Source organism: Erythranthe guttata, chromosome 3 (genome assembly GCF_056151865.1).
Source record: "Erythranthe guttata isolate IM_541 chromosome 3, IM_541, whole genome shotgun sequence".
NCBI lineage: Eukaryota > Viridiplantae > Streptophyta > Magnoliopsida > Lamiales > Phrymaceae > Erythranthe > Erythranthe guttata.
Genome location: NC_142535.1, coordinates 9059734 through 9131822, shown reverse-complemented (window position 1 = coordinate 9131822; position 72089 = coordinate 9059734). Strand labels below are relative to the sequence as shown.

The following is a 72089-nucleotide window of genomic DNA, read 5'->3' as shown; positions in this document are numbered from 1 at the left end:
TTTTGATCGTTTATCCCGTCTAGCTGGGGGATGAACCATATTCCCTGAGTAAGCAGAAGCAGTAATGGGAAACGGCCTCTTTTGGAAAAACTTGACTTAAAAGTTCTCAAAATAAATTGCGTGCACATAAACAAAAAGTGCGAGCTAAAGATTATAATTATGAGAAGCTTTATGCGAAAGTTGCGATCGAAATTTGAATCGAGCTAGAGAGCGAGAAATGAAGTAAAAACGAAAGTTGCGGGCATAATTTGCATCGAACAAATCCCGCTAGAGAGTACGAAAAAGAAAGAGTTATTTGCAATACGAAAGTTGCGAGCGAAAGTTGCACCTTGCTGGAGAGCGAGAAAAGAAAGTTAGAAATATTTGAAATATTTCCAATACGAAATTGGCGAGCAAAGATTTGCAGCCATGAAAATCTCGCTAGAAAGCGAGAAAGGAAGTTAGAAATTATTGGAATATTTCCAATACGAAGTTTGCGAGCAAAGATTTGCATCGAGCAAATCTCGCTAGAAAGCGGGAAAGAAAGTTAGAAATATTTGGAATATTTCCAATACGAAATTGGCGAGCAAAGATTTGCATCGAGCAAATCTCGCTAGAAAGCGAGACAGAAAGTTAGAAAATATTTGGAATATTTCCAATATGAAATTTGCGAGCAAAGATTTGCATCGAGCAAATCTCGCTAGAAAGCGAGACAGAAAGTTAGAAATTATTGGAATATTTCCAATACGAAGTTTGCGAGCAAGGATTTGTATCGAGCAAATCTCGCTAGAAACCGAAAAACATAAATTATTGGAATATGCGTCGAGCAGAACCCGCTCGAAAGTACAAAACGAAGTGCGCGAATGAAAGAAGTCATAATAGAACTCAAAAGCATGAAATATAAAAAAAAGAACGTAACAGAATAAACTCAAAACGATAGATAATAAGAGTAACCAAATAAAAACATTGTTCAGAAAAGCAAATTGTTCAAAGTTGTTGCGAATAAAGAGAAAAATATAAAAGCCTCAGGAGGGAGGAATATCAGGAAGGGTAGAAGCGGAACATGTTGGGTCCAGGCGAGCCATATTAGAGGGGGCTTGTGCGGCGTACTTGTTCAATTCTGCGAGAATTCTGTCGAGCACGCCAGCCCACCAGGCGTGGTCCACAGGTTCGGTAGGATCTCCCTCCCAGCCGGGGATCTCATCACCCAGCAAGTCAAGGATGGCGCTGATATCCTCCGAAGGATCATCAAGATTGTGACGGGCCGCATACATACGGATGCCCCGGTCCATGAAGCCCATACCTATTGGCGCCGCGGCATTAGCAAAATGCGCGGACGAGGGATACTTGCGGGTCAGGCCCTCGCGATACGCTCGTAGGAAGTCTTGCCCATCTATCGAGCACAGATGATCGTACAGGCTCCTCGCACGCTCCAGTGCGACAGTCCTCATACATTCCGCCTCTACCATCTCCTGTTTCTGCCGTGAAATAGCGATCAATTGCTCCTTTTCGGCGTGAAGGCGAGCGGCCTTGCTCTCAAGAGAGGACTTCATCGCGTTATACTTCTCATTAGCTAGGCGAGCAGTCTCATCTTTCTCATTGGCCAGCTCGCGGACCATGTCTTGCAGGCGGGTGACCTCGTTGGCCTTCTCGCTCGCTAACCTTTTCATGAAGGCAAGCTCTTCGGCCTGGCGAGTAGGGTCTGTCGAGCCAAGACCATGGGCGAGAAGCACATTGATCTGAAACGGTATATGAAGCAAGTCGTGAATATAAATATGCTAGATGCAAGATTAAGATAAAATTGCACTTACTTGGGAGCAATGGAATAGCAGTCGGGAATATTGCTGCTCGTGGGACATACGCTCGAGCGCCTGCGCATCCTCCGCAAGCTTCAGCTTGTTGAAATGTCAGGATAGCTCGTCGAGACTGCGGTCAGGCGAGAGGGACGATAGGTAGCCCTTGTCATCTGCACGATATCGCTTGGACATCGTAGAAGTATGTTCCCCACTGGCGTCTCGCTTATGGCGACCGACGTCATAGTGCACCTGCTCCAGCGAGCGAAAAGAATCATGGGCCTCTTGGTTATCGGCATTTTCGCTACCGAGATCGATAACGGGTTGCCAAACAACGGATGGGGGAGGAGCAGTGGGGGTCTCTCGCCGTGGCTCCAGGCGAGAGCCTGACCCTGTCGCCGCGCTAGTGGCTGCCTTACAAGGAGAGGGTGTGCGATCAGGAGGGTCATGGCTCGTGGACTCAGATGGCGTGCGGGAGGACTGGGCGCGCTGCTTGGCGAGAGCCGCCTTCATAGCTTCTCGAATCATCTCGCCTGATGAAAAACACATGGCAAACAGGCAGCAATGGTTGATAATTATTTAATGTGGAATAAATCAAAATAATAACAAAATATGGAAATTATCCCTAATAAGTACCCAGCGGGCAAGGGTCAGACGAGGACATATCCCACAGTCCAGCACGGGCAAAAAGAGAGGGGCTAGCTACTATCTTTTCAACATCCCACAATTGGGGGGGTGCGAGCAGTCAACCGAGAGAGTACCTCCAAGCAGTCGGGAGACACCCCAACAGGGTGAGGGGCTGTCTCAACATATGACGGATCAAAGCCCCAAGAAGTGGGCGAACGAATAAATAAAAAACGCTTGGGCCAATTATGTACCTTGTTAGTCAAACCCTTAAAAAGACCTACGCCAGGGCGAGCTGTAAGATGAAAAAAGCCAGAAGGAGATCGATTCACCTTGAAGGCAGAATGGAACAGCTCGCCGGAGGGAGTTACGGAGGCCTCGGCGCAGATGATGAAAAAGGCTGACATAAGCTTAATAGAATTAGGAAGAAATTGGTTGATGGGCACGCGAAATTTTCGTGCCACATCTAAGAAAAAGGGGTGAACGGGCAGCGATAAGCCCGAGAGCAATTGGTCAATATGCCAGGTCATGTAGCCAGGAGGAGGGTGAAGGGAGTCTTGCGAGGGGGAAGGAAGAGCTAAATCGTAGGAAACGTCTGTCCCTTGACGCTCGAGTAGGTCGCCAATATCGTCGGGGTTAAGAATCGAATGTTGAGGGTTGGTCAAAATGCAAACGGAGGGTTCCCTCACTTTCGGAACCCTGACAACCCCTTTCTCTCCGCCAGAGGGGGAGGTTGCATCATCCCCCCCTTTACGTCGCGAGAGGAGGGGGGCTTTGCCTTTCTCCTTCTTCTGGCAAGCAGAGGTGGCCGGTGGGCCTCGGGCTTTGGAAAACCACGGCCCTCTTCTTGGGCCTATTTTTCTGTTCCGACGGAGGTCCGAGGCGAATTACAGGGGTACGAATCTCCCCGGAGGAAGATGAGGAAGACTCGGAGGACATGGAGTAGAAACGAAGGGGGAGAAACACAAATAAAACTAAAGAGAGAAACGGAAAAGCAAGAAAGAAAAGTATTTACCTGGATGAAAGGGAGGAACCGGAGGAAGGGAAAAACAATTTTCTCACGCCGGAGAAGGGAAGAGGAAAAAGAAGAAGGGCTGAAGGAGGAGTGAAAGGAGAGGAATGGGAAGGACCCCTTTTTATAGTCAGGGTGCGGGATTTGAAGAGACCCGCCTGCACTGCATTAATGGTGAGAGGACAGCGCAGGCGGCGCTTCGACTTCCGAACAAAAAAAAAAAAAAAAAAAAAAAAAAAAAAAAGAGAAAAACGGTTTTAATTAAATAGATTAGTAAATTCAGATATTTAATTACTCGAAATTTGTACGGTTTTTTCTACTACGGAATGTGAAACGAGGCACGTTATTCGAAGCAGTGCAATTGATTATGCTGAGAAGCGGGTCGCTAGAGCGGGATACACGCTGTCTCTCGCAAAGGAGCGGACTCGCAACCACTAGCATCAAGTCGCAAGTAACCGCGAGTGGGGGACTAGTTGATCCAGCCCGGTATCGCTTGATAGATCCAATAAAGACCAAAGGCCCAAACGAGGTCAAAAGGCCCCATTAAGCCCATTAACGGAAGAGGGCCCATCAAACAACTATTCGGTAGGCGAGAGGGACCACGCAACGGGTCGCGAGCAGTCCGCGAGCGAGAGGTCTCTCGCTGTCTCGCTCTCTCGCCAAGCATCTCGCCGCCCACCGGGGATGATCATTGCTGCACATGGGGGAATTTAATGCACGTCCAATCCACTGACAAGAGCAGAGGAATGTCGTTTCGGCCCCTACTTTTTACACCTGCAGCCGCCAATGAGATGACAAATTAAACTGAATTGAAAGTAATTTGGGGTCCGGACGCATAATTACCGCGATGGGACAGGTAAATTAAATTGAAGAATATTTGGCGTCCGTCCCTTTATGTAGTATAAATAAGGACAGTAAGTACAGGTAAAAAACACGACAAATATAATCATATACCTAAATTACGCACATAAACATAATATCTTCTTCAGAAAGTTACTGACTTGGCCGTCGGAGTGCTAACTCTGGCCTAAGTCCGGTTCTTTTCCTTCTTGTAGGTTTACCGTGGTCCCCGATCCAAGTTCAAGCCTACTTACTCTTTAAACCAGCCCACCACGAATCCAGTCGGATCAACGATTTTCTACGAATTTTACGATTCAATTGATTTTTAGGATTCAAAATGTATATATATTAAAATAAATTAGATTTGATATAATTCTATCTAATTTTTTCGATTTATTGTGATTTTATACAATTCAATTGATTTTTATGATTCAAAATGTATCTTATTTTTTATGTTAAGATTTTAACATCTTGATTGAGAAATTTAAATAACATTTTAGGGCCGAACAATAATTTTTTTACTAAAATACCTAATAAAAGAATGTAACTAATATAAAACCGACATTCACCATAAATCAACCATTCACCATTCAGCTAAAACAAATTTGATTACCAACAAAATAGCATAGGACCTGTTTAAAAGTTGGAAAAAACACAGGATGCCGAATTGAATAAACCAAAAGAAGAGAACTAAATCATTAATACAAAGGTTGATATGGTAAATAAAATTTTACATCTTCTTTCTTTTTGCTTTTTTTTTTTTTCTTTTTTCTCATTTTCAAAAAATCCTCAATAACTGAAATAGCCGATGGTAACAGGTCAGTTCTGGGCCGGGTTTGCCAAAACCTGAGACCCAACCCGTGAAAAATGTATAAAACCCAGACCCGCCCAAACCCGGTTCAGCTTAGACCCAAACCCGCCCTAACCCATACCCGAATTAAACGATTCTGACCCGTCAGATCCGCTAGACCCGTTAACATAAAAAAAAAAATTTATTTTTTAATTTTCATAATATTTTGCTTTTATATTTTACCAAAGTAATCTAAAACTTATAATACAATATTTTAAAATACTTCCACAAGTGATATAAAGTGATCAATAATAAAATTATATAATATGTTTAAATTTTACGATAAGTAAAGTTCAAAAGGCTAGACAACTAGCGGTGGTCGACAAATGATAGATTTTACTTACGAGAAATGAGATTCAAAAAAATGAAATGGTGAAAAATGGATAAATGAGAATAGACACGATGAAAATTGAAAGTTTGATAAATGAAATCATAAATTAATTTGTATATATAGATTAATTATAAAATATAATATATTTATACGGGTCGGTTCTGGGTCGGTTCCAATAAGACCCAGATACCGACCCAGAATCATCCGGTTCTAGAAACTTAAACCCATTACCGGACCCAAAACCATTTACACAGATCCGCCCCAAACGGGTCAGTTCCAGGTTTAAGACCCGACAAACCTGTATCAATTGCCATCCCTAAATAGCCTTATAACGAAAATAGCCTCATGTTCGAAGGCTCCTCCATGAACACCAAGTAAATCGCCAACCTGTAAGCACAAATATATGCATAAGTCATGTGAAAATGTTATGCGCTTCTAAGTGAGGCCGTACAGAAAATAAAATAACTCTCGCCTCATCTACAAAAATAACTACATGAGCCGCTAAAAGAGAATAGTTCCCTTACAACTTACAAGTTCTTTATCATTAATATATATATATATATATATATATATATATATATATTGATAACCTCCGAAGAATGTAAGTAAGAAGGAAGTTTTAATACATATATTAAATAGTTGATTCCGCCGGAGATATTATTTTGGCAACCTATATTGTAACATATTCCCATGAGTTGTATTGCTATATATTGACTTGAAATGTGTTTCTCAACAACTTTTTGAGGGTGTATCGAACCTTGATGTTCATCATAATGAGAAGAGTTATGTTGAATTTGTGTTACGATTCTACGCATCTTGACAGCGTTGAAAAGTGCCGTACCTTTATTTTTAGGGGCATATTTCATTATATATGATGAATTTGTTTATGGAAGATGAACCACAACAGTAGTAATCTCACTTCACGGACTTTAGGGTCTGTATTGACCTAAAGAAAAATTAAGACAGAGCAAAAATGTTGCTGAAAAATCATAGAGGCGAAAAATAAAAGAAGTAAGACCAAAGCCAAAAAAATCATAAGAATTACAAAACAGAGAAATAGGAAAAAGAAAATAAGATAATTTCGTATCAAATGAAAGCCGGAGAATTAAAAATGCAAGAAAAAAAAGAATATTAATAGCTTATGAAAAATTGAAATTTAGTTATTACCTTGAACGATAATGAATCCTCTCATATTTATATATGAGTTTCTATTCTTAGATAAAAAGGCCATTTCAGTAATTATATCATGCATCTTGCTCAACCAATTGTATGTTCTAATTTCATGTTGCACAACTGAAATTCAAAGCAGTAAATAAATAAATTAGATTGATAGTAAAATTAAACGAATACGTAGATCAACAAAAGAAATACTCTACAATTTTCCCGTGCACCAAAACCCAATTCTCATGACCGTGGAGAAAAGAAAAAAAAAACAAAAAACTTAATTACAACATGCCAAGAACAGAGAATTCGACAAATAAAAAATTAGAATTACCTGCTTACAATCCCAAAAACTAATATTTTCTACATGTAGAAAAAGACAAAAAACCTCTGACCGTTTTGTTGTTACTATTAATGTGGGTGCTAAATCTCACCATCTTCTTCAACATTCATACCTTTTAAGGAGATGCATTTATGTTTCGACCGTTTCTTTCCACATTAAAAATAATGAGATTGAATGTGCATTAAAAGCTTTGCATCAGTTATTATTATCACGTCTGTTACAAAACGCACAATCAATGCATTTATTTTCTTATTAATAGTTGACTAATCTGGACTATTTGTGTTGTGAGGATTTTTTTTTCTTGATGCAAATGATTGATGGAAATTTCTGTTTCAAAACGTCCATCACGCTTCAAAAGAATGATGAAATATTCGTTTAAAAAATAATTGATCTTTTACCATATCATCCTTCAAATTAGCTATTGGCCAAAGGGTAATTTTGTACACATATAAAAAGGAAGAAACCATCGCTAATTATTCACACTTTATAGTTGGAATAGATTGACAAAACGGCTCTGAAACTTTTGGATATTTCAAGAAATGACCCAAATACGTTTTAGAGGGGTGTCCTGTCATTTCTGTTCCGAAACAGCGAAACTCCTGCTCCCAAACATTTCCCTGAATCATAGGTGAAATGTGCGTTCTGACAACATCACATAGACGGGAAAAAAAACCCAAGTTGATGATAGACCACCATGTTAGAGTAGGTGACCAACAAGCCAACATGTGGCTGTGGTCTTTCATATTTATTATGGTAATAAACGAACCTACTTTTCGTATTAATGATAAAACACCTTGGCATTCTATATCTTTGTCCCTTCGTCACAAGCATAGATATAGTCCTTACAGTTATTACAAGTACTAGTAATTGATCGTTAGGATCGTGAGATATTTACTTAAGTATTATAACTGTTAAACGTGTTCCTAGTCGAAGGGTTACGCCACCAATGAGGATATCGGCCTTTCCCATTAAGAGACTAGCACTTAGTGTATGTGTACCGCATCTCATCAGTAAACGGTATTGTGATATTGGCATGCATAAGTGGGTGCTCGTAAGTTGACGAGTTCACTGAACTCCCTCACCCTAGAAATCTCTAAGTGGTTCCCAATAATCGAGTAGAGATATCTATGGTATAGTTGTACACCATTAGTCCTTATGACCTAGACATCACCGTGACTTCACTAGAGGACCAGCTGTATCGTGACCTATCCCTGAGTTCCACCGAGGACCATCCCAAGGGCCAGTGTTCGTGCAGTCCGAAATCTAGTGGGAGGTCTGTGCATCGTAGTCGGGGATTCGATCGCTAGAATAGTCTTGGATGTCCTGTGTGTTCTGATAGTTTGTAATCATTCCAAGCCTCTGGCCAGAGCTGACTAAGTGATGATTAGAGAATTCGATTCTCTAAGTCATGCACGTAACGATTACAACACTTAGAACGATCTCACGGTCATTGAAAAAATAAAGAGGTCTCGATGAACCAATGCCTCTAGTTCAATCGGGACATATGAATCGAAGGGATCGTACTGTACGTTAACTATATCTGAAGGTTATTGCATGCACTTCATTTGTATCTAGGGAATCATGACGCGTAGTTGCTAGACGCCAATCTTGATTCGTTGGGTGATTATGGTGAAACGAGCTTCATCTTAATCGTAACTCTAAGGGACGAGTTTTGACCACAAAGGGTTGTGGGCCCACGGCTAGCTTACACCTGAACCATAGAGGGTCACACTGCTCGTGCACATGAGATCTTTGAATAAACGGTCAGAGATAAAATGGTTTATCACTGCATGATTGGAAGTCAATATGATTGGGTCCAACATTTGTAATTTGGAATTATGAATGAGAATAAGAAAAGGAAAAGAATAGGCAAACGTATTAGTGGACTTTCTAAATCGGGAAGTTTCCAAATTTAGAAAGTGCACTGAATTAGGATTTCCACTTTTGAAAAGTTGGAAATCGAGAGTTGGCACTCGTAATGACGAGGACATTATAATGATTCCGAAAATGTAATCGTTACAATTTTCCGATCATTGAATTGAGAGAGACGAGCAAGTAAAAGAACTAACGAACTTAAGTTGTTGGGCCCGGTCCAACTTAAGCCCGATAGGGTTTTATGCAAGACACTATAAATACTTGATTTATAGGTCTTGCACAAAACAAGAGACACAAAAACCCTAACCCTAGCCGCTCCCCCTCTCTCTCTCGGCCACTCTCCCCGCGGCCACCACCGGCGCCGTTGCCGGAATCGACCGTCTCTTGGTCGATTCACATTGGTAGTTCTTTCCTTCTTTCTATTCTTCCGTTTTTCTAACTATTACGTGTCTAGTACCACGTGTTTAGTAGATCGAAGTATACATGGTGAAACCGAGAGGAGGAATATCGAAGATCGAAGAATCGAGGAGCTGCACACGAGCCGACGCCGTACGCATTCCCACGCGCCGCCCAAAGACAGCACGTGAGCCACACGCGCCGCCGTAACTCGTCTTGCCGCTGCTGCCGTTCCGCCGCTGCTACCTCGGATTGTACGTATTGGTTTCCGTAGCAATCTTGCTTCGACTCGTGCGCCTACCTCACGCTTCAAGAGGTAATAATTCGAATCCGTGTTTATTCGAGTAGTTTTTATTAAATTAAATATGCATGTTCGTTAGTAAGCAAACTTGTATGATTTTATGTGATTACATGAAATTGTTTAAATTACTGCGAGCATGATTATTTGATTTAAACGCGAGCATGCTAGTTGATTTAATTTCGATTAAGTAATTAGGCATGTATGTTGTTTTTAATTTCGCTGGAAGCGCAAAGGTACGCAATTAATTGTTTTCAATTATCGGGCATGTGTTTATGTGTTTTAAAGTTGTTTAAATCGCATAAAATTTTTGTTTTCCGTTGCGTACACGTGCCCATAACCCAACACACCAGAGAGACCTCCTACTTCGTCGTCTTCATGTGTTTGACCTTTTGTATCACCAGGTCATGTATCTCTTGTTCCAGATGCTGATATAGGTTCACTAGATTAGAATTTGATGCACCCATTCTCAATCCATCGACTTCTCCTACTCACGATGCATCGATACCACCTCTTGATTTTGGTCTTGAGATGAAAGAGTTGATGCCGCTATTCTAAAATCACGTCGCAAAAGCCTTTTTGACTTTGAAGTGAGGTACTTTTTTTTTATAAGTTGTAAATTCATTTAATCATTTTAAAATGACACTATTGATTGAATTTCTTTTTATTTGTTGAATATGGGCGTTTATTATATGAGGCGGAACAACCACACAACGAAGTTGAAAAAGTGGAAAGTTGTCCCCTTCTAAAACATTATGTATAGATGGCTGATATTTTATGAGTTGGTGGAGTGTTCTTATATCAACTTGTGATGCTTAAGCATTTATAGAGAGATGGTAGTTTTCCATTAACACCTTCCATATGCCCTTTGATATGAGTTAATTGATAGGCTTGCTAGTAGTGGAATTACCAATATCACTTACTGAATAGGAGAAAAAAACACGGACATGTGGTACTTAGTCAAGCCTCGAGTTTATCCACAAGCGATACCATGGGTGCTTTAAGTGGTTCATATAATTTGGCAACAGAATGGCTACACAGTAGATTAGCTCGATTAAAGATATAGATGACGCTGAAGTGTAGAAGTTGGCAACTGGAGCTTTTATGGTAAACATGTTGGGCTGCACGATGCTATCTGACAGGACGGGCACATCAATTTCAATTACGTATTTGTACTTTATTGAAGATTTGGACAAACTTTTTACGAAACTGAATTCCGATGATTCTTGATAGCACCCATAAATTTATCCTTGAGATTCAAAGTTAAATATTTATAACAGTATCCATGCACGCACTCTGGGAACACGTTCTTGACTCCTTCAGGAATGCCATGATTTATGTCAAAAACAAAGGTTAGTGTTCTATTCGTCCCTATAACAACTTTAAAATTATTTAAAAACCAATTCTAGTTGTCGTTTGTTTATGCACTAACAACTGCAAAAGCAATTGGGAATACACCTGCCAGTGTATTACATGAAATCAACTATTTACATGATAATAGTCAATAATGAATAACTACTAACGGTAAACCAATCTAAATTACCTTCGTCGCCATCTTTTTCCACAACACTTAGTAATATTCCTTCGTGCTTATCTTTCAAAAATATCCCATCAATCATAACGACGGATCGGCACAGTTTGAAGCTCTCCAAGCAAGCGACAAATAAAATAAAAAACAGCGGCGAAAAATATTTTTCGCCTCATCAACCTGTAGATGAAAAATACTTCCTGGATTTGCACACTTAGCTTCTCGCAAATACGCGGGAAGGTACGAATACGAAAGCCCATGATCGCCACAAATCCTGTCCCTCTTTCCGTCAGTCGATCTCCACGACACGTAATAGGTTGTGTCAAGCCCGTAATTTTCTTTTATATGTGCTTGAATTTGACGAGGAGTAATAGCCAGCATAGCTCGAATATAACCATCAATAAGGTCCATGATTACATCACAAGTAACTCGCTTCTTACTAGCAGTTCCAAAAAACATACCACATCTATGATTTTTGTTGTACATATGTATAAGTAATTATTAGATATGTCTACAGACACATGTATCCTTCAAGGGCATTGCTTCTCATCCTTAAATTTACGTTCTTCATATACACATATTCAAAATCAATCTCCACCGAAAACTTCACAAGCGACTTCCTAAACTCCTCAGCACCACCAACAAGTTTTTGGCATGCATGTTTTAATTAAGTTAGCCCATTATGCACTCAACAATCTCTTCCCATTGCCTACCTTAATGTTAACAATAGTTTGTTGTTCACTAATGACAGCAACCCTATCGTATTTGACCAATGTTACGATCGGTTGCACAGGCTACGCTGCAATACCATCACCTGGAATGACAGCCGCGGATTCCAGCTCCTTTACGGTCACCTCGACACACCCAACACTAATATCACGCATGATGAACAACATTGAGGTCAAATCATCATCATTCGCAAGAATGAAATGGTCATACACATCGAACTTATAAGTTAACGAAAAATTACGTCCATTGATCACGTCCCATTTCAACTAAAGCGAGTTAGAGCTCATACGATCAAAGCACCGTTTTACTGCAACCATTCCTCAAAATTTCACCACAAATGTCACGATAAAATTCATGTACTGCACCAATAAGAATCGAAGAAAAATTAAAAAAAAATGTAAATATATCCGACGTTGATATTGTAACTCTTTATTCATTCTATTCTATATATATATACTATCTATAAAAGGAGGAATCTTAGATTGGTTTCTTCCATTTTTTGAAGAGACAAAAAAGACCCTAAATAGATCAAATGTGCTAGGGCAATTGAGTAATCTTAATTTAATATAATTAGTTAATTTATTATTATGATTAAGTAATATATTGATTATCATTCCATTGGAACAACCCAACGTAATTAGATTATCATTAATTAACCTAATATATATTTAGGGTAAATTACACCCACACCCCTGAGGTATGCTTAAATAACTGTAAGGTCCCTATGGTATCGATAATTACACTTAGCCCCCTGAAACGTAGTCAGAAACTCTAATGAGATAATGAATTGGATATGTTATTCCGATAGGGTTCTAACGGACTATTGGTTTCAGAAAGTGGTGGAGACAACAAAGAGCTATGGGGTGACATGGCTCCCCGAACATTCCCGAACATTTCTTAAATCACCCATAGCTCTTTGTTGTCTCCACCACTTTCTGAAACCAATAGTCCGTTAGAACCCTATCGGAATAACGTATCCAATTCATTATCCCATTAGAGTTTCTGACTACGTTTCAGGGGGCTGAGTGTAATTATCGATACCACAGGGACCTTACAGTTATTTAAGCATACCTCAGGGGTGTGTGTGTAATTTACCCATATATTTATTTGTGACATATTTGGGTCAGTAAAATGAACACGACCAATTGTATATTCATGGATCACGTGCATTAAACTAATGACTTAAATTTCATAATGAATAATGCATGAAATGTTAGTTAGAATCAAAGGGAAATCGGAAAGATAAAAGGTGCAACACAGAAGCTGAAAAGGTGGATGAACCCCCCACTTACCACGATTGATAATTACCAAAAACTATTTATTACTCGCAGTTAACCGGAAATGCAATATAATTCAGGACTACTCATCTTTTAGTGCACACAAGAAACAAAAGATGAGAGAAATATTCATACACATATACTCATGTATATCGACAGAAAAATTCGGTTGCAGATTGTCTAGCTTCTTGGGCGCATTCTCATCCGTCGACCATGGAGTACTTCTCAGAAAATGATCTTCCACGATTAGTTTGGATTGCGTACAAATGTGACAGGCTTGGGATACGGAATTATCGACCTTTGTGATTATGATATATGGTTTTGCAGGAATCGGAACTATGTTCATCGGGCTTCTCTCATCATGGAGAAGAAATAAGAGCAGGTGGTGTGATACATTATTTATACTCTTTTAACCCATTATAGGGTCTTTGAAATATTCTATAGGACATTTCACGCTAAATATTTTAGTTATTGCTTTTATATCCCACTTTTGGGATCGTTTTGTAACAATTTGTAGCAGGATCTTACTTCCCATTTTTATTCCTTTTCATTAGAGGTACTCTTTTTCTTGTCAAGACCCCTAAAGTTTTTAACGAGGCCCCTTGTACTTTTATAAGTATATAATGGCATAAAAAAAGTTGGCCAACAAAAATGAAAAAAAAAGAAAGATATTATTTGACTATATTATAATCGTCGTTTGGGTCAGTTTATTTTTATTTGTGATATGCTTCAATTTTTCTAATATTTAAATGGAAGGTAAGAAATAATACATTTAATAAAATAATTCGAATATCGCAACGTTATCGAGCCCTCTTTCATGATCGGGTCCAGTTATCCCATACCTTTTGCTATAGTCTGAGTGTCACCCGCTTAGATATATCGGTTGGCCCGTTCATTCTTTGGCACAACATTCGTAGTAGACTACTAGCGTGGAGGAGCTCAAGGTCAGCTTAGGTTACTATTCTTTAGATCTCTCATTTGATAATTTTTCCTGGCCTTTTGAGTAGTTTCATTATACATTTTAGGTTCCCTATTTTGCCTGTTTTGGTAGTACATTTAGTCTTTTTGCCTATTTTTACTTAGATTTTTCTATATTTTGTATGATAATCTTTTGCACATGAAATATGGTAGTGTGGTGATCGTTGTCCAAGTACCCCCCGCCAACACATACGATTTTTGGCTTTAAAATAAAATAATAATAAACACATGTGTAGTCCTAAAACTTGAGGTGCTAAATAAAGAACGAAAAAGTATGTTAGATTAACTTCAATTATATGCAACATTCATACTATATTTTTTTCAACATTCACTATATTACATAATTCTTACCCTTTTATTCAACGTTTTTAATTTTATTGATAATGTGAAAGGTTTAATACAAACCTGTATTTTCTAGGAAAGTTAAAAAGCATATCTCATCCATAAAAATAAAATGTTTCACCCAATGATTTCACATAATTCTTAAGCTATTCTAAACTTCAATTAAACCTCTCAAAAATAAACTTCAATTAATATGTATTTGTATCACGATAAACTTTGAGATTTTCATTTTTGTAAGATACAAAATATCACCACACAGAGCTGGTGCTGAGAATTTGGGGGCCCTAAGCGGGGTTTAACTTTATCACTTTGGTTTTTTTAAATAGTATCTTATAAATTATATTGTTATTGATACACATTTTTAACAAATATCTTATTTAATAAACAAACTTTTTTTTCTCTTTTATTTAAAATAAAAATATGAATGTGAAATATATTAAATACGAACCTTAATGTTGTTGGCATTGTAAAAACATTTGATGACATAATGATATATGCATCTATTTCATGCATAAACAACACATTATGGGGAGGAAAAAAACAATCGTTGATCAAAATTATTAAAAGTACATATATTGATTATTATATTGTTCGTCTCAACCGACAACAGTTCGTTTCAATCTTTTTGTGATATGGATGTTTGGTTTAAGATTTAATACGTTTAATCTTCACTACTAGAAAGTTGTGATTTTGCGACGGGCATTTAGATTTCAGATTTCTTTTAATAACCCCCGCATAAGTAATGAATTTCTCTTAATAACCCCCGCATTTCAAAGAATTTGATCAAAATTACTTATGGTTTTGTCAAAATTTACTTCACTAGTCAGAGTTCTGAAATGGATTACATGTTCTTTAATTTAATATTGTGCCTTTGGAGTATTACGTGACCAGTAACTCAGATAATACATTTGGAATCCTTTTTTTGTGTGCAGAAACACAGAGCTAGTGTTCAAACACTTGATGCTATTGAGGAGGTAAGTAATATGACTTTAATTAATTAATTGAATAAAAGATGTATTGTATTGTGTCATTTTATATTTTCCTTTTGTTTGTGGGTTATACTTTAATTTTAGTGTTAGCAAGGATATAAGGTTTCATATTAACTAGTGATTTGGGGTGCTAATGATAATTAAGGGGAATGGAGGTTTGGTTTATATGCCTTTATGACTACTTCACTTTTATTTTTCTTTATTTTATTCATGTAATTGCTTCTTTTAGAGCAATATACCAATGACCCTCCATATTGTTTGATATCAATGGTCTTTAGAGAGAAAGTTTCTTTAAATTGTGATGTCTTTCAACACCATAATATATATAATTGGATTTATGTTATGTATATTTATTACTCAATTTATATGGTATCAGGTGAAACCTAGAGGCACTGTTTAGATAACACATCAGAGACACACAAGATTGATGAAGAAGGAAATGAAGATTTAAGAAAGTGTAAGGGGAAAAATATGCTAGCTTTTATCCAGACTTTCATTGAGAAGTGATTCATCAAAGTCGACAACGAGGATTAGCTAGAGATACATGTTCGACATTATAGTTATAGGCTACGATGAAAATTTACAATTAGTATTATCTTGTAGACTTTTAGGAGATGTTTAATGCACAATTGTATTCATGTTTTTTCATTAATAAAATTATTTATGATCATTTGTAAAGTGTTCTCTTTGTTTTATGAGTTATTTATATTAGTATATTGTAAATTTAAATGTGTAAAAAAATATTTTATTGACAAATTCAAAAAGATTTGAAAAAATAATTAAATATTGCAACGAATTTAGCATCAGATAAGGCCCATTTTGGTTGGGCTGATCCGGACGGATTGGTCTTGTAATCCGAGCGGATCTATAATTTGGTACAACCCAATCGGATCCGGGATGGATCTTGGGCCCGGGTCCAAATCCTCCAATTACGTGATGCGGGATCCTACCCCTGGAGGTGAGATTAGGTAATATGATCCATTGTTGATTTTAATCTGTATGTGATATTATTTTGTTGCCCTCAAATTAATTCGTAATTACAATTTTACCTGATATATCAAAACGGGAATATAATTAGATATATTCCAGTCACATTTTCATGAAACATTGCTCGAAAAAAATAAAATACAAGTGAGCTTGTAGGAATTCGCATGGCCATAAACAAACGTATTTTGTAGGTTACAAGAGAAACTAAAGAAAAGATCAAACAATAATGCACCAAAAAATAAATAAATCGATTAATAATAATGCACCGGGGAAAAAAATATCCTCATTATTCCTCTTTCGCACTGGATGATGCATGGTCATACTGATATATCAAAGTGCTATATAAAAGTAATCCTACGAGCATCCAATCAAATTCTATTTAATTTTTGGTAACTATTTCAATAAAAAAAAAGATAAAATATAAATGAGATAGGAAATTGTGAATCAAGAATTGCATTCCGCAGCCCAAATATGACTCTAACTAGCTATTTATATATGATCTATATCTATATCTATACTATTATTATTTTTTTTTCTTATAAAATGAGGAATCCTATGGTGGTTTCTTCCATTTTTTGGAGAGACAAAAATACCCTTTGGCAAGTTCAAACTTTAAAGGACAATTTGAGTAACATAAATTGATTGTTAATTATTATAAATTAATATTAACTTTTGACATTAGATAATTATATTATTAATCATTGCCAAATATAGTATGGACAAGTTTAAACTAAGAAGGTCAATATAAATAACAAAATATCTAGATGCACGTACAATAGAATTAACGGAAAAAATAATACCAACATGACATTTTAAAATTAGTTTTAATTATCTTAACATATACCGTTATTTAAAATATTATTAGAAAACAACTCTTCATTTAACTAGTTAGTATCAACTTTCTTCATTTGAAGAATTTTTCACTCTCCGAATTTTGAGTTTCTATGTTTACTAGTATCTCTGTTTATTCATACAATAAAAAAACAGTTTTAAAATTCACAATTTTATCTATGCCAATCAGTAACTACTATAATATATAAGATTAGAAGTACGAGTAATATAAATAAATAAATAAATAATTAGTTTAATTTATTTATAAAAATAATTATAATATTTCATTGAATAAATTTTTCATAATTCAGGAATACTCAATGATTGATAAGGGGAAACTATATGATTCTTAGTGATTGTTCAACTAATTTCTACTGTATTTATTAATATTTAATTAATAGCAACTTTATTGGGGTGGGAATTTGTATAGTCTCAAGTTTTTAATGTACATTCATAATACCCCAAACAATTTTTTTAAATAAAACGGCATAAAAGACAAAATAACATATGTTTCTGTAATCTATTTCATGCTCTAGACATACAAAAAATAAGGTTACACCATGATCCACCACGGCACCACGACCTACGACAACAAAAAATGTGGAGAATCAGACAAGAACCAACGGTGGTTACATAGCATCTTACATCGATTTTCAAGAGATAGCTCTTCGCATTTTGCAGTTTCAATAATGGCCGGCAATGCCGATATGCATGGTGACGGGAATGAATTTAATAATTATTAAACAAATTACAAAAAAACCCTCAGGTAAGGTCTAATTTCAAAATTCCCCGTCATATTTCCGTGATTATAAAAACCACCTGAGGTATATGTTGTCGTCTTACACAATCTCTCTATGGTGTTACTTTTAACGGAATGTTTTTATTCCATGGAATATTCATACGAAAATGTCATTTTGGCCCTTGTTGGGTAATTCTAAGCATATTAATTACTTACGGGGCAAAATGTAATATATTTAAAAAGAAAACGTATTACTTTTAATTTTAAAACTATAATGTATGTCTTGAGTTTATAATAATTAAAAATAGAAAATATATAAAAAGGAATTAAACACTAAGAGTTTTTGTTTTGTATTTGTTTTGTTTATAATTTTATAATTATTTGTTCAATAAAATCGATTTCACATATTTCGGAAATATATTCTTGTATTTTTTATTTTAGGTTAAAAATATTTTCATTATTCTTTAATAAACTTCTAATAATATTTCAATTTTAAATAAATACACATTGAAAAAGTATATGTTAAATATAAATAAATTATAAAAAAATATTATTTTAATCATCAAAAGTAACACCATAGGGGGGGCTATGTAAGACGACAGCATACCTTGAGGGGGTTTTCATACTTAAGCAAATATGTGGGGATTTTATTAATTAGACATATCTTAGAGCGTTTCTCGTAATTTATCATTTATTGTTTTTCAAAGAATAGAAGGGTAAAATGGACAAACTAAATTTTCTGTAAATTTAAACGGTCAAATGCTGGTCAGAAAGGAATTTTGTAATTACATAAACATGAGAGGAATTTTTTTTAATTAGGCTTTACCTCAGGGGTTTTCATAATTTGCCCTAATTATTATAAAGAATACATGCAAAACTTATTTATTAATTATTTGTTATTTTACCCTTTTATGTTGGCTTCTATTTGTTATATATTCATTTCTTGGTGATTGATTCCGCTTAAAATTTTTTGGATGACGTAAGTATTTGTTGACAACAACAAATATAATAACACTTGAGGCTGGACTCAAATTGTAAATTTGGATACAGGTTCTCGAGATTTCAATACTTACAATTTTAATCAACAAATTTGATAAGTTTCCGTTATATTGTTTGGTGAATAATTGAGGATTTGTTAGATTAAATTTTGGAATTAAGGTTTAATTCCAGGTTGCACCCTCGAGATGTAGGTAGCATTTTGGCCCTTTGCATCGCCACAAAAAAAATAATATCACGTTCACCCCAACATAAGTTTTATGGTTAATGAAGATAATTTCATGTTTTAGTAGCATTTATAAATGAAAATTTTCTTTTATGTGATAAATATAATTCAAAAATAGAATGTTGATAAATAAATTACAAATTTATTGTATATGTACCACTTTTTCGGAATTGGTAAAAAAAATTGATGATTTTTTTTTGCATGAAACGATATTTTTTATGTAATTTGGTGAAAAATTTGTTGAAGGATGGAAAAGTAAAAATTTTAATACTTTGTACACAGAAAATAAATATCTTTGTACGGGTATAGTCACTGATGGTATTTTGATCTTTGCAATAGTATATATTTTTGTGGTGGAAAGTGTCAAGTTTTAATTGTTTAGTTCTCCCACCATTCAACCATTTTCTCACTAAATTACTTGAAAATTTCCGCAAATTATATATATTTTTTTTACTAGATCAACCAAACAAATAATTTACTTAGAGAATTTTGCTAAAACAATTGGGCACAGGTGCAATGTGAATAATTAGTTATCTTTTGAGAGTGCAGAGTGTTATTATTTTTTTCCGGGGTGCAAAGTGTCAAATGCTATATTTTGAGTGCCAAATGGAATAACTAAGTAATTTTGGAAAGAGAAAAATGAAATGAAGTTGTAAAATCTTTACAAAATTTCAATTATTTTGGCTGACATATTTACAATTTAGGGTTAACATATACATCACTACAAATATTGTTAATTTACTCATTTTCTTGAGTTACCATTTTAATTTTGTCTTTCTGGATTATGAATATGATCACATGTGGTGGTAATAGTTGTTTGTTTGTGTTACATTATATTACAAAAAAAATTGAAGAAATTTTGTGTAAAAATTAATAACGACAGTGAAAAGCATTACTACAATGATATTGATGACCCAAAAAAAAAGTTATTTCACTCACTCAAAATTTAGCAGAGAAAAAATAAAAATGAAAAGGAACAAAATGTTAAGGGAAATGGATCAATGAAATCCATGTTCTTACAAACTTTTGAAAACTTTTATTGCATACTATGTGAATGAGAAGTCTTCTTGACCTATAAATCAAGAAAATCAGTGTATTTGACTATGTTTCTATTCTAACTCCACATTATTTCAGTGGAGCAGTTGAATAACCACTTTTGTTTCATATCTTCTAAGAATATTCAACTCATTCCCCAAATTGTAAGGTTATTATTAAAATAAAGAGATATATTCACACTTTCACCCCTCAATTGGGATTTTCTTCATCGTTTCACCATTTCGCAATTTAAAGGGGTTTTCAGGTATTGACGTATTGTTGCAAAATTATTGTGATGTAATTTTTGGAGTTCGCTTCGAGATTTGAAAACAAAAATTAAGATACATAAAATAAAAAATAATTAATGAAATCATGAATAAAAATACAAATAGAAATTATGCGAATCTAAACATGTTATATTATAATATTAAACAAAATTCAATTATAAATACCTTATCTTCTAATAGTCAATGAATTCTATTTTCAAAAAGAAAAATAATGACAATAATCTACTATCTATCCAAGAAAATATGATAGTGTTCCAAGAAGAAGTTGCAAGAAAAAACTAAAACATATAAGAAGAAACCGGTAAATAACATTTTCCAAAAATGATCGATGTGAAGAAAAAAATATGATAGTGTTCCAAGAAGAACTTGCAAGAAAAAAACTAATACGTATAAGAAAAAACGGGTAAATAACATTTTCCAAAGATGATCGATGAGAAAAAAAAATCAAGATGAAAGAAAAAAAAATATATTAAATGGAATCTTGAATACAAATATAAGTAGAAATTATGAATCTAAATATACTGTAGTATTAGAAGACAAAGTTTGACTAATGAATAATATACATATACTTCAAATAACTTCGATATTTTAATTTGTATTATTGTCTTGATTAAATAATATACCAAAATAAAAACCAATTAAATTGACACAAGACGTGCAACGCACGTCCGCCTTCCTAGTAAGAGAAAAAGGGGAGGAAACCCATTTCGAAATTTCTACATCTAAACAACAGCATAACGCTCATTAATAACATGAAAGCAACATCATAATGCTCGAGCAATAACTAAACATGTTCGTTCATATATAAAATATTTATCAAAATAATCAAATTATGATAATATGAATACAATCGCTATAATAGATCACGTGAAAATATAATACTTACAATCACTATTGGTAATGGAATTGAAACATACACAAATCACGAAAAACACTCTCTAAATTGAAAAGTCGCTTTCCTGCTCGGATAAATGTGGAACAGTTTTGAGAATTATAATTCCCACTATGACGAAACGGTAATCTAAAATCAAGGAGTGAGATTTGTGGGTCGATTGAGAAGTTGATATATACTAAACAAATATTACGTGTAATTTATATTCAACCATAAGATACGGGTAGAATAGAGTAAGGGTATAATGGTGATACTTAATTAGTTTTTATTCTGTGATAAAAAAAATAGTTTTTATTAATAAATGACGTTTAGGATTTATCTTAAAAATGCGAAATAAATTTGGACAAATTGTAATCGCAATTGTATAATGGGGGAGTTTTGTCAAATTTTTCCTATTCAAAATGTGTTTTCATTTTATTTTTTAAAATATAGAAGGGCAAATTGGTCTTTTGATTCAATGGTATTTTTGGAAATACAAATTTGGTGAGTGTGATGAGGAGAAAGATGAAGTTTAAATAGCGACCCATATCTCAAATTCATCTCATTTTAAAGGTTTTATTTGGGATTATTAGTGATAACCCCCTCCACTTTTTTTTTTTAAATAAGAATGGATATATACCGTAATTTTCAATATTAGTAGTAGGTCCAACTTTTTTTATATTCCAAATTTATCCCTCTCCACTAGTCAATTCCCACTACCCACTACAAATTACTTGATTCCTTTTTATATTTCTATAAATATTATTTTTTAATTTCTCTTTCTTTATTTATTAAATAATTCAAAAATAATAATTTAAAAAAAAATCAAATAAAAAATAAATTTTTAATCTTTTTTTTCAGCTTTTTTCCGTTTTTTTCATAAATCAACTAAAACATTTCGAAATCAACTATTTTTTAAATATTTTAATTAATTTTGAATATTTTTTTATTTGCAATTTATTTTTGTTCTTTCCATAATCAACTACAAAAATTTCTTAATCAACTACAATTTCGAAATCGACTACAAAAACTATTAAAACCAACTAAAACAAATAGCACAATTCGAAACCAACTAAAACAAATAGCAGAATTCGAAAACAACTACAAAAGTGACGAAAATAACTATTTTCCTGTGCGAGATACCCAACCAATTTCAACAGAAAAAAAAAAAAACAGCAAAACGATTGCAGCATTAGAGGAAGATGACGGCGGCGTGGATACGTAAGCTAATGGCGTAATAAAAAATCTAATGATGAAATCGAAATCCTTGGTATCTCTAACCGCCAAAACTTTTGTAGATGTATGAGGGGGGCAATGTAGAGGCGGCTGTGCAGAGGTGGGCATCGATGACAGGGGAGAGAAGGGAAGAGAAAGGAAGAGAAGCGAGATAGAAGTGACGGCTAGTGGATTAAAAATGAAGAATGAATTAGATAAATAGGGTTTGGTGTTTTTATGTAGTAATTAAGCGTATTATAGACATACCATATAAAATTTAGATATATGCTAAATTAAAATATGAATAAGGTGGTTCTCACTAATATGCAAAATGAGGGTATATCCAACCTAATATAACTAAATCCTAATATAACTAAATGTTTTAGGGGGTTTCACTAATTATCCCCATTTTAAATCCGCTGCCCTGCCCGCTTGTAATGACAACGAAACAAAAATTGAAGGCACTCCTTTCCAACGCATGATACAAAACAATTCAAAAGTCATCATTACCAAAACAATACAAAACAACAAAAGAAAAAAATGTTTGTCACTCCATTGCAAAGTACATCATTGTGTTAGTATATTGCAATCTTGAAACTTTGTGAGACCAAATAATTATAGCTTCAACTGCAACGCACATGTATGTATAATCAATCAACCCATAAAAGAAAAGAAGATAAAATGAATCGAAGATGAACATCAATAAATATTTACGAGGTTAAATTATGTTCAAGGGGCCGTCAAAATTGTGTCACTGATCATAAAAACTTGTCTCCCAGCATCTGATTTGAAGGGGACGCAAAATGTCGATTGAATGTATCTTCCGCATATCAGTTGATGAAATCAGCGCCGATCCATTCACCAATCAGAGCCTCTGTACACTCGACATGCAGTGGTCCTTTTATACGACTAATAAGTTGATGAAGAGGAATATTAAGATCAATATTGAGATCTCAATTAAAAACTTAGGTCCAGTCGCTTGTTTATTAACCCAATACTGCCACCTGTAAGTTCAACCAGTAGATAGCCGCTGATAAAGCCTGCTAAGCATTACCACCGTATTACGGATGGTGACTAGATAAATATACCCACATAACCAACCGAAAAAAGACACACAATTCATATCAAGTGCTGAATGTTCCTTCTTGGCCCAGGTAACAATTTCAGAAAGCTATAATTTCTAACTGAGTACCAGTAAACCTACTTCGCAACTACATATTGTATCATTAGTTAGGCATTTATGAAAATACAAAAAATAGACTCACCAACTGCCTTCGGTAGATGCGTTATTTTCGTCAACTAGTCCCTCCTCAAATTCCTCTAGTATAGCACGTTGTCTTTCAGTTACAGTACTGTAGAAAAGGGGTTTACAGTATTTTACATATTCTTCAAGACACAAAATAAGAAGGCAAAGAGAAGGAAAAAACTTACGAAGGAAATTTTATGCAGAAGCGCACGTACTGATCTCCATGGTTGGATAAAAAACCACTCTTTGGTAATCCTTTAGTACATTATGTCTATTAGCGAACTTAGAAAGATACAGGATAAGGCACATCAGATTAGGATAAGGTTCATACCTTTGCCTCTTAGCAATACCAATTGCCCATGTTGAACCCCCTTGGGTATCTGTAATGACCACAACATCCAAAAAAGACGAGTTCAAAGATACTATGCAATATTCTCAAGTACTGATAGGCTAGAGCAGAAACTTTCACCTCAATTAAATCTAAACAAAAAAAGAATGTTTGTTCTGTATAGGATAAATAAATAACTCCAGTATGCTTGGATCCAAGGACCCACTCATCGTACAGTTACTTTTAATGTTGAGAAACACATAATCGTAAACAGATGAAAAGGAGAGTAACTGTTCGATAAATATGTTAAATGAAACTCAGAAGAGCCAAGCTGGAAGGCAAATGTTAAATGACACAACATAAAGCGCGGAATTACAAATGGAAGAGAATTTTCGTACTCGCAGTTGCATCATCCCAGAAAGTGTATATACATCAACGCTACCGCCAAGAATGGCCTGTTACAAGTACCAAAATCAAACAACATAATTGAATTTTCTGCCTCTATCACTAATTAAACTGAATGAGATGAGGTTCTCACTTGTGTAAAGCTAATATGAGAGTCCACATAAAGGTCAGCACCTTGTCGCGAAAATATATGATCTTCTGCTACCTGGATAGAATATTAAAAACTACCATAATGAATCATGGGAGTGCAAATGAGAAAACAGCAATAATTCTATGTTTGGCTAACACGATACTAACAAGTTAAGCATATAAATGTGGTATCAGATTGCAATGGCATATCATATTCTAACCAACATAGTTGCTGTCTGCCTTGAATGATTTTGCTTAAAAGCATCAGCAAGCTAATTTATATTATAATGAATATCTGGTTCTCAAAGATAAGAGTAACCATCAATCTGAATAATAAAGAAAAATGAAAATTTGAATTAACATTACAAAATATACAAACATATCAAAAACTATGCTCAAAGCAATCAGTTAACTTGAAGGATTTTCCTGTATATATCTCTTGAAGAAATATATCTTTTCTTTTACCAAGAAAAGTTGGAAATGCAAGAATTTGAAGCGGTAAAAATCAGATTGATGGTAAAGAATTTCAAACAGAAGAGAGAGAGCTAGAGAATAATGTTTGCCTTTAGCTTTATAAACAGGTTGCCAGAAGACCTTCCCCATCCACCAGAGTTGCCAGCTTTTGGTACACGAATGGTATCACCAGAATCCACACCTGATCAAATATCAATTGCAAATATGAAACAAGCCAGTGAATGAATAGGCACTGTGGAACTTTGCAATAATAGTATAATTTCAAAAACTAAAAGCGACAGGGTGGATAGATAACCAAAAGCCAAAGTTACCAAAAGACAACAAACACCTATTTTAAACTAGATCATTCAAAAACTTAATGCATAAAGCATTTATCATATTTACCATCGCAGGTGTACTAATGGTAACTTTCTCCAATTCATTCTTGTATATTTTAAGAACCCTTTACCTCCATAACTATATAGACTACGCAACTTTGCATTTCTAGTAGAAGCAAGCATCGATACTACTTTTTCCCATTATGTCAACGAGAATATCATAAAATTGCAAAAAAGAAAAAAAAAAGAAAAAAAAAATGGGAAGGAAGGAAAATCAAACAAGCTTATAGCTTATCAACTTGAGAACACATATCGAAAATAACCTGCTGGTATAGTTACTTTAACTTCCCTCACTCCTGCGCACACCCCTGATCCTTTGCATGCCAAACAGTATTCCTAAACATGTTTTTTTTTTTTTTTTCTTTCAGATAGCGAACATATATTGAAAATATACTGATCAAATAAAAATTGAAACTGTACCTTAACAATTCGTCCAAACCCTTTACAACTACTGCAGGTTGTGGTAAATGGCGGTATAGTTACCTAATACAACAATAAAAAGTTAAAATAATAGCTATGAGTAAATATTTATATTTCTGATATTCTAAATGACATAATGTATGGTGAAAAGAAAAATGCATGGATTTATCAAAGGATACTCACTCTTCCGATGCCTTTGCAAATAGGACATTTTTTTGTCTCAACGTCTAACGGATGGCCTCGACCATCTGCAGATGATATATGAAAGAAAACGTCTCAGATTCAACAGAAGAAATTATACTAATAATTAATTCACAAATTCTAATCGAATTTATATCAACCATATAAATCACGGAAGACTATGGAAAATAAGATGTAAAGTTTGTTTCTCTTAATGAGTTTTCATGAATTTTTAATCCTGTTATAAAAACCTTGGTCATAGACATCCTTCGTTTTCCTTACGATCAAAGTAAGCTTCAATATTGGTCCACTAGACGTTTCTTCAGTTATTCATTTTCTAATTAGCATTATAATTTGAGAAATTTCACCTGTGCAAATAGGAGTATTCGTCGTGCAAATAATTTACATGCAACTCTGCTCAACCTTTTTAATTCAAGAAGGTTGTGTTACTGGATAACAATTAATGACTTTTTTTACAGGGAACATAATAAATTCTCCAAAAACCGACGTCTCAACATATGAAGCTTTCTTTCAACTTCTCTCAGTTTTAAACCATATTCTATTATTAGCTATGAAGCTCTCCATCACTATGTTGTTTTCCATATTCTTAGCTATCTTAAGCGTTTTATGATTAAACTACCAATGGCAATTGCTTAAGGCAAAAAGTGAGCAATGCAATGCTGAAAGATTGATTGTTTTTAGTAGAATTCAAAAGAGTATAAGCTTAAATCTACACCACCACAAATACATGAAGACCTGGAGCAAAATATTTCTGACATAAACTGATTAAAGAACATTAACGCCAATATTTTTTATACATGGAAATTTCTCTTAACGAAGGCAAAGGTGGGTTACTTCACTTTGAAACATTACAAATACATGATGGATCGAAAGAAAATTATTCTAGATTAAGCATGCAAGAGATCAGAACATCACTGCAAGTTCGCATCGTAAAGGAAAAGAGACAGAAATTTAAGCGCAGAAATAATAGTTTATGATGGCTTAGATTACATAACAAACAAGTTCCCAGTGGATATATAACAAATTCTCCTGAAATATTAATTATCCTTGAAAATTATCTCTTCAGAAACTTAGTAAGACTGATAATAGAGAACATTAAATGATCAAATAAGAGAAAGACGGTGGAGAAATATGTTTGGTAGCATATTGATCTAATAAAGAGATTCAAAGGGAGAAGAAAGAAAATAAAACAACCCTTAAGGACGAGTTTCACATCATTTAGCATAAATATATAACAAATGATCTCAAAAGTAACTAAATGTATTAATGATTATTTTATCAATCATCAACATTATTTTTTACCTAGATAATTTTTAAACGCTTGATGAGATATTCAGGCTTGTTCTGGTAGTATATATGTAATAATATGCTAGGAAATGTTTTGTACTTATAGCAACTAGGAAAAATAATTATTCAGAATCACTTCAGTTTCATACTTACAGCAAGAATCGCATGGCACATCTGCATCGAACGACAAATCTTTTGTGCATCCTTTTGCAGCTTCAGGAAATGTTAGCATAAGATCCACCTGTGGTCCAAACAGAAACTCAAGTATAAGCTTCACTTCTCAAAACCTCAAAAAATAAATCAAATGTGACAGCTTATAATGGCAGGAAATAAGTGGTTAACCTGAATATCACGACCCAGATATTCGCTATCATTTTCAAAAATCTGTAAAATTCCAGAAAAAGAGAAAGGAAAAAAAAAATTAATAAAACAGTAAGTTCTCCAATATCTTATAATAAATACCACAAGGATTAAAGTACCTCAGAAAAGATTTTGTGAAATGAATCAGAGAACTGAGCTCCGTGAGCATCTCTGCCTCTGAAGTGATCCCAGTCCCGGCTTCGATGTTCGGCATTGTTAGTCTTTCTTGAACTCTCTCTCATCTGTTACAAAGATTATTTCACTAGTCAAAATATTTATGCCAATATCAAATGCCAGCAACATTTTAATTCAAATAATGCAGCATAGACGCGAAAAAAGAATCTAAGAAAATCCAACAAAAAAGAACAAGTACTCCACCTTGTCATACTGTTTCTTCTTTTCAGGATCTTGCAAAATCTGGAATTACCTTACACAATAAAAATGAAACGATAGGTAATCATTATAGAAAACAAATGCAAGGAACTAAGGGACGTACTTAGTGAAAGAAAAGGTTATGTCACGAATACTGACAGACCTCATACGCATCTCTTATCTCTTGAAATTTCCTCTTTGCAGAAGGATTATTCTTGTTGGCATCAGGATGGTACTTCTTAGCAAGCTAAAGAACAAATCAAATATGTAAACATCCCCAAAATTGGCAATCGACGTAAAAATCGAATAGATAAAATCATTTCTGTAGGCCTTGATGGGAGCTAAGATTAGGTTACAAATCAAATATTTGGGGTTTAAATACACATTGAAAGCACAACAAAATCATCCTATCGAGAAATAGAATGTTTAAGCTTAGCATGTCCATCAAGCGATCTAAGAAAAAGATTCATACGAAATAAATAGGATCGTACTTACACCATGGAAAGCCTTCTTAATTTCATCCCGATTGGAATCCTTAGAAACGCCGAGAATCTCATAGTAATCATGTTCCAAAGAAAAACGAGCTCCTGTCAAATAGAATAACAGCAACAGAACTACCATAAGACATTATTAACTAACTACACACAAAATAAAAAAGAAAAAATAAAAGAAAAATAAAAAATATGTCTTGAATTTGGGAGGCAGTGCACCTGTGGCGTGGACAAAGCGTTTAGATGATGATAGCAGCTGATAAGGAGCCAAACCAACATGTTTCCCCATATAATTGTAACAAGGAATGGCTGCTGAAATATTAATATCAGTATTTCTCTACATACATACATAATTCTCTTGCTTGCAATAACAATAACATATAATAAAGAACTTACTTCGAGAATGGATGACTGCCCGTTGAATTTGGTAAACCTCCCCGCATATGACGGCATTGGATAATTGTACAGAAATTGTGTGCTGCCAGAAGAGGAGAGAAAATGTTTAAATTGATAAACACAAAAAAAAAAAAACACAAAAAAAAAAAAACAAAAAAGGAATTCTATGAAATTTTTACCTGAAATTTATGCACTACAGATTTCAGGGAAAACGCAAGGCATCTTAATCGGCGCATTCTGCACAAGAAAATCAGATGAAACGAAACAATAATGATTTCGACACTTAGACGGGGTTTTTCAGAGAGAGAGAGAGGCTTTCTCAAATTGCAAAAAGAAACATCAAACAAGTAATCTTCACAAATAAAAGAGACTCACACAAATACGTTGGTGGTGGTCGTCGGATAGCCGGGAGGCGCTGGTTGTGGTGGTCTTCAGAGAGCCGGGAGGCCTGGTGGCGATGGTGGTGGTTAGAGAATCGGGAGGCGCAAGTGGTGGTGGTTGTCGGAGAATTGGGAGGCGCTGGTGGTGGTGGTGGTCGTCGGAGAGCCGAGATTCGCTAGTGGCGGTGGTCGTCGGAGAATCGGGAGGCACTGGTGGTCGTGGTCGTCGGAGAAGGCGCTGGTGGTGGTGGGGAGAAAGAAAGGTCGATGACTGCTGCTAGAGAGAGAGTCGGGAAATTAGTAATTCTAAGGGTAAATTCCATTTTACCTCATTTACTTTATCTGGATATCACTTTACCCTCTTGTATTCTCAATTGCATCGATTTGTCTCCTTGTACTTTGGTTCAATTTCACTTTATCCTTTCTACTCTCAATTCATCGATTTGCCCCTTGTACTTTGGCTCGATACCACTTTATCTCTTTCTACTCTCAATTGCATCGATTTGGCCCCCTGTAATTGAAACATTATCTCAATGTGGCCCTCGGCGTTAGTTTTCCGACATTTGATCTTAACACCGTCTGATCTAAGTTTGAAAATTACAAAAAAAAACCATCCCTCCCAGTTTAAATAATTATTAATAGAAAAACAAAAAATTGTGCCTGGCGTCGTGGACTATGTTTTCTCGCTGTCTTGAATTTTTTATTATTTTTTTTTTGTTGTTTTTTTTTTGTTTTTTTTTAATAATTACTTAAACTGGAAGTGGTGACATTTTAGTAATTTTCATACTTAAATCAAACGGTGTTAAGGTGAGACGTCTGAAAACAAACGGCGAGGGCAACATTTAGACAATTTTTCAAGTAAGGGGGGCAAATCGATGCAATTGAGAGTGGAAGAGGTAAAGTGATATCGAGCCAAAGTACAAGGGGGTAAATCGATGAATTGAGAGTCGAAGGGGGTAAAGTGATATCGAACCAAAGTACAATGGGGCAAATCGATGCAATTGAGAGTACAATGGGGTAAAGTGATATACAGCCAAAGTACAAAAGGTAAAGTGGAATTTACCCTAATTCTAATAAATTTTGAGTTTTGACTTTTTAATGTTTTAGAAACTTAAAAAATAATATATATATATATATATATATATACTAGTCTTGGGCACCGCGCAAGGCGCGGTGGCAATGCCCAGTAAATGTAGTAATTAAAAAAGAATACCAATGCATTTACACATAATCTAAATTAATCTTTGTGCAACAGAATCACTCAAACAAAACCTTGTTGTAAAAGTATCAGGAACATCCAGCGCAACAGCGGAAGCAAAAAATATTACAAGCGAAAATTACAACAATCAGCAAGGACGGAATTTGCAGCAATGCACAAAACTTAGGTGGGGAGGAACGCGGAAGACTGAATAAACAAATTGAAGAATCAGACGCGAAAGAAATATGTTATATAAGCGTGTCATAGGCACAGGCTGCAGACACAGATTCAGCCAGCTGAATGAAAAATAAATAAATTCTTCATCAAATCTTCACCTGAAAATCAGCAGCCTTCTGAAATGCAACAATCTTGTGCACTAAACCGAAAGCTGATAAGACCTACACATGAACTCCAATTTTAGCATATTACAGAGAAACAAAACTAAAAACGAGAAGGAAAGAAGGAAGAAGGAAGCAAGATATATATAATTTCCAAAGGAAGTGAAGAAAGCTATCACCAATAGAAACCTGTCTAAGATTGGTAATAAACCAGCAAATGAGCCTAAATGGGAAAAATCCCTTCAAAACACATGGAATAGTTTAGGAAAAAGTGATATGCAATGTTTTATTAAGTTCCATATTTTAACTCCACCAGAAACACTCCTGTTATTCAAAACTGTAGAATAATTGGCCTCATTTATTCAGAGTCCAAAATATCAGACGTAGACACGGCCACGGGCCGGTTTTGGGCCCGGAACCGGCCCGAACCGGCCCGTTGACGGCCCAAACCGGCCCGTTGACCGTGTGAACCGGCCCGGGCCCGTGAACCGGCCCGTCCCACCCGGGACGGGCCCGGTTCTGAAAAATGATGAACCGTGAACCGCCGGGCCGGCCCGGCGGTTCACCCGGATTTAAAAAAAAAAAAAAAAAAAAAAAAAATTCAAAAAAATTCAAAAAAAAGTGAATAACGGCCGGTTGAACCGGCCCAAACCGGCCCGGGTGAACCGGCCGTTATTCACTTTTTTTTGAATTTTTTTTCCCCCCCAATTTTTCCTATAAATACCCTCACACCCCAATTTTGCTTTTTTTGATTTTTTTTTGCCCCCAACCCCCCCAATTTTTCCTATAAATACCCTCACACCCCAATTTTTCCTATAATTTACTTATTCATCAAATATTTCAAACTTGTGCTTCTAAATTGACTTTTCATTTATTTCCTTTTCCTTTATCTATTTAAAAGTATTTCTTTTAATTTACTTATTCATTAAATATTTCAAAAAAAAAAAAAAAAAAAAAATTCAAAATTTCCGGGCCGACCCGGAACCGGCCCGGTTAGGCCCGTGAACCGGCCCGAACCGGCGGGCCGACCCGGCCCGGTGAACCGTGCACGCCACGGGCCGGTTCCGGTTCCGGAAAATGTGAACCGTGAACCGGTCCGAACCGGCCCGGAACCGGCCCGAACCGGCCCGTGGCCGTGTCTAATCAGACGTACTCAAATTGAATAAAGCACTCAAACAAGTTGCAGTCAATTAACAAAAAAGAATATAAAGAAAATTTGGTAAGGCTCATAAATCAGAACAACTCAAATTAAACACGTAGTAAAAGAAGCTGTGATGGAGAAGATACATCCACAACCATGAACATACAAACATAATATCTCTACGACATAGGACATTTCTATATGCTGAAGAACTAAAACACCATCAGAAAAGAAAATGGAGAAGGGAAAATTAAGCATATAGTAACTTTCGACAAATCACAAAACGCGAGACTGGAATTTAGTAAGTAAAAATAAACTTTCTAATTTGTAGTTTGGTATCTTAGTTGTCCTCATTGTTGTTAACCTTTCCTGTGAGTTCTTTCATTTTAAATAAAATTTCAAAAAAAAAATTCCAAAATGGCCACAGTTGATCCTTTATCGGTTTGGCAACATTCGAAGTCGCATCAAGTCCTTCAAGCACCAAACATAACTCAATAAATAACATATACAAAACAAAATTACGCTTTTTTTCATCATAATACAACAAGTCTGAACACAATTCGATTAATTACCTGTCGATATTCAACAATTGTTGACCCAATCAGTATCGAGTGGGCCCGCCAGATTGATCTTGGCAAGACAGTTGACGTGCACGATAGTATATCACTAAACATCGAAGTTCCTAAATAACCTCGTCTTGCCATCTTCGATCATGCCGCCTTCTTTAAATTCGCCGGGGAACACCAGAAGCAAGCTAGAAAGCCTAAACAATTGATAGCAGACGATCAAGACCAGACTCCAAAAAATCAAATAACCCATAAAAAATAATACGGTATGAATATCAGTGAAGAAAAAAAAAAGATTACAGAGCAAACAAACGGTGGAGTTGCCTCCCCCAAAGAGAATATGTATATTACACGACAGCGGTGGAGAATCAAGGTCATTTAACCAACCTAAATTCGATGCCGACGAACTTCAATTTCGTTGCTCTTCTAGATCTTCCGCTACCACTCTTTTTGTTCGCCGCCGTCCTCCAAATCCAGAGGAATCTCAGATGAAAGAAACGCCGCAACGTCGCAGTGTTGGATTCTTTGCATATTAAGCAAGGCTAAAGTTATAAAAATAATCAGGTTCATGATTAAATCTTTACACTTACATTCTCCTCAAATATAAAAATTCCAAAGAATCAAGAGATTTTCCAACAAATAACCCAATATTTGCACTTAATATATTAGGTCACCTTCGCAGAACAAAGGAAAGTGTTCAATTTATAAAAAAACTTGGAAGAACCATGCAATAAGAAATATTAAATGCGAACTCACATCAACGTCAAAAGCAGAAACTTCAGTAAGTGTTGCTACCGGCAGTTGAAGCTCGTCACTTTGTGTCTTGTGTCTTTCATAGTCCAGAAGAGACTAATGCATATAGAAGGACAAATTAGGGTTTTGACCTAAATGTAGCACCTAAAACACATTTCAAATTAAACGACAACGAAAAAAAATGTTAGCCTAAGAAAATGTTACCATCTCAACGTCGTACAGAATATCAACTTGTATGTTCTCACGCGAAATGAGATTGCAAAAAAGGAAAACAAAATTGAACCATTTTAACTTCGTATAATCAGAGTGAAACAGAGCAAAAGAAATACTCAACAATTAGTATTGAAATTATGAAAAATTGAAAAAAAAATCATTGTGTCTGTAAACTAAATCCGGTAATGAAAACATGTTCGAATAAATCATTCCAGAATCAGGCTAATGACTAATCTATGTCTGGTACAGACGGATCATCCAAGAAACCCGCTCAACATACAAAACAGAAAAACAAAAATTGGTAAGGCCGACAAAAAAAAAAAAAGAAAAAAGGGCCATTATGTCCGAATACTTGAGAAGATGCCGTTTGGAGCAATAATTTAAGTACACTAATTGGTGGCAAGATAGAAACTATATTGAAATTTAGCAGGGGTAAATAAATTGTATAGCATATAGTCAATCCATTAGGCACAACTACTAACATAGCTAACATGTATTTTATCAGCAATAAACCAGCCAATATCTTGTGCCAATAGACAATTTCATCGATGACATTAATAATTTCTGATTAAGATAAGGTTGAACTCACCCATCGAAGTTGTTCTTTTTACAAAAGTTTCTGAGGGCAACACACAAACTATTCACCCTCTTTGCACCTATGCTGGTAATTTAAACCCAAAAAGCTCAAAATCAGGAAATTTAATTGCCGAAATTGTCCTCGAGTATATGAAATAATAGATTAAAAAAAGGACAAAGAAAAAGACATAAATTTCTCCCGGATAAAAAAAACATACACACAAAGAACGGAACAACAAAGACAATAAATTATTACCTGAAAGTGCTACGGCTGAAGTCGTGAAAATGAGCATCAACCTAGTTAAATCTAAAACATGTTGACCACGTAGATTGAAATTGGTATCAAAATAAATTAATAAACACATTAGTAATAACGGAAAGGTAAAAAGAAAACAACATAGATAAAGAAAATCAAACTCACACGGCAAGCGCCAAATTGTTGAGAAGCTGCTCAAGATCCTCAAAGAAAAGGGAAACAGCTTCGAATATAACATCTGGGTAAATATTCCAACATTACTCATGCATCTAAATGTCTAAAAGCGAAGCATCATATTATACTCTACGTATTCAAGAGCATTAACATATTAATACTATCTTCTAAGGGGCTGCCCGAAAGTGCTGAGAGACAAAATGGACTTGAAAGGAAGTTGAGAATATATTATCCACATATATTAGTCTTATTCTTCAAAAACATCTAAACTTGTTCATCACAGACATCATTAGGCAAACAAGTGAAAAAAAAAAACTTCTTATGTTCAAACTGTATGAACAAATTTAATTTGCATTCACACTCGGCTCATTTTTCGTCTTCTTCTGCTTCGTCATCTTCATAACCATCACTGTTCTTTTCTTGCATATAAATACATCATATATTATATTTAGAATGAGACAAATATAGAGCTATACATAGATTAACCATAGTTTATCTTCGCTATCAAATTATTTCCATTTAGCAAGTCAGAGAAACAACAAAAGTAACTCACGTGAGTCCCAGCAAACTGCAAAAGATTATCTTAAAAAAATTGAAAACTAACAATATTATCATGATATCAATTTTTAGTTTGTGAAAAACGAGCAAATCAAAGCATTAAAATTATAGGAAATAATACACCATTGAAGCAGACATGCATTTAGTAAGTAATAGAAGTTGCAATAATAAAATCCATTTACATAACTGCAAAATAAGTGCATTTACCTCATCATCTTCGTCATCATCCATTTCAAGTTCATCTTCATCAGCCTCCTAAAGCAAGGTAAATCAAAACGAAAAAATATAAATAAGTCGAATGGATAATACTTTATATTTAAAATTGGCAAAAAGAGAGCCAAGGAGCAGAAAACATACACTGTGAAAATATGTAAGATGATTTGTAGCTCTCCTCTCTCTCTCTGCCTTAGCTCGACTGCAAGCGTCGGTGGAGGTGACCGGAGGACCGACAGAAAGAGCAAAACAAGAGGGAAAAGTTTTATCGAACAAATCGGGGGCAAAAGAGCACAAAACCTGGCAAGTTGGTAGCAGAAAAGGGGTGGAGAAGAAGAGGAGGAAGATAATAGAATGAATGGCATGGGAATAGAAACTGGGAGAATTGGAGAAAAAGGTTGTGCACCCAAAAAATTACGAGCCCACAAGTCAGAGTAATCCAATTGCGGATGAGATCGAAAGTGAAGAAGCCTGCAATTGGAGGAAAAAAAGGTGGGAACTGACGTTGGCGGCAGGGGCGGTGGGCATCGAACGAAGCGGCGTCGGCGACGACGGTCATCGAACGAATCGGCGGCTGCGTACGAGGCGGCGGTCAAAGTCAGGAATTGTAGGCCTGTGGATCACCCGTTGAAGAGGTCGATCGTGCATATTCCAAAAGAAAAGAGAAAAGAAAATAAAGGCACACGGTGATTGGTGGATTAGTACCAGACGACGCCGTTTCAGATTAAAAGGGGCAAAAAATAAAGCGTGGAAAATAGGGGGGCGGGATTTGGGGGCCATAGAGATATATATATACTTAATATATATATATATATATATATATATATATATATATATATATATATATATATATATATATATATATATTAAGTATATATATATATATGTCTATGGCCCCCAAATCCTGCCCCTTTATTTTTCACGCTTTATTTTTGGCTACTTTTAATCTGAAACGGCGCCGTTTCATCCCCTTCCTCCAATCACGTTGCAGATTTCTTTTATTTTCTCTTTTCTTCTGGAAAATGCACGATCGACCTCCTTGCTGTTTCTTTTTCCTTTTCTTTTATCTTCCTCCTCGCCCACAATATTTGACTCTGATTTTCTCTCTCCGAGATTTTCCCCCTTTTTTATTTTCTTTCTCCTTTTCTTACGGCCCATTTAATGTGGAAACGGCGTCGTTCGTTTTCTCCCCTCCAATCCACAGCGGCCATTCTTTTCTTTTTGTTTAATTGCTCAAGCAGCTCGATTCCAAAAATCCTCGCTGTGGCCCCGTTTATTCAATTTCATTTCGCTTTTCCGAATGTGGAAAACACTATAATAATTCGTCGAATACGTAGTAATCGGACAACCAAACCTTCACTAATGCCTATAGCATTGCATAAAGTGGATCACGAGTCCAGGATTAGAGAGTCCAACAACAATAACAGAAGGGTTAGTGATCTCTATTATGATCTATCAACTTCTTCGACTAAATCAAGGGATTTTTCTGCACAATGGCATGTTATATTTCAAATATGTTGGTTTAAGGTCATATTTTACATGTGATGGTTGAAACAGGTTACGACAAATTTTGTGTTTAGCTTCATGCGAATAGTATTATAGCAAAATAACCCTGTAATTTTAGACTACATTGAATGGGCACCAACACCGTTGCGCGGTGCTCCCAACACTAGTATATATATATATATATATATATATATATATATATATATATATATATATATATATATATATACTAATATATATAGTTAGTAATTAGTCAGAAGTGCGGATAGATATAGTCATATAATATATATTATTTATAGTAATAAATATTAATAATAATTGGAAAATCGGAAATCGGAAATAATCGGAAATAATTGGAATAATTTCGGATCGGAAATCGGAAATCGGAAATTTCAAAATTCTGTTATGTATTTCCGATTCGGATCCGATTTTTTCGGAATTTTCGGAATTCGGAATTGAAAAAGTCGTTCCAAAATCGGAATATTTCGGATCGGATTCGGCGGAAATCGGAAAATTTCGTTCCGATTTCCACCCCTACCTGTCCCAAAACCCTCTTTGCTGTTTAACTGTGCTATTTTTTCCTTTCTTCGTCTTTTTTATTTTTCTTTTATATTTCGCAAATTAATTTTTCTTTGGCAACGAATATATGCAAGACGAAAATTACTAAGTGCAAGACCTTACTTCATGCAAGACCAAAATATAAATAAACTTACTAAGATCAAGACAGGAAATTACAAATATATCCCCAATATTAATTTAGATATTATTAATTCAAATTAGGCACGTGTCGAGTTTTTTTTATTTTATTTTTATATATATATATATATATATATATATATATATATATATATATATATATATATATATATATATATATATATATATATATATATATATATATATATATGTGTAGTAATATACTAATATATATAGTTAGTAATTAGTCAGAAGTGCGGATAGATATAGTCATATAATATATATTATTTATAGTAATAAATATTAATAATAATTGGAAAATCGGATCGGAAATAATCGGAAATAATTGGAATAATTTCGGATCGGAAATCGGAAATTTCAAAATTCTGTTATGTATTTCCGATTTGGATCCGATTTTTTCGGAATTTTCGGAATTCAGAATTGAAAAAGTCGTTCCAAAATCGGAATATTTCGGATCGGATTCGGCGGAAATCGGAAAATTTCGTTCCGATTTCCACCCCTACCTGTCCCAAAACCCTCTTTGCTGTTTAACTGTGCTATTTTTTCCTTTCTTTGTCTTTTTTATTTTTCTTTTATATTTCGCAAATTAATTTTTCTTTGGCAACGAATATATGCAAGACGAAAATTACTAAGTGCAAGACCTTACTTCATGCAAGACCAAAATATAAATAAACTTACTAAGATCAAGACAGGAAATTACAAATATATCCCCAATATTAATTTAGATATTATTAATTCAAATTAGGCACGTGTCGAGTTTATTTTATTTTATTTATATATATATATATATATATATATATATATATATATATATATATATATATATATATATATATATATATATATATGGGAAAAAATATAGTAATATACTAATATATATAGTTAGTAATTAGTCAGAAGTGCGGATAGATATAGTCATATAATATATATTATTTATAGTAATAAATATTAATAATAATTGTAAAATCGGATCGGAAATAATCGGAAATAATTGGAATAATTTTGGATCGGAAATCGGAAATTTCAAAATTCTGTTATGTATTTCCGATTTGGATCCGATTTTTTCGGAATTTTCGGAATTCGGAATTGAAAAAGTCGTTCCAAAATCGGAATATTTCGGATCGGATTCGGCGGAAATCGGAATATTTCGTTCCGATTTCCACCCCTACCTGTCCCAAAACCCTCTTTCCTGTTTAACTGTGCTATTTTTTCCTTTCTTCGTCTTTTTTATTTTTCTTTTATATTTCGCAAATTAATTTTTCTTTGGCAACGAATATATGCAAGACGAAAATTACTAAGCGCAAGACCTTACTTCATGCAAGACCAAAATATAAATAAACTTACTAAGATCAAGACAGGAAATTACAAATATATCCCCAATATTAATTTAGATATTATTAATTCAAATTAGGCACGTGTCGAGTTTTTTTTATTTTATTTTTTATTTTTATGTCATGTTTGATCACGTTTTAGTAATAGTATATTCAAAATATATAATATTTGAGACATTAACAAAATCTTAATATGATAGAACCCATATTTATGTGATATATAAATAATATATGTGCAATTTTTGTGAGTTTTGTGTATCATGGATCATTAAACAATATATTTAAGGTGCAGTTGTATGAGGACATTACAATAACGTGAAGCATCAATCTAGTCTTCATCGTTTCATTTTACTCTTTAACTTCCACATGGTTTATTCCGCATGGTTTTAAATTAAGGCTGCTAATCTAGAAACAAGTAGCATAAAGATAAAGCAAAAGATTTCAATAGTAACTCTAAGAGGAAAATTTCATATCCAAATGAAGTACATCAATATCTATCTTAATAGCAAAAGAAAACAGACTAATTAATATGAAAGGAACCAAAATTATGAGTTGAAAAGAGAATACGAAAAGGTTGTTCGATAAATACTTAATGAAAGAAGATTAGGCTAGTTCTGATCCCAACTCATAATAAAATATAGTTCTGGTGTAAAAAAGAGAGTAATATTTGAATTTTGACAGCAACGCAATTCAAAAGAGACCTATTCTTGTGTGGCGAGTTATATAGATATTTGTTAAACATTAAATTTTCATCCGGGCAGAAAATGAACTCTGTTGGCACTAAATTTCCGTTAGTGAAATTCGCCATATGTGGAAATTAAAGATTGGCAAAGATTTGTTTTCCATGTTTATTTTGGAATTAATTAGAGTCCTATTCTTGTAATATTTTTATTAGGACTTAGATTTATTTCCATGTATTGTATTCTAGTTAGGTATCTTTTGTATTTATCTAGAATAGAAGTAGAAATCGACTAGGATTCTATTACCTAGTTAATCGATTTCTTAGGGCTCAAGTTAGGTTTAGGGTGGTGGATTTCGTGCCTATATAAGGCCCTCAACCTCATATGAGTCCCATGGAGCTTTAATAAGAAAAATCTCAGCATAAAGGCTTTGAAGGGTGCAGCCCGTGCTGCAGCCCTGTCTGCACGGCAGGTGTGGCAACAGAACAGGTTTCTTCTACCAGGCCATAAAGAAGATCGGCGTTTCGGGAGAAGTGCTTAAAAGATCTCGGGAGAGGTCGATCCGCCGTTTGAAGGAAGTTCAACATTGGAGGAAGTCCAAGAGTGCGGAGGAGGAATTGCTTTGATTATCAACAAGTTCGAGTCGTGTGCAAGAACGGCGTATCACATAAAGAGGGAGTCTTTAGTGTTTTATTAAGTCCTATTAATGTACACATAAATCTGAACTAGTTTTGCAAGTCCTCGTGGATGTAGGGTACGTTTGTATCCGAACCACATTAAATTGTTGTGTTCTTTATTCTGCTTTTCGTAGATTTATTACTGTGACAACACAACAATTCTGTTACGTCACCCAATGTCGTAACATGTAGTCTGTCTCAACAAATGAATGGACTTTCATAGGCATTCAAATTCAACAAACTCAAATGGAGAATCTGCAAATTAGGATTCAACTTCAATTTTAGAAGCAAAAGAAATAATTTTGGGTTGCCGAGGAGACACAACACAAGTGCAGCCGAAGAGACCATTCTAACTTCCTCCATTCCTTTCTTTTGTGTAATGACCGGCTTTATGAATTATTAAACTAATTAGTTAGTAATCAATATATTACTATTTTACGCTTCAAATCACAACCCATTTCTCTAATTAATTTTTTTTATTAATATAAATTATTTTATATTGCATTAGGTATATTTATCCTAAATACGTCTATAAATATAAGAGATTGCTAATTGTCTAAATTTAAAATATTATGATTCACCAGCGATTTGGTTTAAAAATCCTAAAAAAAGAGGTTATGGACATATCCAAATTTGAAAAACTGAAACTTGAAAAATATTATAAATTAATTAATATTAAAAATCAAAGACATGAAATAAATTATTTCTATTTAAATTATCAATCACATTTATTTAAAAATATAAATTTTTACTCACATGAACAATTCTACAAAAATGTACATTAATCCACAATGGCAGTGTATGTTAGGAATAAAGTAACAAAGAAAAATTGATTATAGAAAGAGAGATAAATGATTTTTATTTTAACAAATTACTTCATCTAGCTATGGCAGTGATAAGGGCTCGTTTTGCATGTATTTTACATATCTGTTCTCAGAGTGTGGGTGTCGGTTCTTTCGTGTTTTTTGTCTTATGTTGCATATATTTCTTTATGTGTTTTATTTTAGTTTTAGGTCGTGAAAAAATATTTTTGCCGTTGAAAATGAATTTGGAAGCGAAAACGGAAGTCGAGCCAAAAGTTGCCACATAGGGGCCATGTGGCGACATGCACCATATGTCGCGACATTTTAATCGCCATGTAGCGACATGCGTCAAGGAACGCCACATGATGATGCTTGCAAAGAGCCATGTCGCAACACAAACTTAATGTCGCGACATAACGAAGTTAAAGAAAGATTTAATCAAACACCCATGTCGCACGAAATCAAAAGTCCAAGTCGCGACATGATCCCGATTATTCCAGATATCATATCCAAAAAAGAGGACTTACTATAAAATAGTAAGTCTTGGAATTTTGTAAAGGTTGTTCTTCATTTTCTCTTCGATTTTTCCATTTCTTCGCATGAAGTTTTTATGAAGCTTTCCGATATGGGTTTTTTGTAATTAAGATTTTTTATTTATATTTAGTTTATGATTTCTCGTGTACATTGTTTATTTGCTAGTAATGAGCTAAGCAATGCCCTTCTAGAGAAATCAAACAGTGTAAATACTTATATTGATTTTGAGATTCAATATCTAAATGTATGTTTTTGATTTCGTTTATGTTTTCATGTTCTAAAGCTTCAAAATGATTGATCACTTGTTGGATTGTTTGTTAAATGAGGATGAACTTGAGAGATGATTTCTTGTTGGAAATTATGGAATTATAGCTTGGGATTGTTGCATTGGAGACGAACTTCACTTCACCTCGGGTAGCCCTTAAGAATTTTACCTAAATGCACTCTTAATACCAAGTTTAAAATGGATACGTCGAGTGTGTTGACGAACTTAACTACACTTGTGATGGGGATTACAATATTTTAATATATCAGATAATGAATATGTTGGATTCATAGATGATTATCGGTAATGCAATGATGGATTTAACCCCAGAAATAATTTCACATTTAAATTTCCTGTTTGTCCGGCTAATTTACTTTTATTGCATGTTTTTTAGTTTTGAATACCCATCCATTCTTTTGATCATTTAGTTAATATAATTACATTATTCGTTATTATAATTTATTGGTCCATGTTGATCAATATTTAGAACCACTATTCTAAAAAATGTAATAATATACACTCATGGTACAAATATATAGTTTAGCGCGGTAGTATTCAAATGTAGTATCTTATTTTTCATGGATCATTAATTATATTTAGGTGAGACAAATTTCAATACCATAAGAACCAATACATACTGTTGATTTTTTCTTTTTTCACATAATTATTATCTTACCCTTGATTCTACTTCTTTATGTTCATGATTTATTTCAAATTTTACATATCATTGTTCTTGAAAATTGGTATGATACATTTTTAGCATGAATATATAGTATCATTTTTTTTGTCGATCTTATGAACAATTTCAACATAAATTAAAGGGTTAATTACACTTTACACATCTAAATAATACCCTATGTAACACTTATTCAGGGGCTATTCCACCATTAAGCAAAGGTGAACTCAAGCTCACCCTCAATTTACAATTTCCCCCCTACATTATACTATATATCTATTTAACCCCCAAATTTTATTAATTAGTCCACCCAAAATTTCAATAAATGCAAAAGAAGCCCCGTTTTTTATTAATTAGACCACTCAAAATCCAAATTAATGCAAAAAATGTAATTAGCCCACCCAAAATCTTAATTAATGCAAAAAAAAAAAAAAAAAAAAAACTCGTAACTTTTTTTTTTCCTTTCCGTTTCTTCTTTTCCTATTTTCTGATCTTATCACCAAAAAAAAAGACAAAAAAAAAAAAAAGAAAAAAAGAAATTCAAGGCCGCTGCCCCCGAACCCCCGAAATTTAAGCCCTCCATGTACCAAATTCATGGACTCGCTGAAAAATCCAATTTTCTTGTACAACCCTTTTTAAATCTCATTTTTTTTCTCAATAATTACTGGAAAAACAGAGTTGAAAACATATTTATGATTGACTTCTTGAAAATTACGGATTTGGCCCAAAAATCTTTAGATCTATACATGCAACCCAATAGAAATTAAAAAAATCATCATTCTTGCATCAGCTTTTTTAACATCCAAAACTCTTTAAGCTCTTGGCCAATACACAATATTCTTGATCTATTTGAGTAATCATCCACCTTTAAAAAATATAAAACCCTATTATACTTGAAAAAAACAATAATCAAGCGGCAATTTGATTAAAAGATCGCTTGTTTCCCTTCTAAGAAATCCAACAAAGGAAGCTTTGATTTGGGAGCGGGCTTGTATTGTATCAACAACATATATGAAGAGCTAAATCCGAGGCTGCTGAAACATGGCTCGGTTTTTGCTAGGGCGTTTTTATAAAAGTATGAATAGTTAGGTGGTTCTTCCATTTTTGTAAGGACAAAATTGCCCTTCAAAATATCCTTTATAAATAGGATTTTAAAGGCAATTATGTCATATAATTAACCTACATTAAAAAAATAATAATATAAAAAATTGGGTTTCATTTGTATTAATTAAGGAGAAAAACGGACACCATGCATCCACACTAGAATATTAGAAGTAATATGAATACATGAATTGCAAATTGAAGACAACTTTAATTTGGCATTCAATCCGATATTTCGGTTTCTTTTTTAAAAGAACATCTGTATATGATACTCCCTCCGTTCCTAAATAATTGTCTTTTTTCACTTTTCACAAAGATTAAGAAACTCAATAAATATATCTTGATTTTAGAAAAATCATATAAACATGACTAAAATAACCTTTATTATTTAATGATTTATAAGAGAAAATTAATGATTAGAGTTTCATTAATAAGGTTAAAACAGGAAAAATGCATTTAATGCAGTATTGGACATCTAAAGTAACAGATATTACGGAACAAAAATATTTTTGAAAAGAGACAGTTAATGTGAAACAGAGGGAGTAAATCCTAACATTACTCACAAATACATGGTATATGGTCCACCCCATTTTATGTGCTCCCATATTCAGCGCCCAACTATCACCTTCCATTGATTTTTGTGTATGAATACATGAATGCGGTTGAGCAAACAAAATGAGGCAAGATCTCAATATTGTTTGGTAAGAATTTTATTAGTTGTGCAGTAGAACCATTAGCTACTTTTAGGGGTGTTTTTTTTTTTTTTTTAAACATACTACCCTACCAACCCGTTACCCTACCGAACCCTATCAATGTTCTACCAAAATGTTTCTACCGAAAAAATACTGTACAATACCATACCGTACCGAAATATTTTGGTAGGGCAACGGTACTCAAAATTATTAAAATAGTATTACCTTAACGACTGAAATATTATTATTAAATAAAAATAAATAAAATTTTAATTTATTTTATATAAAAAGTGAAGATATATATAATTATTAATAGTTAAATTTAGTTATAATGTTTAGGTATGTAAAAAAATATTTTGAATGCTTTTATTAATGATGATATAATTTACATTAAGATTTTTTATGTTATAACTTTATTTAAGAAGTATTTTATATTAGGTAAGTTAGGAACATATATTTTAAAATACATATATTAAATACTAATTTTGAGAACTTTAAACAACTATATGTCATGAATTGTTTCGAAAAAATAATATTCAATTTTGACATAAACAGTGGATAACATAAATTGGTAATTACCATTACCATACCGTACCGTACCGAATTTTGGCATACCAATTTTTTTGGTACGGCAATGGTAATGAATTTCATATTACCTAAACTTCGATAATGGCGGTGATTCGGGGTTTGGTACGGGTGCTCTACCAAACCCACCCCTAGCCACTTTAGCGGATCAAAGTATAAAAGGGAATATGACTCATCCATCCACACAAGTTACTTCGTCTACATATTTACAAAAAACAATTGAGGCATATTTTATTCATTATTTAATCTGACACAAAAATGTGTTTCTTGCTTCTAGTAAATAAAAAAGTACAAAAGGAGAGGGAACTCATTCCCCCAACAAAACCCCAACATCTTCTTCTTCACACTCATTTTTTACACACCTTTTTCCACAAAAAAATCTTCCATATTCTCTAAAACCCTCATCACACAAAACCCTCAAATCTTACTAAAACTTGAAAAGAAGGACATTATGGATACACAAGATATAAATATGGAGGATTCTAAGGTGGAAGAACACAAAGAGGTAAGAAATACTATACTTTGTGATCGTTTTTCTTGTTTTTCGCACCTCATTTCACGTACATAAATCGACACTCTTTTACTGTCGATTTTTATTGAATTTTTCGACACTGTTGTGTCGAAGGATATTCGGTGCATATTTCGACACTGGTGTGTCAATTTTTCACTGTTACAATTGTGTAACCAAATTTCCGTTTTTCGTGCACACTTTTGTACCTAGCGCGTGTAGTGGAGCTAATGCATGTAGGGAATTAGCTTTGGATTATTCACATGAATTTACCACCCATGAGGAGTTTGCAACAAGGGAAAATTTAGTCACATGGGTGCGCGAAGTTGGTATGCGACTAGGAATGATAATCACAGTAAAGTCTTCAAACTAGGGAAAAAATAGACGTAGAAGGCCCTACGTGGTACTTGTATGCGAGCGTGCGGGAGTGTATCGTGGCAGAAAAGTACCCGGTCAAGACGACAAAGGAAAGGGAAAAAGGCAAACATGGTCAAAGAAATGTGAGTGTCCGTTTGAGTTGAAGGGCCAAAAAATTGGCATGGATGATGAAGAAGTTGGGTGGGTGTTAACAGTTGAATGTGGTAGTCACAACCATTCAGATTCTGAAAACTTTCAAGGCCACTTATATGCTGGAAGATTAACAAGTGAAGAGATGGCACTTGTAGAAGACTTGTCAAACGCATTGGTGAAACCAAAGGCAATCTTATCATCACTAAAGTTGAAGAATCCGACAAATGCGTCTTTAATTAAGACGGTTTATAATGCTCGTCAGAAGATCCAGTTCAAAGAGAATGCTGGTAGAACTCAAATGTAATTTTTGATGATGAAGTTATCCGAAAATAACTACTTCGAGTAACACAAATATTTGGAGGAGACCGGCGAGGTAATGGACTTGTTGTGGACCCACCCTACATGCATTAAATTGGCATGTAGTTATCCTTATGTATTCGTTATGGATTGCACATACAAAACCAACATATACGGACTCCCATTCGTAGAGATTGTGGGTATTACTTCTACGAATAAAACGTTCTCTGTTGCCTTTGCATACCTTCGGGCGGAAAAAAATAGACAATTACGTATGGGCCTTGAAGAGCTTGGCGAAGGTCATGGAAAGTTGTCATAGACCTAATTGTATAGTCACAGATCGAGAGTTGTCTTTGATGAAGGCTATAGAGATCGTATATCCCTCCAGTCAACAACTTTTGTGTCGATGGCACGTGAGCAAGAACATTCTTAGTAATTGTAAGAAGATGTTCAAAACAAACAATGATAAGTGGAAAGATTTTGAGTCGGATTGGGCAAGTCTTGTTGATCAAGAGACAGAAGAGTCATTTCATAAAGAATGGGATATTATGAAAACAAATTTTGTTGACTACCCGGATGCTTTAACTTATATCTCTTATTCGTGGTTGGATCCATACGAAAAGATGATTGTCTTGGCTTGGACAAACAAACATAGGCATCTTGGAACGTACACTTCTAACTGGGTAGAGGGTGCACACTCATGAATGAAGAAATAGTTTGGAAATAGTATGGGCACATTTGTAAAGATTTGGGCTCATATTGACAACCTACTGATGCATCAACATACGAAAATCAAAGCCTCGTTTGAGAAGAGCAAGAATACTTACCAACACAGTTACAAAGTAGCGATATACAACAAACTTCGAGGATGTGTGTCGTTGTACGCTCTTGAGCAACTCAAACTTGAGGTGAAAAATCACTCGAGTTGCTTCTGAACGAGTTTATGTCTTGTATTTGCAATATCCGAACCACTCATGGATTACCTTGCGCCCATGAACTTCATGGTAACGTCATAAATCGCACTCCCATCTCATTGGACTGGATAGACCCGTATTGTAAGCACTTGAGCATGGAGCCAATGATTTGTACAAAGGAATGAACATCTCCCGACTGATGCGGAAGAAATGGAAGCATGGCGGGCTGTTTTCGATCCGTCTGACGCAAAGAAAAGGGTCCAATTGCTTATGAAATTGCGGGAGATTACTCACCCCGAGAGTAACTCTCTCATTATAAATAATTAGTTAACTAGTGCATTATAAATTTTTATCCAAAAAATCCAGAATCAATAAAAAAATCCAAAATCAAAAAACACATCCAAAATCATCCAAAAATTAAAAACATCCAAAAAATAATCAAAATCATCCAACTATCTACGTCTTTCTAAGTTTCTTCCTCTGAAATGTTAGTAACGGTGGTGGAGCGGTCGAAGATGGTGGAGCGGTCGGAAATGGTGCATCCGATGGTGGAGCAATCGACGATGGTGGATCCGGTGGTGGAGTCGTTGACGACGACGGTGAAGTAGGAGTGTCACCAGCAAACAAAATCAGCAATCCCCTCTAACGTCATCACCATCTTGGTATATCCATCATCGGTATCTTGCTCGCGTATGCGAGCCAATGTATTCCTCACCATCGTAATAATCTGAGAATCACGGGCCTCTAGTAGTGGCGAGCAAGCTATCTGGCGGCGCCCGGGTGCTTGCGGTCGAGAAACTGGAAGCGTACTGAGTTTTGTGATGGTCCGCTCTGTATACCAATCCATATAGTCGGGTGTAGTATCCGGCTCTCCTAATACCACTGGAACTGATCTAGACCGCTCATTAAGCAAGTGATCTTCCCATCGCTCAGAATACATGTTCTGGTACGCCGCAAATACAGGATGAGGTGTGCCCCACTTCTACTTCCTAAACATAGCGTCCGACATGTACGCTTGGCCGTGAATCTTCTGAACACGCCCAAATTGTCTCAAGACCCTGTCCGGATGGTTCCAAAGTACGCATGTACTGTAACATGCAAATAAACCACGTGGACTCTGGCATAGGAAACCTGTCACGGAGGACATCATACGGGGCCCATATAATCTGCGACAGTAAATAAATTAAAATGAAGAAACAAAAAAAAAGTAGTCGAAATGAGTTAAAATTTAAAAAGTGAAAAAAAATAAAAAAATAAGAAAGCAGTCGAAATGAGTTAAATGAGTACCTCATCGAAGCTCAGATCATCTATCAGAGTACGCAGATTACGGGCTCTGTCATCGCTTGAGTCAGACTTCAGTGGTTATACCCATCGTGTAACTAACGGTCCCTCAATCTCGCAGGACCTAATCGTCGGTGTGAGAAGGGGGAAATGCTCGTAAATACAACCCTGAAGAAGCGTCAAATATCCAATGATTTGCTTCGTATTAGTTCTTGAAGCATCCGACAGCGCCTCATAGAGCAGACACAAACAAGTTGTACCCCATGCGTAAGTCCCAATGTTGTCCAAATTCTCTAGCAAACACAACAACTGCAGTGTAGCCATACTCTCCGTCTTTCCCTGGAATATCGTACATGAAAACACGTACAACAAAAATGCCCTTGTGGCGCACGTCCTTTTATTCTCATCGTCACTATCTGTCACAGAACTGAAAGTACTGCGCAACCACTCCAACTTAAGCACCTTCTGATTTTTACCCCAACATTTATCCGTCGAATTAAGCACTATTCCGAGAATTCGTTTTACGATTGCTTGTGACGATGGCCCCGTCTTACTAATTTGTTGAAGAAATACCGGCCGTCCCACCACTGGCAAACCTGCCAAGCTGCTGACATCGTCTAGCGTGATAGTCATCTCCCCAAATGGTAAATGGAATGTACAAGTTGCCGGCTGCCACCGCTCTATGAAAGTCAACACCAATGCACTATCTATCACCTTGTACGAATGACGTACAAGGGGCATCAAACCAGACCTCTCGACAACCTCGGTCATAAAAGGAGCCATCCGCTACTTCTCCAACATTGTTGTGTGATTATGAACCCTCACACTTTCGCGCTCCTACAATTTGAATAAAAATAAACATTCAATCAATAAAGTAAATAACTTCAATGACTTATGTATATGTGTGTCTATAAGTGTAAAATTACCTTTCCGGACAAAATCTGTCGGGCGATATGATTCTCCAACTACGGCTTTAAGTCTGGTATTTCTGGTTCTTCGGGGCAAGCCGATTGGCTACTAGATCCACCAACTTCGGTGGTCGATGTGAGCGGTGGACCCTCAGGTATAGACAATGAAGCCTCAACATCGGTAGGTAAACGTGTACGATTGGCCGGAGGATCGACCCGAGTAGCTTGAGAATCGCCACGTCGAACTTTACGATTGACCAATGCATTTCTCTTGCGCTCAGAAGCGGTTTGGGGAATACGTGGTTCCACTGAAAAAATATAAATAAAATATTAATCATTTATATTAAAAAAAAAGAGTTTGCAAAAAAAAAAAAACCAGTCTACCAGTCACTTTTCGACATCTCAAAGTCGATATTTGTACAAAAAATCGACAAAATCTCTGTGTCGAAAATTGTACAAAAAATCGACACAGCAATGTCAAATTTTCTCTCAAAACACGACATTAGGTTTATGTCGATTTTTTGTACAAATATCGACATTGAGATGTCGAAAAAAGTTCCAATAATCAACAATTTTGTGCTGTCGAAATTAGATAAAAAAATCGACACCAATATGACGAAATATTTCCAAAACATCGACGAGTACATGTCGTTTTTTGTAAAACCGCAACTCCTTCAACAATAGTGCTAGAATCAAACCCTAAAATCATCAAATTTGTTCTAAAATGACTTGTATTCATTATTCTAACACTAAAATCATGTTTATCACATTTTATTTCTCAAAAAAAGTTAATTCAAAAAGTAAGTTCCTAACTTGCTTTTCGTGATTGTTGTAGCGGGTTTGGGGCAACAAAAGTTGCAGGTGGGGAGGTTCTAGTGGTTGTCGACTAGAACATCGACGGGGGAGGTGGTGGACTCCAACGGTGACGGCGACGGCGATGGGGCGACGGCGAGTGCTGCAATTGGTTTTTTTTTTTCCCTTCTTCCCTTCTCTTCGTTTTTCAATTCTCGTTTTTCAATTTGCTTTTTCTTTCTTTTTTTTATGAATTTTTCTTTTTTAAATTGGTCTTGCAAAAGTAAATTAATAAAATAATTTTTATTTTGTTTGTATTTTATTAAGGTTATTATAGTCTTTTTATACTTAATTTGATAAAAAAAATTAATTTGGTCTTGCTCTAAGTAAATTTGTTATTGCAAATGGTCGCTACCTTTTTCTTTTGTCTAGTAACTTCAAAAAAGAAAAGTAAATAAATAAAATTAAAATTAAAATAGTACTTTACAAATAAGCCCATCGATGCGTACTTAATTTATAAAAGGTTCAGAAAAAAAACTCTTTTACAAAAAAATCCACACATGTTCCAGAGGTTTGTAAAAAGATTAAAATAGTCCCTCACATTTTAATACGCTTCAATTTCATTCCTTTAATTTAATATAACTTCAATTTGACGTCAAAGTTCACAAATTATTCAATTCATACCAAAAATACAATTTTATGGACAATTTTGTCCTTCGCCGCCGTTGATCGCCGGTCTCCGGCATTGACTTTTTTTTCCTTCCTGATTTTTCCGCCGGTCTCCGGCGTTGACTTTTTTGATTTTTTTTCTTTAATATCTTTTTGCCCGGTTTAAACAACAATATTGTTGTGGTTGACATTAATATTAAAAATATTACTGTTAAACACAGTAAAATTAACTATACTACAGTTTAACACAAAAATATTGATATATTAATATCTAGCACAATAATATTAACACAACAAAAATCATTATTATTGTGTAATAGAGTAATATTAATATGTTGACCGAATTAATATTACTGTGGTTGACGGTAATATTACTGTAACAACAGAAATATTATCGTGAACCACATTAATATTATTGTGTTGACTGTAATATTATAATAATAGACAGTAATGTTATTACGTTATTCCGTCAATAACTCAAACAAAACAAAAAAGCCCAAAAAAATAATAATATTGATGTGGTTGACAGTAATATTATTGTGTTTACAGTTATTTTACTGTCAACGACAGTAATATAATTACGTTGACTTCTCAACAAATCAAACAAAACGAAAAAAAACCAAAAAAATAATAGTATTGTCGTTGACTCTATTTGTACTGTCAACGACAATACAATTACATACGTTAATATACTGTCAACGACAATACAATTACGTTAATTTATGTCAGTGACAGTATAATTATTATTAATGACAACACAATTACGGTCAGCGTTTAGCTGCGGGCGTTAAGGAAAAAAAAACCACTAAAATAATTCAACGTCGGAAATCGGCGGCGGAAAAAACACACCAAAAAAAATAAAAGTAAAAAGTCGGGGTCTATATCTCTTTTGCCAATAAGCCCATCCCTTTAATATGTATTATAAATAGAGGAAATATGTATGTGACAAAATTACCCCCAACCCTTCACACTCAATTCTTAATTGTAACCACAAATTAAACAATTTTGACTACAAATATACAATTTTGACTTTCTTTTTTTAAAAATCCTTTTCTTTTTAGAAATTATTTTTTTGCCGCCGGTATTTTCGAAGTTGACTTTTTCAATTTTTTTTCTTCTGTGGTTTGTTTTTTCCGCCGCCGGTTTCTAGCGTTGACTTTTTTTAGTACTTTTTTCTTTTACGTCTGCCGCTAAACATTGACCGTAATTGTGCTGTCTGTAACAGTAATTATACTGTGATTAACAGTAAATTGACGTAGTTATACTGTCGTTGACATTACATCAACGTAATTTTACTGTCGTTGACAGTATATTTATGTAATTGTACTGTCGAACAATACAATTAGAGTCAACGACAATATATATTTTTTTTCATTTTGTTTGATTTGTTTACAAGTCAACGTAATTATATTACTGTCGTTGGCAGTAAAATAACTGTAAATACAATAATATTACTGTCAACCACATCAATATAATTATATTTTTGGGTTTTTTGTTTTGTTTGAGTATTGACGGAGTAACGTAATAATATTATTGTCTACTATTGTAATATTACTGTAAACACAATAATATTATTGCGGTTGACGGTAATATTACTGTCAGGTATATTACTGTCAACCACAATAATATTAATTCTTTTGGCTTTTTATTATGTTTACCTTTGTTGAACGGTCATCATATTAATATTAGTCTATTACACAACAATAATCACTTTTGTTGTGTTAATATTACTGTGATATAGGCAATATTACTGTGTTAAACCGTAGTATTGTTAATTTTACTGTATTTAACAGTAATATAGTTAACTTTACTGTCAACAACATCAATATTGCTATTTAAACGGGGGGCAAACAGATGTTAGAGAAAAAAAATTTAAAAAAAGGAAAATGTCAACGCCGGAAACTAACGGAAAAATCAGGAAGGTAAATTTTTTTCGAAAAAGTCAACGCCGGAGACCGGCGTTCAGCGGCGGCGACCGACGAAATTGTTCTTAAAATTGTGTTTTGGGTCAAAATTGAATAATTTATGACATTTGGGTTCAAATTGAGGTTAGATTAAATGATGAAATATGAGCATATTAAAATGTGATGGGCTATTTTAGTCCTTTACAAACCTCAGGACCATGTGTGGACTTTTTTTGCAAAAGAGTTTTTTGTTCGGACCCCCTAATGAATAAGTACCCATTGATGGGTTTATTTGTAAAGTGCCCAAAAAAAAGGCAAAGTTGGATTTTTGTGATCAAAATTGATTAAATTGGGGTTATAATTAAGAATCAGGTGTAAATAGTTGGGGATAATTTTTTCATATACATTAATTTTTCATTTATTTATAATTTATATTAAATGGATGAACTTATTGACGAAAAAGATAGAGCGTCTGAACCTAAAATAATAAAAATAGTTGGTCATGGACTTGTGCACAAAAACCCAAATTAAAATACTAAAGTACATAAACCAATTTTTTTATCCTACAAATTATTAACTTGTTATAAGTTATTTTTTAATTAAAAAAAATAATATTAGAGCATGAACATAAAGAAGTCGACCAAGTGTGTGTTTACGAGCAAATTTAGAAGGAGTTTGGCTAAGCTTAAAAGATGTTAAAAGGAGCTTATAAAATGATTAAGAGCTTATAAGCTCTTCCAAAAACGCCTATTCGTGAGGATTTGTTTGCCATATTCAGTATTTGTAACGAATTTAGAATAATAATAATTAAATATTTTGGTGGTTATTTCATTCAGTTTAGAGTGCTGGATCTGTTTCTGCAATTTTTTAGTCGGCGTATTTCGACGACGGTGGTCTTACCAGATGTGTAATTTGTTTTTCGCCAGTCGGAATTTGACGGGCTACCCACCATTGGATTCCTCTCGCCGGGATCTATATTTTGATGGCAATTTCATTCATTTTTATATTGTCGGATTTATTTCTATATTTTTTTTGCATTTGTGACCGTGGAACCTTGGGTGGTTAGCGTCGGTTAGGGTTCTGGTAGGAGACGCTTGGGGTGAGGAGTGATTGACGGTTTCATCTAAAATTCACAGCTATTCATCTAAAATTCACAACGATTCTCTAACTTTACTAGCTGGAGAACTCCATTGTGATTCCCAACTTGGTGAACTCCGTTCTTCTATCGTAGCAGCTTGCCTCAACCTTTGTAATTGTAAGTTCCTATAATATTGTGAAGGAACGAACCTCTTTCTCATAACAGCCTTCATGGACTCCCAATCATCAATTGGTGGTTCGCCACAACGGCGCCTAGTTAAGACAAATTGGTCCCACCAACTAATTGCATAGTCAATGAACGCTTCAACGGCGAGCTTCACTTTCTTCTTTTCGGAATAGTAATCACAATCGAATACGTGCTCAACCTTTCTCTCCCATTGAATGTACGCCTCGGGATTACTCTTACCTTGAAAAGATGGTATAGTCAATTTCATTGAGCTAAGGTTCCGAGCTGCGCCATCTCTTTCTCGATCAAAGTATCCTCGACTCGATCTATCCCATCCAGACCCTCGTCCCATACTCTCCCTCCTTGATGTGCAAGGGATCACACCGAAACTTCTATCAACATAAACCTCTTTATAACGGTGAGGTATAACCGGTTGATGAACATCACGTCGTACGCATGGCCCTCGAACATGTTGATCTTTGTGTGGTTCGTATATTTGGGCTTCAAGTCCTTCCAATCGATCGTGGATTCCCTCAAGTGCTTTAAATAAGGGTTCGAAGCGTTTCTCCATTGTCGACATCCTACGCTACTCAACTGTTTCTCCTTCATAACCGGATTTGTCGGACATGATCCAAGTAATTTTTTTTTGACACTACCAAACCCTAACTTGGCTAGAAGGGACTCTAAACAAAATCGAATTTTTCCTTTACTTTTGTTTTCTATATATATTTTTTTTTAATTGTATGGACTCCAGAGAAACCCTTATTTAGACTTAAAGAAGCTCAAAACAAAAAAATAGAATTTCGAATTTTGTTTTTTTTTTAATTATTTAATATTTTTTTTTTGGTTTATGGACTCTAAATAAACAAAACAAAAGATTAGAAGACTCAACAACAATAGACACTAAACAAAAAGCGAAACGATGACACGAAAAAAAAAGGACTGACTCAACAAAAGATAGAGGATAGGCGAAACCTTCTTAGGAATACAGCTCTGAGTACCAAATGACACAAACCTCGCCAACAATGTGACGAGACCCGATATGAATATTTCGAATATCAAAATCCCGGACCGTCCTAAGAAAGAATCAAAAGGGTGTATGCGAAGACGCCACAATCGATTGCGAAAGTTCGATAGATAAGTCAGGGTGAACAAACGGAATCCTCCGATGTGTTCGAAGAGTTCTTAAAGAACTAAAGAGAATCATCTCATAATTTTATTCAAAATTCGTCCCCCTAATATGCCAAATTGCAACCTATTTATAAGGTCTAAAAAAACTCCTTTTCTCACAAGGAAAATGACTCCTACCTAAACTATAATAAGGAAATAAATAAATAAGAAAATCTTAACCATAAAAGACTCTAAAATAATAAAAACATAATAAAACCTAAATTTAAACGTGCATAAAAATTAGATAACTTGATCTTCAAGTCGATTTCTCGATCACCCTTCTAAACCCGCGTAGATAATTGGCTGTGCACGTGCATGAACTTCATGCTCAATTACGACACTGTTACACTTCGAATCTCTCTCTGATCAAAATATGAAAGTTGTAGAACATTCCGTTGGCTTTCCCAAGTTATTTGAATCACCTAAATTGGATGTCATATGAGAGTGTTATAAACCGAACGGTAAACTCTGCCAGAATCAGTGGCGGATCCAGGACGAAAATTCAGGGTATGCCGACTGTGCCGAGTCCAAGAATTTACTGTATAGTGGGGTTAAATTTTCGGGGGTTCGGGGGCAGCGCCCCCGGAAAAAAAAATTTGAACCTTTTTTTGTTGGATAAATTAGGAGAAGGGAAAAAAGAAATTGAAACTTTTTATTTTATTTTTTTTGATAAATTAGGAGAAGAAAAAATTTGGGACTTTTTTTGTATATTTTGAATTTTGGGTGGACTAAATAATAATATAGATATAATATAATGTGTTTTTGGGAAGAGGGGCTAAAAAAACAAGAAAAAATTTAGGACTTTTTTTGTATATTTTGAATTTTGTGTGGACTAAATAATAATATCGATATAATATAATGTGCTTTTGGGGAGATGGGCTAAAAAGAAAAGGAAAAAAGTTAGGACTTTTTTTGTATATTTTGAATTTCAGGTGGACTAAATAGTAATATAGATATAATATAATGTGTTTTTGGGAGAGGGGCTCAGAAGAAATTTAGACAAAAAAATTAAACCATACTTTTTTTTTTTGTTCCATAGTGGAGTCGAACTCATGACCTCAACTCACAACTTAGAGATCTTTGCCACTAAGGCAAATTTATTTTCATTTTTTGGGGTGGTCCATGGCATACTTGGCCACCCCCTAGATCCGCCCCTGGCCAGAATCATACGGGACTTTCGGGATGCTTGAAATTCGACTTGTCCAACGAATTTCTGTTTTCTTTTCTTCCAATTCCAAACCAAGGAATCTTCAAAGACTTGATCCAAGCATTTATTCTTCAATTCCAACCCGAATAAACTCTTTAAACATGTACGCTTTCGCTTCTTTCAATTCTTCAACTTGGAGCTTGTCAGGATCGTATCATGAAATTAGCTTGTGCAAAACGTTCTTACTTTCTTTTTGGCACTAGCTTTGAGATAAGCATTATTCCTCTCCTTATGGAATTAGCTTGTGCTAAGCAATCTTAGAGCCTGTTTGGCTAAGCTTATAAGCTCCTAAAAACATCTTATAAGATGTTTAGGAGCTTATAAGTTGTTAAAAGGTGTTTGGTAAAAAAATTGCAAAAGATCTTATTTTTTCCAAAAATAAGTTGTTAGGGAGCTTATAAGATGTTTTTTAAAAAGTACCTCTACCCCACCTTTTTTCTTTAAGATCTTATTTGCTTCTTTACTTAAAACACTTAAAATACAAAATTACCCTCAAATACTTTATTATATTACTTGAATACTAATAATATTTATATTTTATCAAAACAACGTATTCTTGTAATCAAGATTAATAATTAGTTAAATATAATTATCGTAATTATCATAATAATTGTAAAACAAATTATTCTATATTTATATTTTATATGTATATAAAAATACACGAATATTATTATTATCTCCATAATAAATTATATTTCTTTCATCTATAAAAAAAATTATATTTCTTTTACATCTTTTATTTTATATTATTATTATAATTTGAAAAAATAATTTGTAAATATTATAATAATATTTTGAGGAACAAAAGTATTTGAGTCAAATAAGTTTAACAATTATACTGGCGTCATGTACTTTTTTGTCATTATAGCAATAAACAGACCTTTTATTTCCAAACACTTGAACAACTTATAAAAACAAAAAGTAACTTATAAGCTACATATCCAAACACCTTAAAAAATAATTTTTAAAATAAGATCTAACAGCTTATCAGCTCCTAAAACATCTTATCAGATGTAGGAGCTTATAAGATGTTTTAAATAAGCTTAGCCAAACGGGCTCTTACTTTCGTTTTGGCATTAGCTTTGAGCTAATCATTATTCCTCTTCTTATTGAATTGACTTTTTATTTATTTATTTATTCATTTTTAAATTTTACTATAATTATTTTTTATTAACTTTTCATTTAATTTAGATTTAATTTTTACTTCTTTTTTTCTTCTGGAATTAGCTTGTGCTAAGCATTCTTACGTTCCTCTTGGCATTAGCTTCAAGCTAAGCATTATTCCTATCCTTATGGAATTAGGTGTAAGCATTCTTACTTTTCTTTTGGCATAAGCTTCGAGCTAAGCATTCTTCCTCTCCTTATGGAATTAGCTTGTGTCAAGTATTCATACTTTCCTTTTGGCCTTAGCTCCGAGCTAAGCATTATTACTTTCCTTTTGACATTAGCTTTGAGATAAGCATTGATCTTCTCTATATGAATTAGCTTGTGCTTAGCTTTCCTACTTTCCATTTGGCATTAGCTTCGAGCAAAACATTCTTTTTCTCCTTTTCAAATTAGCTTGTGCTAAGCATTCTTACATCCTCTTGGCATTAGCTGTGAGCTAAGTTTTCTTACTTTCTTTTTTGCATTAGCTTCGAGCTAAGCATTATTACTTTCTTTTTGAAATTTGCTTTGAGCGAAGCATTGTTCCTCTCCTTATGAAATTAGCTTGTGCTAAGAATTCTTATTTTCTTTTTGGCATTAGCTTTGTTCTAAGCATTCTTCCTTTACTTTTGTATTAGCTTCGAGTTAAGAATTATTCCTCTTCTTATGGAATTTACTTTTTATTTATTAATTTATTTTAATATTTTTTAATAATTTTTCATTTAATATAGTTTTAATTTTTTTTATTAATTTTTTTTTCTTATCGAATTAGCATGTGCCAAGCATTTCTTACTTTCCGTTTGGCATTAGCTTCGAGCTTTACATTCAACCTAAGCATTATTACTTTTCGATTAACATTAGCTTTGAGCTAAGCGTTGTTTATCTCCTTATGGAATGAGCTTGTGTTAAGATTTCTTACTTTCCATTTGGCATTAGCTTCGAGGTAAGTATTCTACCTCTTCTTACGGAATTAGCTTTTGCCAAGCATTCATACTTTTCTTTTGCCCTTAGCTTCAAGCTACGCATTATTACATTCCTTTTGGCATTATCTTTGAGCTAAGCATTGTTCTTCACGATATGAATTAGCTTGTGCTAAGCATTGCTACTTTACTTTTGGCATCAGCTTCGAGCTAACCATTCTTCCTCTCTTTTTGGAATTAGCTTGTTCTAAGCATTCTTACTTCCTTTTCCCATTAGCTTTGACCTAAGTATTCTTACTTTCTTTTTTGCATTTGCTTCGAGCTAAGCATTAGTACTTTGGTTTTGGCATTTGCTTTGAGCTAAGCAGTGTTCCTCTCCTTATGAAATTAGCTTTGAGCTAAGCATTATGCCTCTCCTGATGGAATTAGCTTGTGCTAACCATTCTTACTTTCCTTTCGGCATTACCTTCGAGCTAATCACTATTACATTCCTATTGGCATTAGCTTTGAACAAAGCATAGTTCCACTCCTTATGGAATTAGCTTGTGCTAGCATTCTTACTTTCGTTTTGGCATTAGGTTCGAGAAAAGCATTCTTCATCTACTTATGGAATTAGATTTTTTTTTTTTTTTTTTTAAATTTTCAATTTTTATTTTTAATATATTTTTTTCTAATGGAATAAGCTTGTGCTAAACATTCTTACTTTCTGTTTGACATTAGCTTCGAGCTTAGCATTCTTACTTTCCTTTTGGCATTAGCTTCGAGCTAAGCATTATTATTTTCCTTTTGGCATTAGATTTTAGCCAAGCGCTGTTCATCTCCTTATGAAATTAACTTGTGCTAAGCATTCTTACATTCTTTTTGACATTAGCTTCGAGCTAAGAGTTATTCTTCTCCTTACAAAATTAGCTTGTGCGAAGCATTCTTACTTCCTTTGGCATTAGCTTCGAGCTAAGCATTCTTCCTCTCCTGTTGGAATTAGCTTGTGCTAAGAATTCTTACTTCCTTTTGGCATTGGCTATGAGCTAATATTTCTTACTTTCCTTTTGGTACTAGCATTGAGCTAAGCATTCTTACTTTCCTTTTTGCATTAGCTTCGAGCTAAGCATTCTTACTTTCTTTTTTGCATTAGCTTCGAGCTAAGCATTCTTTCTCTCCTTATTGAATTAGCTTGTGCTAAGCATTCATACTTTCATTCTGGCATTAACTTTGAGCTAAGAATTGTTAATTTCCTTTTGGCATTAGCTTCGAGCTTAGCATTATTACTATCCTTTTGAATGTAGTTTTGAGCTAAGCTTTATTCTTCTCCTTATGGAATTAGGTTGTGCTAAGCATTCATACTTTCCTCATGACATTTGTAACTAAGCATTCTTATTTTCCAGTTGACATTATCTTTTAGCTACGCATTCTTACTTTGCTTTTCGCATTAGCTTAAAGCTAAGTATTATTCCGCACTTTATGGAATTAGCTTGTGATATGCATTCTTACTTTCTTTTTGGCAGTAGCTTCGCGGTAAGCATTATTACTTTCCTTTTTGCATTAACTTTGATCTAAGCATTGTTCCTCTCCTTATGAAATTAGCTTGTGCTAAGCATTCTTACTTTCCTTTTGGCATTAGCTTCGAGCTAAGCATTCATCATCTTCTTATGGAATTAGCTTTTATTTATTTATTTATTTTTTATATTTTATTTTTGTTTTTATTATTATTTTTTTTAGTTTTTTTATTCTTTTTTCTCATGGGATTAGCTTGTGCCAAACATTCTTACTTTCCATTTGGCATTAGCTTCGAGCTTCGCATTCTTACTTTCCTTTTGGCATTAACTTCGACCTTAGAATTATTATTATTATTATTATTTTTATTGAGCTAAGCATATGTCCTCTCCTTATGGAATTAGCATGAGCTAAGCATTCTTACTTTCCTTTTGGCATTAATATCAAGCTAGGCATTCTTCCTCTTCTTATACAATTAGCTTTTGCCAAGCTTTCTTAATTTCCTTTTGGCATTAGCTTTGAGGTAAGAATTATTGCTTTCCTTTTTTATTTAGCTTTGAGTTATGCATTATTACTATCCTTTTGGCAGTAGCTTTGAGCTAAGCATTATTCCTCTCCTCATGGAATTAGCTTGTGCTAAGCATTCTTACATTCCTTTTGACATTAGCTTGTAGCTAAGCATTCTTACTTTTTTTTTTGACACTATCTTTTAGCTAAGAATTCTTACTTTCCTTTTCGCATTAACTAAACGATTAGTATTATTCCGCTCCTTATGAAATTAGCTTGTGCTATGCATTCTTACTTTCGTTTTGGCCTTAGCTTCGAGCTAAGCTTTATTCCTCTTCTTATGGAATTAGCATTTTTATTTGTTTATTTAATTTTTCATTTTTTTATTTGTTTATTATTTTATTATTTTTTATCTATTTTTCTTAGGGAATTAGCTTGTGCTAAGTATTCTTACCTTATTTTTTGCATTAGCTTCGAGCTAATTATTATTCATTTCCTTATGGAATTAGGTTGTGCTAACGATTCTTAGTTTCTTGTTGGCATTAGCTTCGAGCTAAGCATTCGCCCTGTCCATATGGAATTAGCTTGTGATAAGCATTCTTACTTTAGTTTTGGCATTAACTTCGTGCTAACCATTATTCATCTTTCAATGGAATTACCTTTTTATTTATTTATTTATTTTTATTTATTTTTAATTTATTTTTTATTATTTTTTCTTATGGGATTATCTTGTGCTACACATTCTTTACTTTTCCTTTGGTATTAGCTTCGAGCTTAGCATTCTTACTTTTCTTTTGGCATAAGCTTCGAGCTAAGTATTATTACCTGCCTATTGGCATTATTAGCTTTGAGCTGAGCATAATTCCTCTCCTTATGGAATTAGCCTGTGTTAAGCATTTTTACTTTCCTTTGGCATTAACTTCGAGCTAAGCATTCTTCTTATTCTTATGGAATTAGCTTTTGCCAAGTATTCTTACTTTTATTTGGGCATTAGCTTCGAGGTAAGCATTACTACTTTCCTTTTTGCATTATTTTTTAGCTAAGCATTATTGCTCTCCTTATGCAATTAGCTTGTGCTAAGCATTCTTACTTTCGTTTTGGCATTAGCTTTTTATTTATTCAATTTTTTTTATTTATCTACATATATATATATATATATATATATATATATATATATATATATATATGTGTGTGTGTGTGTGTGTGTATATATATATATTTTTATTCCTTTTTCTGATGGGATTAGCTCGTGCTAAGCATTCTTACTTTTTGTTTGGAATTAGCTTCTTGCTTAGCATTCTTATTTTCCTTTTCGCATTAGCATTGAGCTAAGAAGTAGTATTACTTTCCTATTGGCATTAAATTTGAGCTAAGCATAGTTCCTGTCATTATGCAATTATCCTGTGCTAAGAATTCTTACTTTCCTTTTGGCATTAAATTCGAGCTAAGCATTCTTCCTCTTCTTATGGAAGTAGCTTTTGCCAAGAATTCTTACATTCATTTTGGCATTAGCTACGAGGTAAGCATAATTACTCTCCTTTTTGCATTAGATTTGAGATAAGCATTGTCGTCTCCTTATGCAATTAGTTTGTGCCAATCATTCTAACTTTCCTTTTGCCATACCAAGCTGGAGTACGGTAGGGGCAGAGGGAATTTCCGGTGGAGCGGTGAAATGCGTAGAGATCGAAAATAACACCAACTGCGAAAGCACTCTGCTGGGCTGACATTGACACTGAGAGTACCTTTTCTCCATCGAAAGAAATGAGATTGTCGCGATTATAGCACATTCAAAAATCAGCCAAATTTCCCCGATGTAGAGGCAATAAAGAAAGCCGCATAAGTGAATAACTTCGAAGGAATTCTCTTCAAGTAATAACCCGTTGATCTAGTTGCCACCGGAGCCACAAAGGACTATCTAAATTGTAACGGAATGCTATTGGATCAAATGACAAAGACATTTTTATGAAAAAGATGGCTTTTCACGGATGAAATGAAAATTGGATTCATGTAACAAACAGGAGAAAGATTTCCCATTCCTTAGCCGGAAACATATGTGGCCATGAAAAAGAGATTAAGTGGAAGGATACATCTCCAGAAGTTTTCGCAACTCAATCATAGATGATAGAATCATCAAAGATTTGACCCGATTCATTTTTTTCATACGACAGGATAATAAAATATGGATTAGTAAATTATCGGACACCATGAATAGCGCATAGCAAAGCAGCCCCGCTGAAGTAACCCACGCCATACTCCCAGGAAAAGCTCGAACGACCTTTAAATAAAGGGGTACCTATACCCGAAACAGACACAGGTGGGTAGGTAGAGAATACATAGGAGCGACGCCGTTATTTCTTCTAGTGAATCTCCTAATTGTTCCAAAGCAACTAGAAAGAGATTATTTAACCAGAAAGAATTCGGTGCAGATGTAGGATACCTATCCATAAGTTTTCGCAACTCAATCATAAATGATGAAATCATCAAAGATTTGACATTTTCGAACTTTGTCTGTAACTCACTATCAGGAAGAAAAAAAAGACTTAAATAAAAGTCGAATTGATTTTATAGGCCCGTTTGTCATTTAATTTATTAGAATTGTATACATAGACAAAAGTTCGAGTCAAATCATGTTTCGAGCTAAGCATTCTACCTCTCTTTATGGAATTAGCTTGTGCAAATCATTATTACTTTAGTTTTGCCATTAGATTGGAGCTAAGCATTATCCCTCTTCTTATGGTATTAGCTTTTTATTAATTTATTGATTTATTTCTTTTTATATTTTAATTTTATTTAGTTATTAAATTTTTAAATTTTTTTTCTTACGGCATTAGCTTCTGCTAAGCATTATTACTTTCAGTTTGGCATTAGCTTCGAGCTTAGCATTCTTACTTTCTTTTTGGCATTAGCTTCAAGCTAAGCATTATTACTTCCTATTGGCATTAGCATTGAGCTAAGCATAGTTCATCTCCTTATGAAATTAGCTTATGCTAAGCATTCTTACTTTCCTTTTGGCATTAGCATCGAGCTAACCATTCTTCCTCTCCTTTTGGAATTAGCTTGTGCTAAGCATTCTTACTTCCTTTTGGCATTAGCTTCGAGCTAAGCATTCTTACTTTCTTTTTTGCATTAGCTTCGAGCTAAGCAATATTACTTTCCTTTTGGCATTAGCTTTGAGCAATACATTGTTCTTCTCCTTATGAAATTAGCTTGTGCTAAGCATGCTTACTTTATTTTTGGCATTAGGTTTGAGCTAAACATTATTCTTCTCCTTATGGAATTAGCTTGTGCCAAGCATTCTTAATCTCCTTTTGGCATTAACTTCGAGCTAAGCATACTTACTTTCCTTTTGGCCTTAGCTTCAAGCCAAGTATTGTTCTTCTCCTTATGGAATTAGCTTGTCGTAACGATTCTTACATTCCTTTTGGCATTAGTTTCGAGCTAAGCATTCTTACTTTCCTTATTGCATTAACTTCGAGCTATGCATTATTCTTCTCCTTATGGAATTAACTTGTGCTAAGCATTCTTATTTTCCTTTTGGCATTAGCTTCCAGCTTAGCATGATTACTATTCTTTTGGCAGTAGCGTTGAATAAGCATTATTCCTCTCCTTATGGATATAGCTTGTGCTGAGCATTCTTACTTTCCTTTCGACATTAGCTGGTAGCTAAGTATTCTTACTTTGCTTTTGAGATTATCTTTTACCCAAGCATTCTTACTTTCCTTTTGGCATTGGCTTAAAGCTATGTATTATTCCGCTCCTTATGGAATTCGCTTGTGCTATGCATCCTTACATTTCTTTTGAGGATTTACTACGAGCTAAGCATTACTCCTCTCCTAATGGAATTAGCTTGTGCTAAGAATTCTTACTTTAGTGTTGGCCTTAAGTTGGAGCTAAACATTATTCCTCTTCTTATGGAATTAGCTAAGTATTCTTACGTTCTTTTGGCATTAGCTTCGAACTATGCATTGTTTCTCTCCTTATGGAATTAGCTTGTACTAAGCATTCTTACTTTCCTTTGGCATTCGCTCCAAGCTAAGCATTATTCCCCTTCTTATGGAATTAGCTTGTGTTAAGCATTCTTACTTTACTTTTGGCATTAGCTTCTAGCTAAGCATTACTGCTCTTGTTATGGAATTAGCTTGAGCTAAGCATTCTTACTTTCCTTTTGACATTAGCTTTTATCTAAGCATTACTACTTTCCTTTTGGCATTGGCTTAATGCTAAGTATTATTCCAATCCTTAAGGAATTAGCTTTTGCTAATTATTTTTACTTTCTTTTTGGCATTAGCTTGGACCTAAGCATTATTACTTTCCTTTTGGCATTAGCTTGGAGCTAAGCATTGATCCTCTCCATATGAAATTAGTTTGTGCTAAGCATTGTTACTTTCCTTTTGGCATTACCTTTGATCTAAGCATTCTAATATTCCGTTAAGCCTTCCTGTATTGCGATCTGGGGGTCTTATAGAAGGCTTTTTTGGTCAAGACCCAGATCGCGATCCAGCCTTCGTGTATCGCGATCAGGGGGTCTTACAGAAGATTTTTTGATCATGAACTAGATCGCGATCCACCATTCCCGTATCGCGATCTGGCAAGGTGGTGCGCAGTTTCCAAGGCTGCCAGATCGCAATCTAAGAAGCCCATATCGCGATCTGGGCACATAATTCGAAACCAGATACTTTTCTTTGATTTCTTACTATATATAGAAGGTCTCTTCTTCATTTTTAGATCTCAGGACCTCTTATTTTATTTTCTTTAGGTTTTCGCCAGTTCATCGTGGGAAGCTTCGACGAGGGTTTTGACTCGGGTTTTTCATAAGCTTTTCTTTACGTTTAGTTTATGATTTCTCGTGTTCTTCATTTTGATGCTATGTTTGTAATGAACTGAACATTTTATTTTAGGGAAATTAAACCTTGTATGTATTGATTTTGATTTCCAGATCTATGAGCTATTTTTCGTTCTTTGGTTATGATTATGTTTTCATTTATTAAATGCTTTCAATTGTTTGGCCAACAGTTGAATTGATTGTAAATGGGAATGAACTCAAGAGAGAATTTCTCGTTTGATTTTAGGAAAACATAGCTCGGGTTGTGGAAACAGAGACGTGATTCACCTCGGGTAGCCCTTAAGGACTTGACCTAAATGATCTCTTAATATCAGGTTCTGAACGGAGACGTCGGACCTATGGGTAGACTCTAACTACACTAGAGACGGGGGTTAGGGTATTTTTAGTGTATGGGTTAGAGAATATTGAACTGACATTAGATTCAGATTTGTATATCTTTATCGATACTACACTGGTGGATTTTACGGTAGAAGCCATCACACGTCGGAATTCTTCGTTTGTCCTGGCGGACTGTGTTTTTATTTTTGTTTCCTTTTAGCTTCATTTTATCCCCCATTCGTTCATTTGTCTAAATAAAGTTTAGGATAGTATAATTACGCTACTTGGTAGATTTAGGAACTTAATTCCCTGTGGATCGATATCTGGAATTCACTATTCTACAAAACGCGATACTTTACACTTGTGTTTTTTCACACGTAGGTTTTACGTGTATCAAGTTTTTGGCGCCATTGCCGGGGAATTAGTTAATCTTGAAATTACTAATATCGTTACCAACTACCCTTTCTTTAGTTTATACATTTTTTTTGTTTTCATTATTTTTGCTTTGATTTTTTTCATTTGTTTTACAGATTTTTATCCTTGATGGCCTCTATTTATGATCTCTCTCTTTGCGAGCTTCAATCCAGAGCAGATTACATTCAACAAGAGTTGAAGGATATTGAAAGACATGGAAGGTTCAACCTAGAAAATGGAATTGCACAGACAAATGAGCACTTGTGCTATTTACAAGAACAACTCCACTATCTGGCAAATCTTTTCGAAAATTTTCAGAGATGTCACAATCCCGAACCACATCCAACCATCCAATATGAACATAACGAGTTATTTACAGATTTTTGTTTGAACGATGAGGCTGAGTACCTTGAGGGAATTATTCATCCCAGTTCTGTACATACTTTTGTGTGTGATGAGAGTGGGATAAAGATGATGGTAAATGCGGAATTTGACGAAGAAAATTCTATCCACATTGTAATTAACTCCGGATTTGATTGTGACCGAGGAGATGAGTATCAAATTTAAGGTAGAGCTTACTCCAAAGCTTGAATATCTTGTGTACGAGTTTGAGAGATCGGTAGGCAAGCAACTCATCCTAGTCTCCCACTGACTGATTTCCAAAGAAAAAGAAAAGTACCATGGGTTGGGATGGTAGTTACAATATTGCAGTCTAGTTCATGATATGATTGCAAGGTATGTATCAAGACTGATGGATGGATGCACAATCTATAAGGTTTTGGATTGGACATAATCCGTCCAAATTATGTCGAGCCGTCGACACTAACTTATTTTTCTTTTTGGTCTTTTGCATGCATATCATATAATTTAGTTTCATTTATGTATTTGTATTTCTGTTTTGGTGTTATGTTTGTCACATGCATTTCATATAAGATCGAGTGTAAGTTGCATTTCCGGATTCTATTGAAACAAAGCAATTAATGAATTAGTAGAATGGCTAGTTGATTTTAAAATTGAAGTTGTGCATAATCGGCAATTAATAGATGAACCTTCCGACTGCGTTTCTGCAACTTCTTTGGAGAGCCTTTCGAATCCTTTCCGATTGAGCATGATCGCACTTTTCTGAGGGGTATAATAGTCTGAGGTTTGGGGGTTGAGATAGAATTGAGTTATGCGTTCACGAATCGAGTTATTGGCTAAAATTTCAAAAAATGGTCTTTATGTTTTTATTTTATGTTATTGTGTTATTATAAAAAATGGTACTGTCGTGATTCACGCTCCCATTTCCCGGTCTCTCCAGCTTTCAAGCTTGGGGTTTTCCTGGACTAAAGTTCGATACATGGGTCAGAGAGATGACACAGTGGTATCGAGCCTTGCACAAGTCACGATTTTATCCCGTTTAAAAAAAAATTGTGATGAAAATCACCAAAAAAATGTTGTTGTCATTTTTCTATTGAATAAATAGACCTACTTATGTCCAATTCGAGTTTTTGAATTTCCGAATCAAAACTTACTTTTCATCCACATTTCTACTCAAAACCCTCGACGATTATGCTTATTGTTTGATTACGGATTCTTGAGTCTATCTAATATTTTGGTGTAGAAACAACTAATTGCTTCGGTAGGAAAGTTGAATATCTTAAGCTGTATGCTATTCTAAGATTTTAGGTTATCTAGCTCGTTTTATCTTTGGAATTAATTGTAGTGCTTTGACCAATCCGACAACTTTGTGGGTGTGTTGTCTGAAAACCCTCACGAGACACAACTCCTCCTTTGGGGGTACCCAGGGGTTCAAAGGCTTGTTGCATACGCTAAATGCAATCGTGGTTCCCTACGTTAGTGGCCTATATTTAGTTTTTTTTTTTTTTTATGTTGTTGTTTTGTTTTGATTTACTCGGGACGAGTAAAGATCTAAGTTTGAGGGTGTGATAAGTGTTCATTTTGCATGATTTTCACTTATCAATTCTTCGAGTTTTGGTCTTCGTTCGACCGAGTTTTTGGCTTTTTATTTGTATATATTATGTTGTTTTTGTTTTTATTTATATTTTAGGTAACGAGAAGCTATTTTTTCCGATTCTAAATGCTTTTGGAAGCGAAGCCGGAAATCAAACCAAACACGTGCAAAAGTGCATTCTCGCGGATTGTGGCAGTGTTTGGTATTTCACGCATAACTCACTACAAGAAAACAGGGCTTCACCGACGGAAATTTATCGACTGCTTTCTTTGTCACTGTTGACCGACAGATTATCGACAATTTAGTGACAGAGTTGAATTTATTTGCGATGCATGTCGATTGGGTTGGCAATCTGTTGCTACCGTTACGACGAGGTCATATTCCATGGCTACATTGTTGCTGATGTTGCGATGGACTCTATGTGGTTGGTAAATCGTCACTTACTTTGTGTTCGATTCACATTTGGTCGGTATTCTATCGCTGAACTTAATATACAATTTTATTTTGTCGGTACATTAGCGACCGACCATATTTTGTTGGTTTTATGAACTTATTTATGACAAAATGAAATTACGTCAGTAATGCATCGCTGAATTAGCAAGGAGCTCTAATTTCATCGTAAATCAGTCGCAACATTAGCGAGGATCCTTATGTCGTTGTTATCTCGTTGCTGATTTTGCAATGGTTACAAAGTTTATCGGTACATCGTTACTGATTTTGCGAGTGACTCACGTGCGTCGGCATGTGGTCACTGGTGATACGAACCACGCCAACATCGTGACGAGACCCGGTATCAATACTTCGGATTTCAAATCCTGGACCGTCCAAAGAAGGATTCAATTGGGTGGAACCTCGACCCATTGCTTATAAAGAGGCAAGAACCTTGGTATGCGAAGACGCCACATTCAATTGCGGAAGATTGATTGATAAGCCAGGGGCGAACGCGACGGAGAACAACTCCGATAAGTTCATTAAAAAAAACAATGGTTCTTGAAGAACCGAAGAGACACACTCTTATTCAAAGATTTCAATACATTGTTGTGTTTATTCATACAAGCTGATCCCTTTATATAGGGTACTATCTTCTCTAATCTATAAAACATAAAATACTAAAATGGAAATGCTAATCAATCAATCTAATCAGCAATAAATTAGATAATCAAATCAACCTTAATTGATACCAAACCTCTTCAATAATCTGATTGCGTCAATTAGAGCATATAAGGATTGGTATCTTTGTAATTGATGTCTCTTAAATCTGAATTGATCTCATTTGAAATGTGGATAACCTTGTGCTGGATTTGGACTCAAGTTGGGCCTCAATGCTTGAATTAGTCCACTTCATGCTTCTTATGTTTCAACCTACAATGTATATAACAGCCCAAAAACCTTTGAAATTTCTAATTTCTTGATGTGACGGGGATCACATCATACTCCCTTTCTTTAAAAGAATTCGTCCTCGAATTCGGTTCCTTGGAATGAGCATGTATGATTGGAAACAAATTTATGAGGCTGAAAGAAGTTGGTTGAAATTGGTACTGTTTTTTTTTTTTTTTTAAAACAATGGTTCTTGAAGAACCCAAATAGATAAGGAGTAGAAGAACATGGATGACTCAAGAACGTAGAAGAAGAAAATTTATGGAATACCAAAAGATTCAAATAAAAAAAAAAAGAAAACAAAGAAAACAAAGACTCAAAAGGATAGGCGAAACCTTCTCCGGAAGTTGGCTCTGATACCAAATGACACGAACCACGCCAACATCGTGACGAGACCCAGAAGTTGGCTCTAATTCCATATGGAGATGAAGAATGCTTAGCTCGTAGCCGATGCCAAACATAAAGTAAGAATGCTTTGGTACAAGCGAATGTCGAAACGATATACTAAGAATGATTAGCACAAACTAATTCCTTAAGAATAGGAATTATGCTTAGGTCGAAGCTAATGCCAAAATGAAAATAAGAATGCTTTGAACAAGCTAATTCCATAAGGAGCAGAATAATGCTTAGATCGAACTAATGCCCAAATGGAAAGTAATAATGCATAGCACAAGCTAATTTCATAAGGAGCAGAATATACAATAGCATTAAGCCAATGCCAAAAGGAATGCACAAATGCTTAGATAAAAGCTAATGTCAAAACGGAAGTAAGAATGCTTCGCACAAGCTAATTACATAGGAAGAGGAATAATGCTTAGCTCGAAGCTAATGCCAAAAGGAAAGTAAGAATGCTTAGTACAAGCCAAGTCATTAAGAAGAGGAATAATGCTTAGTTCGAAGCTGATGCCAAAAGGAATGTACTAATTCTTAGCTTGATGTTAATGCAAAAAGGAAAGTAAGATGCGTAGCTCAAAGCTAATGCCAAAAGAAATATAAGAATTCTTAGCACAAGCTAATTCCAAAAGAAGGGGAACAATTCTAAGCTCGAAGGTAAGGCCCAAATGGAAAGTAAGAATGCATAGCACAAGCTAATTTAGAATAGCGGAATATTACTTAACATTAAGCAAGTGCCACAAGGAAAGTAGGAATGCTTAGATAAAAGCTAATGTCGAAAGAAAAGTAAGAATGCATACCACAAGCTATTTTCATAAGAAGAGGAATAATGCTTAGCTCGAAGTTAATGTCAAAAGGAAAGTAAGAATGCTTAGCTCAAGCTAATTCCATAAGAATAATAATAATGCTTTGCTCGAAGCTAATGCCAAAAGAAAAGTAAGAATGCTATACATAAGCTAATTGCATTAGGAGAGGAGTAAAGCTTAGCTCGAAGTTAATGTCAAAAGGAAAGTAAGAATGCATAGCACAAGCTAACTCCATAAGTAGCGGACTAATACTTAGCTTTAAGCTAATGCCAAAAGGAAAGTAAGAATGCTTAGCTCAAAGCTAATGCGAAAAGAAAAGTAAGAATGCTTAGCACAAGCTAATTCCCTAAGGAGAGGAAAAAATGCTTAGCTCGAAGCAAATGCCAAAAGGAAAGTAAGAATGCTTGGCACAAGTTAGTTCCATAAGGAGAGGAATAATGCTTAGCTCAAAGGTAATCCCATAATGAAAGTAAGAATGCTTAGCTCGAAGCTAATGGCAAAACAAAAGTCAGAATGCTTAGCTCAAAGCTACTGCCAAAAGAAAAGTAAGAATGCTTAGCAAACAAACTAATTCTATAAGGAGAGGAATAAGGCTTAACTCGAAGCGAATGCCAAAATGAAAGAAAGAATGCTTAGCACAAGTTAATTCCATAAGGAGAGGAATATTGCTTAGCTCATAGCTATTTCAAAAAAGAAAGTAAGAATCCTTAGCACAAGCTAATTTCATTTGGAGAGGAACAATGCTTAGCTCAAAGCTAATGCAAAACGTAAAGTATGAATACTTAGATCAAAGCTAATTCCTAAAGGAAGAAAGAGTGCTTAGCACAAGCTAATTTCAACAGGAGTGAAAGAATACTTATCTCGAAGTATTGCCAAAAGAAAAGTAAGAATGCTTAGCACAAGCTAATTCCATAAGGAGAGGAACAATGCTTAGCTCCAAGCTAATGCCAAGGAAAATTAGTTATGCTTAGCTCGAAGCTAATGCCAAAAGGAAAGTAAGAATCATTAGCGAATATTGAATTGACATTAGATTCGGAGTTGTAGATCTTTATCGATAGTACACTGGTGGATTTTACCCAAGAAGCTATCACGCGTCGGAATTACTCGCTTTGCCTGGCGGACCGTTATTTTTATTATTGTTTCTTCGTTTTAGCTTCATTTAGGAACTTAATTCCCTATGGATCGATATCTGGAATTCACTATTCTACAGAACGCGATACTGTACATTAAAGAATTAGCTAAGTGTTCTTAAGTTCTTTTTGGCACTAACTTCGAACTAAGCATTATTCCTCTCCATATGGAATTAGCTTTTGCTAAGCATTCATACTTTCCTTTTGGCATTAGCACCGAGCTAAACATTATTCCTCTTCTTATGGAATTAGCTTGTGTTAAGCACTCTTAACTATTACTTTTGGCATTAGCTTCGAGCTCAGCATAATTCCTCTTCTTATGGAATTAACTTGTGCTAAGCATTCTTACTTTCCTTTTGACATTGGCTTTTATCTAAGCATTCCTACTTTTCTTTTGGCATTGTATTAATGCGAA

The 72089-nt window shown here is 34.6% G+C and overlaps 2 protein-coding genes and 2 long non-coding RNA genes across 7 annotated transcripts; 1 reads left to right on the top strand and 3 right to left on the bottom strand.

Moving 5' to 3' along the window:
• Nucleotides 1–23011: 23011 nt before the first annotated feature.
• ATJ1 (DNAJ heat shock family protein) lies at nucleotides 23012–29727 on the bottom strand. 4 transcript variants are annotated; one of them, XM_013001587.2, is made up of 20 exons: nucleotides 29394–29727; nucleotides 29198–29255; nucleotides 29019–29100; nucleotides 28842–28934; nucleotides 28627–28718; nucleotides 28295–28378; nucleotides 28138–28176; nucleotides 27879–28001; nucleotides 27742–27783; nucleotides 27553–27640; nucleotides 26095–26159; nucleotides 25912–25974; nucleotides 25755–25827; nucleotides 25204–25295; nucleotides 24645–24716; nucleotides 24505–24561; nucleotides 24110–24158; nucleotides 23964–24033; nucleotides 23798–23884; nucleotides 23012–23572 (listed from the first exon to the last, which is right to left on the bottom strand). In XM_013001587.2, exons 2-20 carry the CDS (start codon nucleotides 29252–29254, stop codon nucleotides 23545–23547), a joined length of 1356 nt encoding a protein of 451 aa, XP_012857041.2. In that variant the 5' UTR covers nucleotide 29255; nucleotides 29394–29727; the 3' UTR covers nucleotides 23012–23544. The 4 variants fall into 4 exon arrangements, with proteins under 4 accessions (XP_012857041.2, XP_012857038.2, XP_012857040.2 ...); XM_013001584.2 differs by having other exon boundaries at nucleotides 23012–23536; XM_013001586.2 differs by having other exon boundaries at nucleotides 23012–23536; nucleotides 28842–28931.
• An 854-nt stretch (nucleotides 29728–30581) lies between these two features.
• Nucleotides 30582–34308, bottom strand: LOC105970637 (uncharacterized). The gene is made up of 5 exons (XR_016030283.1): nucleotides 34197–34308; nucleotides 33398–33490; nucleotides 33029–33164; nucleotides 32648–32838; nucleotides 30582–30994 (listed from the first exon to the last, which is right to left on the bottom strand). It is a non-coding gene; the product is annotated as an uncharacterized LOC105970637 (long non-coding RNA).
• Nucleotides 34309–34419: 111 nt separating this feature from the next.
• LOC105970636 (uncharacterized) lies at nucleotides 34420–35792 on the bottom strand. The gene is made up of 3 exons (XR_016030517.1): nucleotides 35529–35792; nucleotides 35379–35426; nucleotides 34420–34677 (listed from the first exon to the last, which is right to left on the bottom strand). It is a non-coding gene; the product is annotated as an uncharacterized LOC105970636 (long non-coding RNA).
• Nucleotides 35793–45423: 9631 nt separating this feature from the next.
• Nucleotides 45424–46273, top strand: LOC105973156 (uncharacterized). Its single transcript, XM_088815194.1, has 2 exons — nucleotides 45424–45456; nucleotides 45833–46273. The coding sequence occupies exons 1-2, from the start codon at nucleotides 45424–45426 to the stop codon at nucleotides 46271–46273; spliced, it is 474 nt and encodes a 157-aa protein (XP_088671320.1).
• Nucleotides 46274–72089: the final 25816 nt, after the last annotated feature.

Coding starts and splice junctions, on each gene's coding strand:
- ATJ1 (XM_013001584.2), bottom strand. CDS start 29,254: ATGCGCCGATTAAGATGCCTTGCGTTTTCCCTGAAATCTGTAGTGCAT. Junction 28,002..28,137: donor AGAAGAAACAGTATGACAAG/GTGGAGTACTTG, acceptor TCTTTGTAACAG/ATGAGAGAGAGTTCAAGAAA. Junction 25,296..25,754: donor TAAAGTAACTATACCAGCAG/GTTATTTTCGAT, acceptor ATATTTGATCAG/GTGTGGATTCTGGTGATACC.
- LOC105973156 (XM_088815194.1), top strand. CDS start 45,424: ATGGAGGATTCTAAGGTGGAAGAACACAAAGAG. Junction 45,457..45,832: donor AGGTGGAAGAACACAAAGAG/GTAAGAAATACT, acceptor TCTTCAAACTAG/GGAAAAAATAGACGTAGAAG.